Raw genomic sequence first — 68,584 nt, forward strand, 5'->3', positions numbered from 1 at the left:
GGCTCACGCCTGTAATCCCAGCACTTTGGGACGCCGAGGCGGGTGGAGCACGAGGTGAAGAGATTGAGACCATCCTGGTCAACATGGTGAAACCCCGTCTCTAGTAAAAATACGAAAAATTAGCTGGGCACGGTGGCGCGTGCCTGTAATCCCAGCTACTCAGGAGGCTGAGGCAAGAGAATTGCCTGAACCTGGGAGGCGGAGGTTGCGGTGAGCCGAGATCGCGTCATTGCGCTCCAGCCTGGGTAGCATGAGCGAAATACGGTCTCAAGAAAAAAAAAACAAAAAAATTAGCTGGCCATGGTGCTGCATGCCTGTGGTTCCAGCTAGTCAGGCGACCAAGGCAGGAGAATCACTTGAACCTAGGAGGCGGGGGTTGCAGTGGGCCGAGATCGCGCCTTTGCACTCCAGCGTGGGTAAGTAGAGCGAAACTCGGTCTCAAAACAAACAAAAATTAGCTGGCCGTCGTGGTGCATGCCTGTGGTTCCAGCTACTCAGGAGGCCAAGGCAGGAGAATCGCTTGAACCTGGGAGGCGGGGGTTGCAATGAGCTGAGATCGCACTACTGCACTCCAGGAAGTGAAAAAAAAACAAGAGCGGAGTTTGGCTCTTGTTACCCAGGGTGGAGTTCAATGGCGCGATCTCGGGTGACTGCAACCTCCGCCTCCCGGGTTCAGGCAATTCTGCTGCCTCAGCCTCCTGAGTAGCTGGGATTACAGGTCCGCGCCACCGTGCCCAGCTAATTTTTTGTATTTTTAGTAGAGACGGGGTTTCACCGTGTTGACCAGGATGGTCTCGATCTCTTGTCCTCGTGATCCACCTGACTCAGCCTCCCAAAGTGATGGGATTACAGGCGTGAGCCATCAGGCCCGGTCTTTTTTTTTTGAGACAGAGTCTTCCTCTGTCTCCCTGGCTGGAGTGCAGTGGTGCGATCTCAGCTCATTGTAACCCCCGCCTCCCAGGTTCAAGCGATTCTCCTGCCTTGGCGTCCTAAGTATCTGGAACCACAGGGATGCACCACCATGTCCAGCTAATTTTGCTTTGTTTTGTTTTAGAGACGGAGTTTCGCTCATGTTACCCAGGCTGGAGTGCAATAGCGCGGTCTCGGCCCACCGCAACCTCCGCCTCCCGGGTTGAGGCAATTCTCCTGCCTCAGCCTCCTGAGTAGCTAGGATTACAGGCATGGGCCACCGTGCCCAGCTAATTTTTTGTCTTTTTACTAGAGACAGGGTATCACCATGCTGACCAGGAAGGTCATGATCTCTTGACCTCGTGATCCACCCGCCTCGGACTCCCAAAGCGCTGGGATTACAGGCGTGAGCCACCACACCCGGCCTTTTTTTTTTTTTTTTTTTTTTTTAAATTAGATGGCCATGATGGTGTATGCCTGTGTTTCCAGCTACTCGGGAGGCCAAGGCAAGAGAATCGCTTGAACCTGGGAGGTCGGGGTTTCAATGAGTTGAGATCGCACCACTGCACTCTAGCCTGTGAGACAGAGTACGACTCTGTCTCAAAAAAAAAAAAAGGCCGAGTGTCGTGGCTCACGCCTGTAATCCCACCACTTTGGGAGGCCGAGGCGGGTGGATCACGAGGTCAAGATATCGAGACCATCCTGGTCAACGTGGTGAAACCGCGTGTCTACTAAAAATACAAAAAATTAGCTGGGCACGGTGGCGCGTGCCTGTAATCCCAGCTACTTAGGAGGCTGAGGCAGGAGAATTGCCTGAACCCGGGAGGCGGAGGTTGCGGTCAGCCGAGATCGCGTCATTGTACTCCAGCCTGGGTAACGAGAGCGAAACTCCGTCTTAAAAAAAAAAAAAAAAAAAAAAAAATTTAGCTGACTATGGTGGTGTATGCCTGTGGTTCCAGCTACTCAGGAGGCCAAGGCAGGAGAATCGCGTGAACCTGGGAGGCGAGGGTTGCAATGAGCTGAGATCACACCACTGCACTCCAGCCTGGAAAAAAAAAAAAAAAAAGGACGGAACGGGTGGCTCACACCTAGAATCCGACCACTTTGGGAGGCGGAGGCCGGTGGATCACGAGGTGAAGAGAACGAAACCATTCTGGTCAACACGGTGAAACCCCGTCTCTACTAAAAATACAAAAATTAGCTGGGCACGGTGGCGCGTGCCTGTAATCCCAGCTACTTAGGAGGCTGAGGCAGGAGAATTGCCTGAACCCGGGAGGCGGAGGTTGCGGTGGGCCGAGATCGCGCCTTTGCACTCCAGCCTGGGTAACAAGAGCCAAACTCCGTCTCGAAAAAAAAAAAAAAATTAGCTGGCCGTGGAGGTGCATGCCTGTGGTTCCAGCTACTCAGGAGGCTAAGGCAGAATGGCTTGACCTGGGAGGCGGGGGCGGCAATGAACTGAGATCGCATCACTGCACTCCAGCCTGAAAAAAAAAAAAAAAGAAAAAGAGCGGTGTTTTGCTCTTGTTACCCAGGGAGGAGTCCAATGGCGCGATCTCGGCTCATCGCAACCTCCGCCTCCCGGGGTGAGGCAATTCTCCTGCCTCAGCCTCCTGAGTAGCTGGGATTACAGGCACTCGCCACCGTGCCCAGGTAATTTTTTGTATTTTTAGTAGAGACAGGGTTTCACCATGTTGACCAGGATGGTCTCGATCTCTTGACCTCGTGATCCACCGGACTCCGCCTCCCAAAGTGCTGGGATTACAGGCGTGAGCGACGACCCTCGGCCTTTTTTTTTTTGAGACAGAGTCTTACTCTGTTCCCCAGGCTGGAGTGCAGTGGTGCGATCTCAGCTCAGTGCAACCGCCGCCTCCCAGGTTCAAGCGATTCTCCTGCCTTGGCCTCCTGAGTAGCTGGAACCACAGGCATGCAACACCATGGCCAGCCAATTTTTTTTTTTGGTTTTCTTTTTGAGACAGAGTTTCGCTCGTTACCCAGGCTGCAGTGCAATGACGCGATCTGGGCCCACCGCAACCTCCGCCACCCGGGTTCACGCAATTCTCCTGCCTCAGCCTCCTGAGTAGCTGGGATTACAGGCACGCGCCACCGTACCTACCCAATTTTTTGTATTTTTAGTAGAGACAGGGTTTCACCATGTTGACCAGGATGGTCTCGATCTGTTGACCTCGTGATCCACCCGCCTCGGCCTTCCAAAGTGCTGGGATTACAGGCGTAAGCCAGCACGACTGGCCTTTTTTTTGTTTGTTTTTTGAGACAGTCTTACTCTGTCTCCCAGGCTGGAGTGCAGTGGTTCCATCTCAGCCCATTGCAACCCCCGCCTCCCAGGTTCAAGCGATTCTCCCTCCTTGGTCTCCTGAGCAGCGGAACCACGGGCATGCACCGCCACGGCCAGCAATTTTTTTTTTTTTTTTTTTTTTGAGACGGAGTCTTCAACTGTCTCCCAGGCTGGAGTGCAGTGGTGCGATCTAAGCTCATTGCAACCCTCGCCTCCCAGGTACAAGCGATTCTCCTGCCTTGGCCACCTGAGTAGCTAGAACCACAGGCATGCACCACCATGGCCACCTAATTTTTTTTTTTTTTTTGAGACGGAGTTTGGCTCTTGTTACCCAGACTGGAGTGCAATGGCGCCATTTCGGCTCACGGCAAGCTCCGTCTCCCGGGTTGAGGCAATTCTCCTGCCTCAGCCTCCTGAGGAGCTGGGATTACAGGCACGCGCCACGGTGCCCGGCTAATTTTTTGTATTTTTACTAGAGACAGGGTTTCATCATGTTGACCAGGATGGTCTCGATCTCTTCACCTCGTGATCCACCCGCCTCGGCCTACCAAAGTGCTGGGATTACAGGCGTGAGCCACCACGCCCGGAGTTTTTTTTTTTTTTTTTTTTTTTTTTTTTTTAAATTAGCTGGCCATGGTGGTGCATTCCTGTGTTTCCAGCTACTCGGGAGGCCAAGGCAGGAGAATCGCTTGACCTGGGAGGCGGGGGTTGGAATGAGCTGAGATCGCACCACTGCACTCCAGCGTGAAAAAGAAAAAGAAAAAAAAAAATTAGCTGGCCATGTTGGTGCATGCCGGTGGTTCCAGCTACTCAGGAGGCCAAGGCAGGAGAACCGCTTGAACCTGGGAGGCGGGGGTTGCAATGAGCTGGGATCGCAGCACTGCACTCCAGCCTGGGGGGCAGAAGGCCGAGGGTCGAGGCTCACGCCTGTAATCCCAGCACTTTGGGACGCCGAGGCGGGTGGAGCACGAGGTGAAGAGATTGAGACCATCCTGGTCAACATGGTGAAACCCCGTCTCTAGTAAAAATACGAAAAATTAGCTGGGCACGGTGGCGCGTGCCTGTAATCCCAGCTACTCAGGAGGCTGAGGCAAGAGAATTGCCTGAACCTGGGAGGCGGAGGTTGCGGTGAGCCGAGATCGCGTCATTGCACTCCAGCCTGGGTAGCATGAGCGAAATACGGTCTCAAGAAAAAAAAAACAAAAAAATTAGCTGGCCATGGTGCTGCATGCCTGTGGTTCCAGCTAGTCAGGCGACCAAGGCAGGAGAATCACTTGAACCTAGGAGGCGGGGGTTGCAGTGGGCCGAGATCGCGCCTTTGCACTCCAGCGTGGGTAAGTAGAGCGAAACTCGGTCTCAAAACAAACAAAAATTAGCTGGCCGTCGTGGTGCATGCCTGTGGTTCCAGCTACTCAGGAGGCCAAGGCAGGAGAATCGCTTGAACCTGGGAGGCGGGGGTTGCAATGAGCTGAGATCGCACTACTGCACTCCAGGAAGTGAAAAAAAAACAAGAGCGGAGTTTGGCTCTTGTTACCCAGGGTGGAGTTCAATGGCGCGATCTCGGGTGACTGCAACCTCCGCCTCCCGGGTTCAGGCAATTCTGCTGCCTCAGCCTCCTGAGTAGCTGGGATTACAGGTCCGCGCCACCGTGCCCAGCTAATTTTTTGTATTTTTAGTAGAGACGGGGTTTCACCGTGTTGACCAGGATGGTCTCGATCTCTTGTCCTCGTGATCCACCTGACTCAGCCTCCCAAAGTGATGGGATTACAGGCGTGAGCCATCAGGCCCGGTCTTTCTTTTTTGAGACAGAGTCTTCCTCTGTCTCCCTGGCTGGAGTGCAGTGGTGCGATCTCAGCTCATTGTAACCCCCGCCTCCCAGGTTCAAGCGATTCTCCTGCCTTGGCGTCCTAAGTATCTGGAACCACAGGGATGCACCACCATGTCCAGCTAATTTTGCTTTGTTTTGTTTTAGAGACGGAGTTTCGCTCATGTTACCCAGGCTGGAGTGCAATAGCGCGGTCTCGGCCCACCGCAACCTCCGCCTCCCGGGTTGAGGCAATTCTCCTGCCTCAGCCTCCTGAGTAGCTAGGATTACAGGCATGGGCCACCGTGCCCAGCTAATTTTTTGTCTTTTTACTAGAGACAGGGTATCACCATGCTGACCAGGAAGGTCATGATCTCTTGACCTCGTGATCCACCCGCCTCGGACTCCCAAAGCGCTGGGATTACAGGCGTGAGCCACCACACCCGGCCTTTTTTTTTTTTTTTTTTTTTTTAAATTAGATGGCCATGATGGTGTATGCCTGTGTTTCCAGCTACTCGGGAGGCCAAGGCAAGAGAATCGCTTGAACCTGGGAGGTCGGGGTTTCAATGAGTTGAGATCGCACCACTGCACTCTAGCCTGTGAGACAGAGTACGACTCTGTCTCAAAAAAAAAAAAAAAAAAAAAAAAAAAAAAGGCCGAGTGTCGTGGCTCACGCCTGTAATCCCACCACTTTGGGAGGCCGAGGCGGGTGGATCACGAGGTCAAGATATCGAGACCATCCTGGTCAACGTGGTGAAACCGCGTGTCTACTAAAAATACAAAAAATTAGCTGGGCACGGTGGCGCGTGCCTGTAATCCCAGCTACTTAGGAGGCTGAGGCAGGAGAATTGCCTGAACCCGGGAGGCGGAGGTTGCGGTGAGCCGAGATCGCGCCATTGCACTCCCGCGTGAGTAACGAGAGCGAAATTCCGTCTCCAAAAAAAAAAAAAAAAAGAAAAGAAAGTCCTACTGCGCAAAAACGAAGCCCTTCTGTGGCTGCCTGCCCTCGGAGAAAAGCTGCGCTCCCTCAGTCTCCAGTGCTCTGGAGGCCTGCCGTCGCCCATTCCGGGCGCGTATCTCGAAGTCCAAAGCTGGAGCCCCGCCTTAGTCGCCTAAGCGACTCCAAAGCCCCGCCCCGCCGCGCTGCACTGCGCCTGCGCCCCTGCTCCACCGCCCCGTCTCGCTACACGGCGCCTGCGCCTCGCTCCACGGCCCCGCCCCGCTCCACCGCGCCTGCGCCTCGCTCCACGGCCCCGCCCCGCTACGCGGCGCCTGCGTCCTGCTCCACTGCGTCTGCGTAGCGAGCGCCAGTGTTGCAGTTGCAGTCCGTCGGGAGTAGTGCGCGGGTGGGCTGGCTGTTGCGGAGCCGTTGGCGTCCGCCGCGAGGGAGCGTCGGCGTTGAGGCCCCTTCTGGCTCGGGCTAGGGCTGGCTGGAGCGCGAACGAGTAACGGCGGCAACTGCGGGCATGTGGACGGCGGCCTCAGCGGCCAGCAGGTAAGGTCCGCGCGGGGGAGGGTGGGTCTTGCAGGCCCGTGACGGGGTGCGGGTTGCGGCGGCCTGGCCGAGGGTGCAGGCGAGCGCGGCCCGCGCGGGGTCCGGTGGGGAATTGTCCTTCCGGCGGCGCCCGCACCGCGCCCACTGCCGGCCGGTCCTCGGCGGGGACCCGGGCGGGGTGGGCCTCGGCCTCCGGGCGGGCGCGCGCTCCTTCTTCGCCGGCCCGTACTCCTCCGTCTTCCCATTTCCTCCGCCCCCAGCCAACACGGCCGCCACTCTCCTGTCTCCACTTCCCTGGCCGTTGCCGGCCTCTTAGCGCGCGCTTTGTTTGAAGCAGAACTGGGAGGCCGGCGGGCTCGGGGGTGACGGCGCTGTGCAGGCGCACGCGGGGACGGGGGAGGGGCGGGTTGGGTCACCCCGCGGACGCGGGCCTGCCCTCGGGCCACCCTTCCTAGGACCGGGGGATGGCCGTGGTCCTTGCGAGCTGTAGGTTGCCGGAACGCCCATCGGCCGGTCCTCGCGCCGGCGCAGCCCCCTTCGTGATGCGCGCGGCGAAACTTGCGTGCTCTGGAGAGCCACGCACTTTTCTTCTCCTTAGTGAGTGGCCTTGGATGTATTCGTCTAGGAGTGAGTGTGTTGAAATTTGCAATGCGGGACCGCGCAGCCCCTCTGGTTTGGCTTTCTCCGGCGTCGATTGTGCGTTCTTGGTTTTACAGAGGTTTCTTTTGAGTAATGGCTTCAGTATTGTCAACCCCATACGCATTTGGAAGTTTGTTTATGCAATTGTTTTTACATTTCTCTTGTTATTTATAATGTTTGAATTAGATTTTGTGTTTTTGGAGAGATTTTCTGTACGTGGTGGAAGCGTTTTTAATCTTGGCAAATATGGATTGTCTATTTTATCATGTTGATCGGAAAGCAATACCAGGAACGTTGAAACGTTTTAAAGGCTTTCACTCTCCACTGACTTGTTCGAAAGACGACGTACATACTAAAACGGAAACTCCTGTCTTTTTTTCTATTGGAGTTTTCTGGAAGAAATTCTGTGCAATCTGAAAAGATTGATGGAGGATACAGTAATTGCTGTCTACATCGCTTTTGTTAAGCAGTGTAAATTAGACAAACTTGGAGATTTATACCTGGACATACTGAGTTTTTGAACTGTCTTGAAGTGAAATTTTGGAAAGGGCAGGTAAAATGAGGCTTCTTCCAACCTTCCCCCCCGCCCCCCGCCCCAGCTTGGTTAACAGGCAAACACCAAAATATTGTAATATCTGGTAATTTACAGAACGTTGGTTATCAGATTTGATAATTATATATTAAGGTTGTACAATATTTGTATGTCAGAGTTACGGGTAGTAGGTCTTAGGTCGTAGAGTCTTATGAAAAATACGATTTTTTAATAATCTTCTGAGTAGCGAAATGGTAACTGTTACAATGGTTATGAATTGTCAAGGCAATAGGGCCGGTATATGTCTTCAGTCATGTTTTTATGCCTGAAATCCAGGAAACTGTGTAAATGGATGTTTCCTGAAACAGCCATTGCAGTGCCATATGTACCGGTGTCCTTCCAGTATATCTCAGATAATGGTGTGTCTCCCTTACTTGTGAACTGCAGGGTCGTGATATTGCTGCGGCTTGTTTGTGCCCCTCTGCATTTTGTGGGTAGTGTCTCACATTTGGCTATCATATTTATAAGACGAGAGTTATTAATTTGGTTTTAACTGGAAGAAATTTAGGTGGTTTTCACTTCCCAGTGACTTAACTGATTGTACGTAGTTACAACGTTAATGGTTGCACTCCTCAATTGCTAGCATCTTTTTTCTAGTGTTAGATATATATTCTTTTGGTTTATCATTTAAAAGAATATTGCTGAGAAAGCATATAAATGTTAAGATTGTATTTGTTTATATTTATTGGATGCTTAATTAAATGTTTTTTCTTTCCCTTTTCCTGAATGAAAAGAAACTGGGAGAAGAGAATCAACCATTTTGTGCAAGTACTTTGTTCAGTTGAGGAGACGTGGTATTGTGAAAACAGTGTAGTCTCTGGAGTTAGACCTGGAGTCAGAATGTATATCTAACATACTAGAAAAAAGATGCTTGGAAGAATGGCCTTCCAAGTCAGAAGCATCTGGGTTGAAATTGAGCTCCACTCCATACTGGGCCAAAGCCATGTAACTCATTCATCAGCAGCCTTTTCTTTTCTTTTTTTTTTTTTTAAAGAAAAAAAATGTTTTTAATGTTACTCGAATATGTCAGTTTTATTGTTTCTGTATACACACATTTGTTACTGAAAATTGCAAAAATAGCACATTGAAAGTCCTTTTATTGGAGTTCAAACTTCTGAAAACAAGAAAATTTAATTATACTGTAGCCAGACTACCCAGTGTTTTCTTTACATTGTTGCCCCACAAGTTGGTTTCCTCCGATTCTTGAAGTTGGGCTTCATCTCACTGACTTCAGGCTTCTGACACACATGGGAATCTTAGGAGCTACTGGCTCTTTGGGTCACGTCAGAGAGGAGAGCTTATTGAAAAGGATGTATTGAGCATCGTGGCTCACACCTGTAATCCCAGCACTTTGGGAGGCTGAGGCGGGTGGATTGCCTGAGATCAGGAGTTGTGAGACCAGCCTGGCCAACGTAGTGAAACCCCATGTTTACCAATAATACAGAAAAATTAGCTGGGTGGGATGGTGCGCGTCTCCCGGGTTCAAGCGATTCTCCTGCCTCAGCCTCCCAAGTAGCTGGGACTACAGGAGCATGCCACTATGGCTGGCTAGTTCTTTTTTTCTTTTTTTTTTTTTTTTTTGGTAGGAGTTTTGCTCTTGCCGCCCAGGCTGGAGTGCGATGGCGCCATCTTGGCTCACCGCAACCTCTGCCTCCCGCGTTCGAGTGATTATCCTGCCTCAGCCTCTGGAGCAGCTGGGATTAGCCCAGCTAATTCATTTTTATTTTTATTTTTATTTTTGAGGTGGAGTTTTGCTGTTGTTGCCCGGAGTGCAGTGGCGCTATCCTGGCTCACTGCAACATCCACCTCTTGGGTTCAAGCGATTCTCCTGCCTCAGCCCCCTAAGTAGCTGGGATTACAGGCACGCACTAGCACACCTGGCTAATTTTGTATTTTGAGTAGAAACAGGGTTTCTCTATGTTGGTCAGGCTGGTCTTGAACTCCTGGCCTCAGGTTATCCGTCCGCCTCGGCCTCCCAAAGTGCTGGGATTACAGGTGTGAGCCACTGTGCCCTGCCCTGCCCATGTCAGTTTTTAACATGAGTGTGCATGTAGTTGTTCGTATGTTCTTTTATTACCTGTTGAGTGACTACAGGATCTGTGGTTATATGTTCTCTTTCAGTGCTGGCATTCTTAATTTGAATCTCCTCTATTATTTTAGCATCAGCAGATTGTGAAGTTTACTGATTGTATTAAAAGAACAATTTTAAGCTGCGTGCTGACCATCGTAAAGGACTGAGCCTTTCTTCATTCTTTCCCATGGCTCTGATGCCCGGTTTCCAGATACCAGTTAGGAAAGAAGTTCCTGAGATGATGGAACTTGTGCTAGTCCCATAGGGCTGCTAGGACAAAGTGACCATAGACTTGGGGGAGCATATTAAAAACAGAAATGCATTAGTCACAGTCTGGGGGCTGGAAGTCCAAGGTTAGGGTCCCAGTGTGGTGAGGTTCTGGTGAGGGCTCTCTTCCTGGCTTGCAGATGGCTGCCTTCTCACTGTGTCCTCGTGTCAGGGAGAGAGAGCTCTGGGGTCTCTGCTTCTTACCAGGGCCCTAATCCCAACATTAGGTCCCCACTCTCATGATCTCCTCTAACCCTGAAGAACTCCCAAAGGCCCCATCTCGAAATAATGCCCTAATCATCTATCCTGGATTAGGGCTTCAACACAGGAATTGGGCGGGAGAGGGGAACGAACGTTCAGTCTGTCAGAGCCCCCCAGTCGCCCCTACTGTCCCCGTTTAGGGGCAGATTTTAGGCCTCAGGCGGGACACAGAGGTGGAGGAAGCACACGTTCTGCCTCCTGGGAGTGGTTGAGCCACAACAAGGACAGGGACGTGGGGCAGACAACAGCCAGTGGGGTAACCAGCAGGAGTCCCGAGGTGTCACTAAGCCAAGGTGTCACTTTCATCTTTAGGTGAGGAAGTTGACTGAGCACCCACACACAGCAGAGTACAGACCACGTTCCCTTCAAACACGGCTCACTTACCATTCCTCAACGCTGCAAAGGGGAGGTGCTACCTCGTCTCCTGAGGATGGTCCTGGAGGTAGAGGAGTCACGGGAGTTGCGCACATCACCCACCAGTGACTCTTCACTCCCCACATTTTCCCCGATGGGCTGATGTGCGCTAAGCTGGGGATGCCTTGCCAAGATAAACTCTTCTTCCCAAAGGCCGCAGAGGGCAGGCCTCTGACACTGCCCACATGGAGCAGAAGTGATGGGGCGGAGGGGCATCCGTCCAGCTGACTGGTGTATTCTGGGGGAGGATGGGGCCGGAGAGGCCCCAAACATGGCTCCCTTTGTCACTCGGCAGAGGGGCCAGACCGCCGTGTGCCAGACAGCTGTGCCCCACCAGCCTCTGTTGCTGGGCCAGCCCCTGGCACCATGACCACAGCTCTGCATACAGGCAGTGCTGGGACCAGTGCTCTGGCAGTCACCATGGTCCTGAGCCAACAAGGGCCCTGGGGAGGAATCGGAAGTCAGGCAGTGAAGAAGGTATTGGCCAGAAGGGAACCGGGGCGGGTGCCAGGTCCTGTCTGTGCTGAGATCTGAGATTCTGAGAGGTGGGTTAGGGGTAAGGGGGTAGAGGTCGGCCACATGGGGTGAGGGGAGTTCAGCAGAGATGAGGAGGACCGGACAATGTGGGAAAGAGCAGAGCATCCTCCCCAGCCTCAGTCCCTCTCCTGATGCAGTCATCATCTCACTCTTAGACTCCAGAAGTCTCCCTTCAGCCAACACCTGGCCCCCGAATCCCAGGGCACTTCCCAGACAGCCAGTGCCACATCCCAGGCAAGCCCTGCTCTGCTCTTGAGGTCTGTGCCTGGCAGAAGGGCGGCTGACCCTCGGCCCCTCTCGGCCTGGGTCCCAGCTCTCCCTGGCCCTGGGACCAGCAGACACAGCCACCCTGCGCCTGGCAGACTGGCCATGCTTGTACCCGTTTGTGATGGTGGATTGGGAGGGAACTGTTTGAGATACCAGTGTAAATCTGTGTCTGCATCAATTCCACACAAGAGTCGAGTTATCATATGGGAAGGGAATCATAGCTGTGGGGGGCTCCATGCAGCACCCCGAGGGCCCCTGAGGCCAGTCCCTGTGGCCACGGCAAGGAGCATCTGCTTCCGCCAGTTGGACAAGATTCTTTCCTGCCCAGAAACCGGCAGAAGGACTTTCTCTGCTCCTCACCCACCGTCGTATCCCAAACACACCCGTGTGGATGGATGCCTTGACATCTCCTCCCAGCCCAGGGCCTGAGCTCTTCCTGATGAGGGTTAAGCAGGAGCGGCCGCCTCTCCCCGTGTCCATGTTGCGGGCAGTTGCCTTCTCCTCAGCTCCCACGGGGCGGAACAAGAGCCAGCCAGCTCTCAACATCCCAGGATTTTCCAGGGATGCTGATAACTAAAGCAGGCGGGGCCTTGTGAGTGGGTGGTGGGAGGGATCAGGGTTTCCTCAGCATCTGTCAGTCCCTGGAGCATCTGAAGGGGCAGCCTACACCTGGAGGAACGAGTGGGGCTGGCCCCCGTGGGTCCCCAGTGCCTGGCATCTCCCGGTCCCTCTGCTCTCCCAGACCCCCTCCACTGAGCAGCACAGCCCTGAGGACAGAGACAGCAGCCCAGAGAGCGTTCCCAACACCACTATATTTATTCCTATTTACATAGGAGACCCCCTAGGCATTGCTCCCACCCCCTCCCCCTCCCCCCAGGCCCTCCCTTCTGGTTCAGCCACTCTCTCCTTCCCCTCCCTCCCTCCCCCACCCTTCCCTATCAAGCTAAGGCCCAGCAAATCCGCACTGAGGGAGAAGCTTTTGTCTGCTCTGGGGCAACAGATGTCAGAGCCCCACCTCGGGGATTGGCACCAGAGAGCCTGCCGTGTCCCCCTACTGGCTGCAAGCCCGCTTCTTCTTCTTCTTCCTGGAGACCACGGGGTCACCCTTTCTCTTTTGAGGCTGCGAGGGGCCAGCCAGCCCCCAAGCCAGGGATTGCGCCCCAGAGACTCTGAGCCCAGGCCCTAGGTGGGGCGTCTGTTGAGCAGAGGATGGGCCTCCGAAGAGAGCTCGCTCCTGGGACTCGGTGGTGGGAGCTGCTGCTTGGCTGAGGCCTCCTCTCTGAGCAGAGGGAGACTGACGAGCTCCCTGGGGACCCTGTCCTTCTGGGCTGAGGCGGCCTTGGGTGGCAGGCAGGGAAGCCTGAGGCAGCTGGGCTTCCTGTCAAAGACAGAGGGTGTGGCTGTGCCGGGCATCCCGTTGGGCCTCACTCCAGTTTGCATCCTGACTCCCCTCCCTGGCTCCTCTCCATCCCGCTCCATCTGAACCTGCACCTCCCCACCTCGGAGTGGCTCCCCAAGAAGCCGAGCATGCCCCGCAGGGTGGGGTAGACAATCAGGTGGGGCTTGTGTGCCGGGTCCCTCCTGCCCCCGGGGTACCTGGGTTCCCCTCCCTCCCTGCTCTACCTGGGCAAGGGTGAGTCCTTCCTCCTGCTCCAGCTCCTGGCTTAGGGCCAAGAGATCCATCTGTGGATCTGGGGAAAGCAGTTCTTCCAGGAATCGGGGGTGAATGATGTCCTCCACCTGGAAACAGAAGGAAGACGGTGAGAGCTACCTGGGCAGGGAGTAACGTGGAGCCAAGGACACCTGGAGGAGATGCAGAAAGCAGCGAGCGCCCCGTCCCCACCCTTCTGGAGCTGTCTCATAGCATGGCGACCACCAGCTCCACACACAGACCACAGACCTGGTAGCATACACACATGCAGACAGAGACACACAAACAGACCCACATATGACACAGGAAAAGACACAGACACAAGTAACGTCCACACTCCACACTCGCACCCACGCAGACACACAAAGAAACACAGTAAGAAATGACAGGCACAAACATACAGCAGAGCTTAATTCCAAGGACCTGCGAGTGACCCCCTTACCCACCCCGGAATCCTGCAGACCCCAGCACTTCAGGCCAGCCTACCTTGCTGAGGAAGTCTTCCTGTGAGCACAGCTTTTCGATGTAGCTCAGGAGGCCTGGCTCTTCCCATTGTGCCTCGAGCTCCCCCGTGGCCCCAGCGGGAGGCTCCAGCAGCTCCTCCATGATCTCCATATACTCCTGTACCAGTTCAGGGGGGATCTCCTCGGGGGCCTTGGTGTTCACTGGCCGCCGGGGCGGTAGTAGGTTGGTCTTGGTCTTTGCTGGCCGCTGGGGCCTGGGTGGCGGCAAGCAGGCAGGTGGGGCCTTGGGGCCGGCCTTCCTCGGAAGGTACACTGAGGCAGGGAGGGAGGAGGATGGGTGCGGTGAGGGCTGCTCCTCCTGCCCGCGCCACACAAGGGAGGGCAGGGCTTGGGGACATGAAGTGGGACCCAGCTGGGTCAGGACCACCTGAACCACAGCGCCCCAGAGGAGACGCCGCAGGAGGGGCACATCTGAGACAGCATCGTTTGGGAGGAAGTTTGGAGCCACCGATATGCCGTGTACTCGACCCGCTCGTCCCTGTTCCTGGGTGGATTGTATGTTGAGTTTTGGACAGGCGAGGGGAGAGTAGCTAGGAAACCTGACCAGGTCAATACCCTCCTTGGTGACCATGGTCCGCCCACGAAGTGACCTGGTCAGTACCCAACATATGCCCTTGGGAGCTGTCCTATTGGAGGAGCACATCCCTCTCTTGAAGGAAGGCATGGGGTGTGGGGACAGTGGCCTCCCTCGGCCCCTCTGGCCTTTGCCGTGGCTCCTGTGGGAATGTGGGAAGCCGTACCTGGCTGCTTGACCACCTCAGGGGCCAACGGTTTCTGAGGTTCAAGCCTCGGCAGGGCTGGAGGAGGCAGGCACTGGGGCCCCGTCATCCGCTGTGAGTTCTGAAACCGCGTCTCCTCCTCAGCCTCAAACTCCAGGAACCTGGGGTGAAAAAGGTTACAGGCCGTGTTGAGAGGGTCCAGGCCCCCTGCCCCCAGGACCAGGCAGCAGCCGATGGCAGGGATGGGAAGGCGTGCCGTGGACGGGCTGTCCAGGCCCTGCCTGGGGCCTGTCCCCCAGTCCCAGAGGGAGCTGCTCCCAGAGTTCTGGGCTCTCCCTCCCTCACCCGGCCCCCGCAGAGCCCATGGCATCAACAGGGCTTCCTGACTCAAGTCAGGGCCACGAGGCCCAGGAGGGCACCAGGGGGACCCCTCCTCCTGGCTTCAGCTGGCCAGGGGTGGGGTTTATGGCAGAAGGTGTCAGGAATGTTGCCCAGATGCAGGAGTCCTGAGGTTGGGACTATGGGTCCCTGAAGTATAACCCAGGAGCACGAGGCCTGGGAGACCCCTGGTCAGGAGGAAGCAAAAGCTGGGCCCCTTTCCCCCAAGGCTGCTGTCTTTCTGTCTTAACGGAGGGGACTTCCCGGGAGCAAAGGCAGGGAGGCCAGAGATGGGTCTCATGGTGTCCTGGACGCAGGTGGCCCCTGACCCAGCGCAGGTTTCTCCAATCCTGGCCAGGCCGGGGATGGGTGAAAACCGACTTGTGGCCACTGCTGTGAGGAGAGTGCATCCCGCTCTGTCTATAGTCGCCAGCCCCGCTTCTCCCCATCCCCACAGCTGGCGGTGATCTCCTTTGGGCTGTGATGCTGGCTGCTCCCTCCATGACCCCCAGTGTCAAGGCAGGGGTTGGCCCCAGGCCAAGCAGGGCGTGGCTTCCCACCAGGGCAGTATAGAGACCCCAGAGCACTCTAGGAGGGAGGAGCAGTTTCTTGAGGGAGGCAGGGGCCCAGGAGGGCCTGTGTTTGTCCACACCCTCATGCTCCACGCTGAGAAGCCACCATGGCCACCGGGCCTCTGTCACCTTCTCTTACCCTGCCATGCGGGCTCTGCCCCTGCATCCCAGACTCACTTTGCCGCCATCTGGTAATAGATGATCCTGTCAGACTTGCTGATGTGCTGCCATTCCCGCATGGCCCGCCACAGTTGCTCCTCCAGGGTCATGCTGGGCTTTCGCCGGGCCAGGGTTCTGAGAACTGGGCTGTAAGGCGGTGCAGTCAGTCCCAATCCATAAGCCTACCCTCCATCCCAAGCCCACCTGGTCCCAACACCCGGCCCCTGTCCTCCCCACACCTGTCCTGCCATGTGTCCCCGTCCTGTTTTCCCCCACGTGGGCTCCTCAGCCTCTAGGACACCCCCCCAAGATCAAACATCAACACAAGCCACTGGGTGGCCTCTCCTACTGCCCCTCGAGTCCTCAGTGTTGACAAGTGAACTCAGTACTATGGGTGGAACGTGTGTGTCCCCAGCATTCCTGTGCTGAAGCCCTGAGCCCCAGTGTGTCGGTTCTTGGAGTCAGTCAGGGTTAGAGCAGGTCATGAGGGTGGGTTCCTGTCATGGCATCCGAGCCCCGATAAGGGCAGGAGGAGACAGCAGGGCTGTCCCTCTCAGCCACAAGGGGACACGGCCAGAGGCAGCCCTCTCCAGCCAGGACACCAATCTGCTGTCGCCTTGATCTGGGACTTGCGGCCTCTGGAACTGGGAGACGTGACTGTGTCCTGATCAAGCACCCAGTCTGTAGGATTTGTTATGACAGAGCCCGAACTGACTGAGACAGCGCACACACAGAATGACCGGGGAGCGAGGGTTAACGTGCAGGTTCCAGGGCCCCAGGACTGAGCATTTAAGCAGCTTCCTGGGGACTCTGGAGTAAGGTAGCCCCTGGGGACATAGCCTCAGGGTCCTGGAGAGTAGTAGAAACCAGAACCAAAGCAGAGCGGCATCGAAGCCCACTCCACGCCAAGCCTGTGAGCCTGGGGCGACTCCACTCTGAGAATCAGGGTCCCCAGTGCACCGGGACTCAACTCCAAGGGAGAATGCAACCAGTTCCAGGATGCAGGGGCGGCAAGATTTTTGGGAACAATGATGGGGCCTCCTTACACCTACAGCCTGGGCAGGGGACTTGCCTAGGGAGTGGCCAGTGTGTTGCCTGGTGGTTGTGCTCAAGCTCCCGTGGAGTACGGGTTTGCTCATCAGCGGGGGACACAGGGTCACAGAGGCCCTGCAGGATGGAGAGAGGCAGGACTGGCTGGGACTGAATCGACAAACCCTCAGATCTGAGGCGTTGCTGCCTCAGTCACCACAGTCCACAGCCCTGAACTGCTGGGCTCGTGGGCTCGTGGACTCGTGGTGCACTGAGAGCCATCACTGGAGCCCGTGGCTTTGGGGAGCGCTGTCCTAGATGGCCTAGTTCTGATAGCGATAGCAATAGGGACAGTAATCATAACAGCTATCATGTAATGTGTCCCAGCATGTGCCGGGCACTGTGCTATGTGCCTCATATGTGAGCTCAAGTCACCTCCTCACCATCCTCTGAATGAAGCATCATTGTCCCTTCTTCTAGAAGGGATCGAGGGCGAAGCTGCAAATACCTGCCCAGCGTGGACCCTAGTGCGGGGCCCAAGACCATCCCTTGTGCAGGCTCCACCACCACTGTGCCAGCTGGACCTCAGCAGAACAGTGGGCGTGTGCCGGTTTCCTGCAGCTCCCATCCCCAGCTCCATGTGATGTGCCCCTGGCCTTTGCCACTCAGGTCAAGGGGAGGCACTGGGGTGCACTAAACCCAACCCGTGGCTCATGTTGGACCGGGAACCCTCTCTGATCTGGGTCTTCTGTAAACGTTGTCATGACAATGTTTGAAAGTAAGGATTGGCCGGACTCACAGGACAGTGAGGGGCAGGTGAGATGAGGCCCCTGAGAGTCTGTCCTGAGCGGCAGCCAGATTAATGTTGCTGAAAATGTGCCCTTCCATAGCTCCACCCGTCACCTTTAAGACCACCCTGCAAGCTTCCCTGAACGGCGTGACCTCCCGTCCATCCAGCAGCCTCTTTACGAGTGAGCTGCGAGATGAACTCCGGTGCCCCGAGGACACTCACATAAAGAAGCAGGAAAGCGCTTCCATGTCCGGACTCTGGGGAATGTGCCTCCGGGCCAGGGTCTTGTAGTGCTGCCAGAGTCGGAAGTTCTCATACACGCTCTTGCAGGAGTCGTCCGGTTGGGCCTTGGCCTGGGAGGGAGCCTGGCTGCCCTCTCCATGAGCCCCTTGTGGCCATGGACAAGCATTCCCTGGGGCCATGATGGGGGCCGGCTGGGGAGCCGGTGGTGGTGCTGGAGGAGGAAGGCTCTGGGACCAGCCTCCCTCGCAGGCCCGGGTGCCCCCAATGACGTGGGCAGCCCTAGCGGGCACCGCAGGGGCAGCTGCTAGGGGTCGGGGAGGTGGACAGGTGACACCCCCGCAGAGGGTGCCTGGAGCCTGCCAGACGAGGGGTGCCTGAGTTAGGACCAAGGTCTGTGCCTGAGGGGCCTTCATAGGCCCCGCTTCTGTCTTTATCTGGAGAAGGGTGTTGGAAGCCCCAGCCCAATTCAGGCCTTGGCCATCCTGTCCTGCCACCAGAGGGGTGCTGGGGAAGGCAGACAGCACCAGAGAGCTGCCTGGAGGAACCACTGTAATCACGAGGGTCGGCCCGTGTGCTGGGCTGGGAGCAGGTGTGGTGAAGGGCAGAGCCGTGAACACTGGCATGGAGGTGCCAGGGTTCTTGGTCACACTTGGGTCCAGCACTGGGCATGCTGTGGAGACAAAGGAAAGAGGTGAATGAGCTGGGGTCTCCAGGTCCGCACTAGTCACTGGGAATCAGAGGGGTGTCCCAACAGCTGAGGGTGTGGGACAAGGAAACTCTGCAGCTTGTAAGTGTCCGTGAGTGTGTATCGCATGCTCTGTTCCTCCACGGGAGGGTCGCTTCACTAGAGAGCCTGGCCCTGGCTCCACTAGACTCCCTGACCCCTGTCTGCCAAGAAGCAACAGCCAAGCCTTCGCTGCCTCTGAGGGTCTCCCTGGCAGACCCTGTGAGCCTTACAGGCATCTCCCAAGCCATGGGTCAGGGATGAATCTCTCGCCGGCTTGGTGGCCCTCAGCATGCTCAGCAGCAGGTGAGGGGCCTCCCCCAGGGCGGTGCTATGCGCTCAGAAGGCCTATAGGAAGCCAGAAGATTCCTAATATTATGGTCGTGTCTCCTCTTCAGTCTTCCTTTTCCTGAAGCTCTTGAAAACCCCTTTCTGTCCTAGCTCAGCACAACAAAATAAAACCACTGATTAGAGTGGGTGTGGCGATTCATGCCTGTAATCCCAGCACTTTGGGAGGCCGAGGTGGGCAGATAACCTGAGGTCAGGAGTTGAAGACCAGCTTGGTCAATGTGGTGAAACCATGTCTCTACTAAAATACAAAACTCAGCTGAGTGTGGTAGTGCATGCCTGTAATCCCAGCTACTCAGGAGGCTGAGGCAGGAATATTGCTTGAACCCGGGAGGCAGAGACTACAGTGAGCCGAGATTGCACCACTGCATTCTGACCTGGGTGACAGAGCAAGACTCTGTTAAAAAAAAAAAAGAAAAAAGAAAAAGAAAGAAAGAAAAAGAGAAAGGGAGGAAGGAAGGAAGAAGGAAAGAAGGAAGGAAGGAAGGAAGGAAATCATTGGAAAGAAATCTGTCCCAAGCCAGCACCCTGTGAACCCTGAAGATAACCCATATGTGTTATGGCCAGTGTGCAAGTGATTGTCCTGGCACCATGCACGGCAAGTGCTAAACAGGGGTCAGATTTGGGCCACCCTTTCCTCAGTGCTCGGTGGTCCTGGCTGCCACTCAGGAAGGTGTGTTCCCAGGGGGCAGGTCTGAGAAGCAGTGGTGGAGTTCCCTGAGATACTTTGATTGCTCAGCCAGCAACAGCTGCACACGATTAGAGCACAGCCAGGAAGCAGTGAGCAGTGGGGCTGTCAGGGGAGGTGTCCAGGGATTTCCACAGCTGCTGGTCATGTTAGAATAGGTCATGGGACAACGAGCCCGTCTCTGGTCCTTTTCCTTTGAGCTCCCAATAACTGAATCTAGTGACCAACCAAGAACCAGAAGTTCTTGGGCCACAGGCCAGGTGTGGCAAAGTTGTCTGGAGCTCATCCCTGTTCACTAGGACCTCATGCAGTCTCCAGTCAAGGGGACTAGGGATACAGCACATGCACCTCATCAGTCAGGACACACATCCTGACTTGAAGGAGAATAATAAGAGGACCGTCTTCCTATTTGTACGCTACTCTCCTTCCTCTACTGAATAGGAAACCAGTCTTTCCAGACCCTTCCACTGAGAACCAGCAAGAGTCCACACCTGACCCCTGTTCATGAGGTAGTAGACATGGAAAAGAGACAAATTCTTCCTCTCCACAGTAACACAAAGTGCAGAGGACAGGCCATGAGCTAGCAGACAAGAGGAAGTGGGTCTGAAGACCTGAGCTTCCACAAAAGGACGAAGAATTCAGAACAAGCTGGGAAGCCCAGGCCGTGTTGCCTGATCTTCCCCAACTGCCCCCACCCCTGTTAAATGAGAGCCAACAGCCACCTGAACTGACGGAGAAGCCACCTCTGGGGAGGGAGCTGAGAGGCTGCGGCAGTTACAGTAGCTCCAGCCTCGCCCACCCAGAGGCTGTCACTGCGTGCTCTGTCACAGACAACCCACCCAACAGTTTTCTGGCTGAGCCCACTTCTCCCCACTCTTCCCTAAGATCTAGAAACGTCCAGTCCAAATCCCTCTGAACAATATGGAAGGGCACCTTCCAGGTGCCTGAAGACACACAACACAGGGCTCAGACTTGCCTGTCATCCTCCCTGGGCCACCAGCACAACACGATCCCACCACTCCCTACAAAGACACGGCGATGTGACCTGTCCCCCTCTAGAAAGAATCAATACATCCACTCCATCCTTTCCCCTACATGGTGTATTCCCCCGGGCACCTTGGTCCACCTCTAAGGAGCCGTCCTCCCTAACCACAGACTCAGGGTGCCATGGCCCTCCCCAGGTGTGATGTATTTGGGAACATCCAGTGCTTCCTCCCTCCTGGACATCAGCCCTATCAGCTGTCCCCTGGGGCACTGTGAAATTTGAATTCCCAAGGATTTGAAACATGGCAGAGAATTGGATAATGCCCTTGTCCCTACAGACTCACCTCCATTTGAAGCCATCGCCTCAGGCTGGGTGCTGACCACCGCTGTCTGGCAGTTTCTGTGGTGAGAAAAGTCAAGGGCAGGACCCAGAGAGTGACCTGCCTCAACAGATTCTCCTGAGTTCAGGTAGGTCAGGTAAAATTTGAAAGTATGGCAGTTTAGAACACAGGACCCAGACATTCTGCAGAGGGGGAGGGGCGCTGCAGTAAGTACCGGTTGCGGCAGGGGACATTCTGTGCAGGGCTCCAGTCAGTAGGCAAGAGCTGAGCTTCCCTTCCAGCTGGAGGGCAGCAGCGCGGACTGTGTGCGCCTCTTTAGGCAACTTTTAAATTGTCCTTCTGACTCACAGCACAAAGCTTCAACCTGATGTCCCCTTTACTTCCGTTCTTTGTCAACAGACCTACTTTTGTGCCCCTCAACCCATGCTCCTTCCCATTTGGGCTCTTTCCCTCTCTTGATGAATCTCAACAGGGGCTGCACTTCCTAAACACAATTTAGGACACTTCCTAAGAAGCCCTGTGTTTGTCAGACGATCCACATCTGGATCCTCTGCTTGGTTCAGGCAGAAAGCCTTTCCTGGAAAGCCTCAGTCTGGGAAAGAGTGGCTCTGTGGCCAGAAAGCCTTTGATTTTGTTTCCCAGCATATTGTGCTTGTATTAAATATTTATTTTTTATCTTTTAAATGACTTTAATTTAACCAAGCAATACTTTTGCATGGTTCAAAATTCAAATTGTGCACAGTGGACTAGGCAGTGACCAGTCTTCCTCCCACTTTTTTCTGTCCACAACATTTTGTTTCCTGTAACAAACGGGTGTTCTGATTCTTTTTCATCTTTCCAGAGATATATTATACAAACGAAAGGATAATGAAGCTGTTTTTGCTGTCTGCAAATGCTTTCAGGTTTTTTTGGGTGAAAGTTGATATATTAATATTAATATGTTCCAGTATTCTGACACTTCCCGTTGGCACTTATGAAGCATTTGCCCCTTCCTAAGACAATTGGACTCATGCAGGCAGAGTTGCGAGACAACATAACCGGGGCCACACTGCAGGGAAGGCGGCGGATTGCAAGTGTGAAGCCCAGGGTTCTCCCCTCCTTGCTCCGGTTGTGTGAGAAACTCATTTTCTGACTCCTGTCCGATATCCCTCATGAGTTCTCGGTTTGATCCCGATTCTGAATGTGAATGGTCCTTGAGCATTTCTATGAAATGCCTCCACAGTGGCCACTGGGAGGGGAGCGACCTCCACGCAGTGCCTGCCTGTCCGGGTGCTCCCAGGCCTTTTGTCCTCTGAGACAGAGCTGCCTTCTTACACGCAGCCCTCTTCCGCCGTGCAGCTCACCTCGATCTTAGCTGAGAAGATTGGTGGAGAGCAATTCAAGCAAAACGATGGTAAACTTACCGAAACAACGTCCCCAGTAGTGGGGAGTCCAGGTGTGCACCACCACACACAGCTAATTTTTGTGTTTTTAGTAAGGGACGGGGTTTCACCATGTTGGCCAGGCTGGTCTCGAACTCCTGACCTCAGGTGGTCTGCCTGCCTTGGCCTCCCAAAGTGCTGGGATTATAGGCGTGAGCCACTATGCCTGGCCTGTTAACGCTAACTTCTAAGTTACTCCTTCCCATTTCCTTTTTTGTATTCCTATTTGCAAATGCTTTGTATCCTTATATATCAAGATCATCTGTGATACTGACTGACTTAATTGGCATCTCCCTTTTGTTTTACAAGTGACGGCCAAAAAATGAGCAAACGGAAAAAGAATTATCCAGACCCAGTTTCCATCATCCAGAAGTATGGTGCTGATGCGCGCAGGTACAGACCGGTGCTTTGCCTTGTGTGTCTTTATTGTTTTATATGTAAGCGTCTCCTATACTATTGGTCAGAATTGTTAGGTTTCGTTTATACTTAGGTTTTTAACAACACATCTCTGTTATGATTTGGGTGTTATGTTGGTGTGCTTGTTGATCTTCAACTCCCCAAATAGTTTTCTAGATGATAAAGGCATTTTTCAACCTAGAGGTCCGTTTGGGGAAGAGGACCTCTGTTGGGTGTTGGTCGAGCTGTCCAAGTCCTCCCCAGGCTAGATGTGGATTGCCTCTGCCTTCCTTCCTTTCTAGGTTCCCTGTCTTGTTGGTATTCGAATTCTCTTTCACCATTTATTTTAATTTTGTACCTACAGAGCCATGTGAGATATATCTATGCTGGAGCTAATATGTGTATGCTAGAGCCTGGTTGTGGTGCTGCCAGAGAAACAAAGCAGGACATGAGTCTCAGGGGTCCTGAGTCTCTGGACAGGGGTAAGTGCCGGAGGCCTGGGTCTCTGGACAGGTGTAGGTGCCGGGACGCCTTGGTCTTTGGATAGGGGCAGGTGCCGGGGGCCTAGGTCTCTGAACGGTGGTTGGTGCCAGGGGGCCTGGGTCTCTGGACGGGTAGGTGCCAGGGGTCCTTGGTCTCTGGACGGGGGCAGGTGCCAGGGGGCCTGGGCCTCGGTAGGTGCCGGGTTCCAGGGCCTCTGGACAGGGAAAGGTGCTGGGGGGACTGGGTCTCTGGACAGGGTCTGGTGCCGGGGGCCTGGGTCTCTGAACGGGGATAGGTGCCGGGATCCAGGGCCTCTGGACAGAGGTAGGTGACGGGGGCCTGGGTCTCCGGACAGGGTAGGGGCTGGGGGCCTGGTTCTCTGGAAAGGGTTAGGTGTCGGGGTCCTGGGTCGCTGAACAGGGGTAGGTGCGGGGTCCTGAACAGGGGTAGGTGTTGCGGTCCTGTGCCTCTGGACAGGGGCAGGTATTGGGGGACCTGGGTCTTTAGACAAGGGTAGGTGTGGGGTCCTGGGCCTCTGGACAGGGGCAGGTGCCGGGGTCCAGGGCCTCTCGACAGGGGCACGTGCCGTGGGGCCTGGGTCTCTGAACAGGGGTAGGTGCCGGGGGCCTGGGTCTCTGGACAGGGGCTGGTGCCGGGGGCCTGGGTCTCTCAACGGGGGTAGGTGCCTGGGGCCTGGGTCTCTGGACAGGGACAGGTGCCTGGGGGCCTGGGACTCGACATGGGTAGGTCCCGGGATCCAGGGCCTCTGGATACGGGCAGGTTCCGGGGGGCCTGGGTCTCTTGACAGGGGCAAATGCAGGGGCGCCTGGGTCTCTGGACAGGGATAAGTGCTGGCTGGCCAGGGTCTGGGGACAGGGGTAGGTTCCCGGGGGGTCCGGGTCTCTGGACAGGGGTACGTGCCGGGGTCCAGGGCCTCTGCACAGGGCTAGGTGCCAGGGGCCCTGGTTCTCTGGACAGGGTAGGTGCCGGGGGCCTGGGTCTCTGGACAGGGGTAGGTGCCTGGGGGCCTGGGTCTCTGGACATGGGTAGGTGCGCGGTGCTGGACAGGGGTTGGTGTTGGGGGAGCTCGGCCTCTGTACAGGGGTAGGTGTTGGGGGACCTTGGTCTCTGGACAGGGGTAGGTGCGGGGTCCTGGGCTTCTGGACAGAGGCAGCTGCCGGGGGTTGGGGTCTTTCGACAGGGGCAGATGCCGAGGGGCCTAGGCCTTGGTAGGTGCCGGAGTCCAGGGCCTCTGAACAGGGGCAGGTGCCGGGGTTTAGGTCTCTGTACAGGGGCAGGTGTTGGGGGCCTGGGTCTGTGGACAGGGGAAGGTGCCGGGGGGGCTGGGTGTCTGGACAGTGGTAGGTGTCGGAGGGGCTGGGTGTCTGGATAGTGGTAGGTGCCGGGGGGCCTGGGTCTCTGGACAGGGGTAGGTGCCGGGGGGCCTGGGTCTCTGCACAGGGGTATGTGCCGGGGGGCCTGTGTCTCTGCACAGGGGTAGGTGCCGGGGGGCCCGGGTCTCTTGACAGGTACAGGGGCCGGGGGGCCTGGGTCTCCGGACAGGGGTAGATGCCGGCGTGCCTGGGTCTCTGGACAGGTGTAGGTGCCGGGGGTCCTGAATCTCTGGACAGGGGTAGGTGCCCGGAGCCTGGGTCTCTGGACAGGAGTAGGTGCCGGGGGCCTGGGTCTGTGGACAGGGGTAGATGCCGGGGTCCAGGGCCTCTGGACAGGGCTAGGTGCCGGGGTGCCTGAGTCTCTGGACAGGGGTAGGTGCCGGGGGACCTGGGTCTCTGGACAGGGGTAGGTGCCAGGGGTCCTCGGTCTCTGGACGTGGTAAGTGCCATGGGCCTGGGTCTCTGGACAGGCGTAGGTGCCAGGGGTCCTCGGTCTCTGGACAGGGTAAGTGTCGTGGGCCTGAGTCTTCGGATAGGGGTAGGTGCCGGGGAGCCTGGGCCTGTGTAGGTGCCGGGGTCCAGGGCCTCTGGATAGGGGCAGGTGCCAGGGGGCCTTGGTCTCTGGACAGGGGTAGGTGCCGGGGGGCCTGGGCCTGGGTAGGTGTCGCGGTCCAGGGCCTCTGGACAGGGGCATGTGCCGGGGGGCCTGGGTCTGTGGACAGGGGTAGGTTCCGGGGGACCTGGGTCTCTGGACAGAGGCAGGTGCCGGGGGGCCTGGGTCTCTTGACACAGGTACGTGCCAGGGGTCTTGGGTCTTTGGACAGTGGTAGGTGCCGGGGGGCCTGGGTCTCTGAACGGGGGTGCGTTCTGGGGGCATGGGTCTCTAGACGATGGTAGGTGCCGGGGGGCCTGGGCCTGGGTAGGTTCCGGGGTCCAGGGCCTCTGGACAGGGGCAGGTACTGGGGGGCCTGGGTCTCTGAACGGGGGTAGGTGCCAGGGGGCCGGGGTCTCTGAACTGGGGTAGGTGCCGGCGTCCAGGGCCTCTGGGCAGGGGTAGGTGCTGGGGGCCTGGTTCTCTGGACAGGGGTAGGTGCTGGGGGGCCTTGGTCTCTGGACAGGGATAGGTGTACGGTCCTGGAAAGGGGTAGGTGTTAGGGGTCCTCGGCCTCTGGACAGGGGCAGGTGCAGGGGTCCAGGGCCTCTGGACGGGGGCAGGTGCCGAGGGTCTGGGCCTCTGGACAGGCGCAGGTGCCGGGGCGCATGGGTCTTTGGACAGGGGTAGGTGCCGGGGGCCTGAGTCTCCAGAAACTGGTAGGTGCCGGGGTCTGGGTCTCTGAACAGGGGTAGGTGCCAGGGCCCTGGGTCTCTGAACAGGGGTAGGTGCCAGGGGCCTGGGTCTCTGGACAGGGGCTGGTGCCGAGGCGCCTGGGTCTCTGGACAGGGGCAGGTGCCGAGGTCCAGGGCCTGGGTAGGTACCGAGGTCCAGGGCCTCTGCACAGTGGCAAGTGTTGTGGGGCCGGGGTACAGGGCCTCTGGACAGGGTCAGGTGCCAGGGTTCCTGGGTCTCTGGAAAGGTGTAAGTGCCGGGGTCCTGGGTCTCTGGAAATGGGTAGGTGCCGGGTTCCTGGGTCTCTATACGGGGGTCGGTGCCTCGGGTCCTGGGTGTCTGGACGGGGGTAGGTGCCTGGGGGCCTGGGTCTCTGGACAGGGGTATGTGCCGGGGTCCAGGGCCTCTGGGCGGGGGTAGGTGCCCGGGGGCCTGGGTCCCTGGACGGGGTAGGTGCTGGGGGCCTGGTTCTCTGGACAGGGGTAGGTGCTGGGGGGCCTTGGTCTCTGGACAGGGATAGGTGCGCGATCCTGGAAAGGGGTAGGTGTTAGGGGTCCTCGGCCTCTGGACAGGGGCAGGTGCAGGGGTCCAGGGCCTCTGGACAGGGGCAGGTGCCGAGGGTCTGGGCCTCTGGACAGGCGCAGGTGCCGGGGCGCATGGGTCTTTGGACAGGGGTAGGTGCCGGGGGGCCTGAGTCTCTAGAAACTGGTAGGTGCCGGGGTCTGGGTCTCTGAACAGGGGTAGGTGCCAGGGGCCTGGGTCTCTGGACAGGGGTTGGTGCCGAGGAACCTGGGTCTCTGGACAGGGGCAGGTGCCGAGGTCCAGGGCCTCTGGACAGGGCTAGGTGCCGGAGGCCCTGGGTCTCTGACCCGGGGTAGGTGCCGAGGGGCCTGGGACTTAGTAGGTGCTGGGCTCTAGGGCCTCTGGACAGAGGCAGTTGCCGGGGGGCCTGGGTCTCTAGACAGGGGTAGGTGCCGGGGTCCTGGGTCTCTGGACAGGGGTAGCTGCCAGGGTCCTGGGTCTCTGGACATGGGTAGGTGCCGGGGGCCTGGGTGTCTGGACAGGGTTAGGTGCCGGGGTCCTGCGTCTCTGGATGGGATAGGTGCCGGGGCCCTGTGTGTGTGGACAGGGTTAGGTTCCGGGGGTTCTGGGTTTCTTGACAGGGCTAGGTCCCGGGGGGCCTGCGTCTCTGGACAGGGGTAGGTACCGGGGGCCTGTGTCTCTGGACAGGGCTAGGTGCCGGGGTCCAGGGCCTCTGGACAGGACTAGGTGCCGGGGGACCTGATGTCTCTGGACAGGGCTTGGTGCCGGGGGGCCTGGATCTCGGGATAGTTGTCGGTGCCGAGGGGCCTGGGACTGCGTAGGTGCCGGGGTCCAGTGCCTCTGGACAGAGGCAGGTCCCGGGGTCAAGTGCCTCTGGACAGAGGCAGGTCCTGGGGAGCCTGGGTCTCTGGACAGGGGTAGGTGTCGCGGGGCCTGCATCTCTGGACAGGGCTAGATGTGGGGTCCTGGACCGGGGAGGTGTTGGGGTCCTGGGCCTCTGGACAGGGGTAGGTGCCGGGGCCTGGGTCTCTGGACAGGGGTAGGTGCCGGGGGCCTGGGTCTCTGGACGGGGGTAGGTGCCGGGGCCTGGGTCTCAGGACAGGGGTAGGTGCCGGGGTCCAGGGACTCTGCACAGAGCTGGGTGCCGGGGGCCCTGGGTCTCTGGACAGGGGTAGGTGCCGGGGAGCCTGGGTCTCTGGACAGGTGTTGGTGCCGGGGTCCAGGGTCTCTGGACAGGGTAGGTGCCAGGGGCCTGGGTCTCTGGACAGGCGTAGGTGTCAAGAGTCCTGGGTCTCTGTACGGGAGTAGGTGCCAGGGGGCCTGGGCCTGGGTAGGTGCCGGGGTCCAGGGTGTCTGGACAGGGTCAGGTGCCGGTGGGCCTTGATCTCTGGACAGGGCCAGGTGCCGGGGTCCTGGGCCTCTGAACGGGGGTATCTGCCGGAGTCCAGGGCCTCTAGACAGTGTAGGTCCCGGGGGCCTGGGTTTCTGGACAGGGGTAGGTGCCAGGGGTCTTGGTCCTCTGGACGGGGTAGGTGCCGGGGGCCTGGGTCTCTCGACAAGGGTAAGTGCCTGGGGGCCTGGGCCTCTGGACAGGGGTAGGTGCCGGGGGGCCTGGGCCTGGGTAGGTGCCGGGGTCCAGGGCCTCTGGACAGGGGCAGGGGCCGGGGGCCCTGGGTCTCCGGACAGGGGCAGGTGCGGGGGGCCTGGGTTTCTGAACGGCGGGGGTAGGTGCCGGGGGGCCTGGGTCTCTGGACAGGGATAGGTGCCGGGCTCCATGGCCTCTGGATGGGGTAGGTGCAGAGGGCCTGGGTGTCTGGACAGGTGTAGGTGCCGGGGGGCCTTGGCCTGGGGCCAAGGTTTCTTGGGTCCAGGGTGTCTGGACGGGGCAGCTGTCGGGGGTGTGGGTCTCTGAACGCGGGTAGCTCCCGGGGTCCAGGGCCTCTGCACAGGGGTAGGTGCCGGGGGCCTGGGTCTCTGGACAGGGGTAGGCGCCGGTATCCTGGGTCTCTGGAAAGGGTAGGTGCTGGGGGTTGGGTCTCTGGACAGGGGTAGGTGTTTGGGGACTTTGGTCTCTGGACAGGGGAAGGTGCGGGGTCCCGAGTCTCTCGAAAGAGGCAGGTGCCGGGTGTTTGGGTCTCTGGACAGGGTCAGGTGCCGAGGGGCCCTGGCCTGGGTAGGTGCCGGGGTCCAGGGCCTCTGAACAGGGGCAGGTGCCGGGGGTTTAGGTCTCTGGAGAGGGGCAGGTGCCAGGGGCCTGGGTCTCTGGACGGGGGTAGGTGCTGGGGGGCCTGGGTCTCTACACAGGGGTAGGTGCCTAGGTGCTTGGGTCTCTGGACAGGTGCAGGGACCGGGGGGCCTGGGAATCTGGACAGGGGCAGGTGCCGGGGTTCAGGGCATCTGGACATGTTCAGGTGCTGGGGTCCTGAGTCTCTGGACAGCTGTAGGTGCCGAGGGGCCTTGGTCTCCGGACAGGGTCAGGTGCCGAGGGGCCTTGGCCTGGGTAGGTGCCTGGGTCCAGGGCCTCTGAACAGGGGCAGGTGCCGGGGTTTAGGTCTCTGGAAAGGGGCAGGTGCCAGGGGCCTGGGTCTCTGGACGAGGGTAGGTGCTGGGGGGCCTGGGTCTCTACACAGGGGTAGGTGCCTAGGTGCTTGGGTCTCTGGACAGGTGCAGGGACCGGGGGGCGTGGGTATCTGGACATGTTCAGGTGCCGGGGGTCCTGAGTCTCTGGACAGCTGTAGGTGCCGGGGGGCCTTGGTCTCTGGACAGGGGCAGGTGCCGGGGAGCCTGGGTCCCTTGACAGGGGCAGGTGCCGGGGTCCAGGGCCTCTGGACAGGGCTAGGTGCCGGGGGGCCTGGGTCTCTGGACAGGGGTAGGTGCCGGGGGTCCTCGGTCTCTGGACGTGGTAAGTGCCATGGGCCTGGGTCTCTGGACAGGGGTAGGTGCCAGGAGTCCTCGGTCTCTGGACGGGGTACCTGTCGTGGGCCTGGGTCCCTGGATAGGGGTAGGTGCCAGGGAGCCTGGTTCTCTGGACAGGGATAGGTGCCGGGGGGCCTGGGCCTGTGTAGGTGCCGGGGTCCAGGGCCTCTGGATAGGGGCAGGTGCCAGGGGGCCTTGGTCTCTGGACGGGGGTAGGTGCCAGGGAGCCTGGGCCTGGGTAGGTGTCGCGGTCCAGGGCCTCTGGACAGGGGCATGTGCAGGGGGGCCTGGGTCTGTGGACAGGGGTAGGTTCCGGGGGACCTGGGTCTCTGGACAGAGGCAGGTGCCAGGGGGCCTGAGTCTCTTGACATGGGTACGTGCCGGGGGTCTTTGGTCTCTGGACAGGGGTAGGTGCCGGGGGGCCTGGGTCTCTGGACGGGGGCATGTGCCGGGGGGCCTGTGTCTCTGGACAGGGGTAGTTGCCGGGGAGCCTGGGTCTCTTCACAGGGGCAGGTGCCGGGGGACCTGGGTCGCTTGACAGGGGCAAGTGCGGGGGCGTCTGGGTCTCTGGACAGCGGTAGGTGCCGGCTGGCCTGGGTCTCTGGACAGGAGTAGCTGCTGGGGGCGGGTGTCTCTGGGCAGGTGTAGGTGCCAGGGGTCCTGAGTCTCTGGACAGGGGAGGTGCCGGGGGCCCGGGTCTCAGGACAGGGGTAGGTGCCGGGGTCCTGAGTCTCTGGACAGGGGTAAGTGCCAGAGGCCTGGGTCTCTGGACAGGTGTAGGTGCCGGGACGCCTTGGTCTTTGGATAGGGGTAGGTGCTGCTGGGCCTGGGTCTCTGGACAGGCGTAGGTGTCAAGAGTCCTGGGTCTCTGTACGGGAGTAGGTGCCAGGGGGCCTGGGCCTGGGTAGGTGCCGGGGTCCAGGGTGTCTGGACAGGGTCAGGTGCCGGTGGGCCTTGATCTCTGGATAGGGCCAAGTGCCGGGGTCCTGGGCCTCTGAACAGGGGTATCTGCCGGAGTCCGGGGCCTCTAGACAGGGTAGGTCCCGGGGGCCTGGGTTTCTGGACAGGGGTAGGTGCCAGGGGTCTTGGTCCTCTGGACGGGGTAGGTGCCGGGGGCCTGGGTCTCTCGACAAGGGTAAGTGCCTGGGGGCCTGGGCCTCTGGACAGGGGTAGGTGCCGGGGGGCCTGGGCCTGGGTAGGTGCCGGGGTCCAGGGCCTCTGGACAGGGGCAGGGGCCGGGGGCCCTGGGTCTCCGGACAGGGGCAGGTGCGGGGGGCCTGGGTTTCTGAACGGCGGGGGTAGGTGCCGGGGGGCCTGGGTCTCTGGACAGGGATAGGTGCCGGGCTCCATGGCCTCTGGATGGGGTAGGTGCAGAGGGCCTGGGTGTCTGGACAGGTGTAGGTGCCGGGGGGCCTTGGCCTGGGGCCAAGGTTTCTTGGGTCCAGGGTGTCTGGACGGGGCAGCTGTCGGGGGTGTGGGTCTCTGAACGCGGGTAGCTCCCGGGGTCCAGGGCCTCTGCACAGGGGTAGGTGCCGGGGGCCTGGGTCTCTGGACAGGGGTAGGCGCCGGTATCCTGGGTCTCTGGAAAGGGTAGGTGCTGGGGGTTGGGTCTCTGGACAGGGGTAGGTGTTTGGGGACTTTGGTCTCTGGACAGGGGAAGGTGCGGGGTCCCGAGTCTCTCGAAAGAGGCAGGTGCCGGGTGTTTGGGTCTCTGGACAGGGTCAGGTGCCGAGGGGCCCTGGCCTGGGTAGGTGCCGGGGTCCAGGGCCTCTGAACAGGGGCAGGTGCCGGGGGTTTAGGTCTCTGGAGAGGGGCAGGTGCCAGGGGCCTGGGTCTCTGGACGGGGGTAGGTGCTGGGGGGCCTGGGTCTCTACACAGGGGTAGGTGCCTAGGTGCTTGGGTCTCTGGACAGGTGCAGGGACCGGGGGGCCTGGGTATCTGGACATGTTCAGGTGCCGGGGTCCTGAGTCTCTGGACAGCTGTAGGTGCCGGGGGGCCTTGGTCTCTGGACAGGGGCAGGTGCCGGGGAGCCTGGGTCCCTTGACAGGGGCAGGTGCCGGGGTTCAGGGCCTCTGGACAGGGCTAGGTGCCGGGGGTCCTCGGTCTCTGGACGTGGTAAGTGCCATGGGCCTGGGTCTCTGGACAGGGGTAGGTACCAGGAGTCCTCGGTCTCTGGACGGGGTAAGTGTCGTGGGCCTGGGTCCCTGGATAGGGGTAGGTGCCAGGGAGCCTGGTTCTCTGGACAGGGATAGGTGCCGGGGGGCCTGGGCCTGTGTATGTGCTGGGGTCCAGGGCCTCTGGATAGGGGCAGGTGCCAGGGGGCCTTGGTCTCTGGACAGGGGTAGGTGCCGGGGGGCCTGGGCCTGGGTAGGTGTCGCGGTCCAGGGCCTCTGGACAGGGGCATGTGCAGGGGGGCCTGGGTCTGTGGACAGGGGTAGGTTCCGGGGGACCTGTGTCTCTGGACAGAGGCAGGTGCCAGGGGGCCTGAGTCTCTTGACACGGGTACGTGCCCGCGGGTCTTTGGTCTCTGGACAGGGGTAGGTGCCGGGGGGCCTGGGTCTCTGGACAGTGGTAGGTGCCGGGGGGCCTGGGTCTCTGGACGGGGGCATGTGCCGGGGGGCCTGTGTCTCTGGACAGGGGTAGTTGCCGGGGAGCCTGGGTCTCTTCACAGGGGCAGGTGCCGGGGGACCTGGGTCACTTGACAGGGGCAAGTGCGGGGGCGTCCGGGTCTCTGGACAGCGGTAGGTGCCGGCTGGCCTGGGTCTCTGGACAGGGGTAGCTGCTGGGGGCGGGTGTCTCTGGGCAGGTGTAGGTGCCAGGGGTCCTGAGTCTCTGGACAGGGGAGGTGCCGGGGGCCCGGGTCTCAGGACAGGGGTAGGTGCCGGGGTCCTGAGTCTCTGGACAGGGGTAAGTGCCAGAGGCCTGGGTCTCTGGACAGGTGTAGGTGCCGGGACGCCTTGGTCTTTGGATAGGGGTAGGTGCTGCGGGGCCTGGGTGTCTGGAATGGGCAGGTGCCTTGGTCTCTGGATAGGGGTAGGTGCTGGGGGGCCTGGGTCTCTGGAAGGGGCAGGTGCCGGGGGCCTAGGTCTCTGAACGGTGGTTGGTGCCAGGGGCCCTGGGTCTCTGGACAGGGGTAGGTGCCAGGGGTTCCTGGTGTCTGGACGGGGGCAGGTGCCAGGGGGCCTGGGCCTCGGTAGGTGCCGGGTTCCAGGGCCTCTGGACAGGGAAAGGTGCTGGGGGGACTGGGTCTCTGGACAGGGTCTGGTGCCGGGGGCCTGGGTCTCTGATCGGGGATAGGTGCCGGGATCCAGGGCCTCTGGACGGAGGTAGGTGACGGGGGCCTGGGTCTCCGGACAGGGTAGGGGCTGGGGGCCTGGTTCTCTGGAAAGGGTTAGGTGTCGGGGTCCTGGGTCGCTGAACAGGGGTAGGTGCGGGGTCCTGAACAGGGGTAGGCGTTGGGGTCCTGTGCCTCTGGACAGGGGTAGGTATTGGGGGACCTGGGTCTTTAGACAAGGGTAGGTGTGGGGTCCTGGGCCTCTCGACAGGGGCAGGTGCCGGGGTCCAGGGCCTCTCGACAGGGGCACGTGCCGTGGGGCCTGGGTCTCTGAACAGGGGTGGGTGCCGGGGGCCTGGGTCTCTGGACAGGGGCTGGTGCCGGGGGCCTGGGTCTCTCAACGGGGGTAGGAACCTGGGGCCTGGGTCTCTGGACAGGGACAGGTGCCTGGGGGCCTGGGACTCTGCACATGGGTAGGTCCCGGGATCCAGGGCCTCTGGATACGGGCAGGTTCCGGGGGGCCTGGGTCTCTTGACAGGGGCAAATGCAGGGGTGCCTGGGTCTCTGGACAGGGATAAGTGCTGGCTGGCCTGGGTCTGGGGACAGGGGTAGGTTCCCGGGGGGCCCGGGTCTCTGGACAGGGGTACGTGCCGGGGTCCAGGGCCTCTGCACAGGGCTAGGTGCCGGGGGCCTGGGTCTCTGGACAGGGGTAGGTGCCTGGGGGCCTGGGTCTCTGGACATGGGTAGGTGCGGGGTGCTGGACAGGGGTTGGTGTTGGGGGACCTCGGCCTCTGTACAGGGGTAGGTGTTGGGGGACCTTGGTCTCTGGACAGGGGTAGGTGCGGGGTCCTGGGCTTCTGGACAGAGGCAGCTGCCGGGGGTTGGGGTCTTTCGACAGGGGCAGATGCCGAGGGGCCTAGGCCTTGGTAGGTGCCGGAGTCCGGGGCCTCTGAACAGGGGCAGGTGCCGAGGTTTAGGTCTCTGTACAGGGGCAGGTGTTGGGGGCCTGGGTCTGTGGACAGGGGAAGGTGCCGGGGGGGCTGGGTGTCTGAACAGTGGTAGGTGCCGGGGGGGCTGGGTGTCTGGACAGTGGTAGGTGCCGGGGGGCCTGGGTCTCTGGACGAGGTAGGTGCCCGGGGCCTCGGTCTCTGGACGGGATAGGTGCTGGGGGCCTGGGTCTCTGGAAGGGACAGGTGCCGGGGGCCTGGGTCTCTGGACGGAGGTAGGTCCCGGGGTCCAGGGCTTCTGGACGGAGGTAGGTTCCGGGGGCCTGGGTCTCTGGACAGGGGTAGGTGCGAGGGATCCTGGGCTTCTGGACGGGGTAAGTGCCGGGGGCCTGTGTCTCTGGACAGGGGTAGGTGCTGGGGGGCTTGGGTCTCTGGACAGGGGTAGGTGCCAGGGATCCTGCCTTCTGGTCGGGGCAAGTGCCGGGGGCCTTGGTCTCTGGACAGGGGCAGGTGCTGGGGTCCAGGGCCGCTGCACAGGGCTAGGTGCTGGGGGCCCTGGATCTCTGGACAGGTGTAGGTACCGGGGAGGCCTGGGTCTCTGAACGGGGGTAGGTGCGCGGGTGCTTGGGTCTCTGGACAGGGGTAGGTGCCGGGGTTCTGAGTCTCTGGACCGGGGTAGGTACCGGGGGGCCTGGGTCTCTGGACAGGGGTAGGTGCTGCGGGACGTGGGTCTCTGGACAGGATAGGTGTCGGCGGCCTGGGTCTCTGGACAGGGGCAGGTGCCGGGGGCTTGGGTATCTGGACAGGGGTAGCTGCCGGGGAGCCTGGGTCTCTGGACAGGGGCAGGTGCCGGGATGCCTGGTCTCTGGACAGTGGTAGATGCCGGGGGGCCTGGGCCTGGGTAGGTGCCGGGGCCCAGGGCCTCTGGACCGGGGCACGTGCCGAGGCGAGTGGGTCTCCTGACGGGCAGGTGCCGGGGGCCTGGGACTCTGAACGGGGGTAGGTGCTGGGAGGCCTGGGTCTCTGGATGGGGGTAGGTGCTGGGGTCCAGGGCCTCTGGACAGGGTAGGTGCTGGGGGCCTGGGTCTCTGGACAGAGGTAGGTGCCGGGGTCCTGGGTCTCTGGACAGGGGTAGGTGCTGCGGGGCCTGGGCCTGGGTATGTGCCAGGGTCCAGGGCCTCTGTACAGGGGTAGGTGCCGGAGGCCTAGGTTTCTGGACAGGTAGGTGCGTGGGGGCCTGGGTCTCTCGAAGGGGCAGGTGCCGGGGTCCTGGGTCTCTGGACAGGGGTAGGTGCTGGGGGGCCTGGGCCTGGGTACGTGTCAGGGTCCAGGGCCTCTGTACAGGGGTAGGTGCCGGAGGCCTAGGTTTTTGGACAGGGGTAGGTGCGTGGGGGCCTGGGTATCTCGAAGGGGCAGGTGCCGGGGGCCTGGGTCTCTGAACGGGGGTAGATTCTGGGGGGCCAGGGACTGGGTAGGTGCCGGGTCCAGGGCCTCTGGACAGTGGCAGGTGCCGGGGCCTGGGTCTCTGGACAGGGGTAGGTGCCGGGGGCCTGGGTCTCTGGACGGGGGTAGGTGCCGGGGTCCAGGGACTCTGCACAGAGCTGGGTGCCGGGGGCCCTGGGTCTCTGGACAGGGGTAGGTGCCGGGGAGCCTGGGTCTCTGGACAGGTGTTGGTGCCGGGGTCCAGGGTCTCTGGACAGGGTAGGTGCCAGGGGCCTGGGTCTCTGGACAAACGTAAGTGTCAAGAGTCCTGGGTCTCTGTACGGGAGTAGGTGCCAGGGGGCCTGGGCCTGGGTAGGTGCCGGGTTCCAGGGTGTCTGGACAGGGTCAGGTGCCGGTGGGCCTTGATCTCTGGACAGGGCCAGGTGCCGGAGTCCTGGGCCTCTGAACGGGGGTATCTGCCGGAGTCCGGGGCCTCTAGACTGGGTAGGTACCGGGCGCCTGGGTTTCTGGACAGGGGTAGGTGCCAGGGGTCTTGGTCCTCTGGACGGGGTAGGTGCCGGGGGCCTGGGTCTCTCGACAAGGGTAAGTGCCTGAGGACCTGGGCCTCTGGACAGGGGTAGGTGCCGGGGGGCCTGGGGCTGGGTAGGTGCCGGGGTCCAGGGCCTCTGGACAGGGGCAGGGGCCGGGGGCCCTGGGTCTCCGGACAGGGGCAGGTGCCGGGGGCCTGGGTTTCTGAACGGCAGGGGTAGGTGCCGGGGTGCCTGGGTCTCTGGACAGGATTAGGTGCCGGACTCCATGGCCTCTGGATGGGGTAGGTGCAGGGGGCCTGGGTGTCTGGACAGGTGTAGGTGCTGGGGGGCCTTGGCCTGGGTAATTGCTGGGGTCCAGAGTGTCTGGACGGGGCAGCTGTCAGGGGCCTGGGTCTCTGAACGCGGGTAGCTGCCGGGGTCCAGGGCCTCTGCACAGGGGTAGGTGCCGGTATCCTGGGTCTCTGAAAAGGGTAGGTGCTGGGGGTTGGGTCTCTGGACAGGGGTAGGTGTTTGGGGACTTTGGTCTCTGAACAGGGGAAGGTGCGGGGTCCTGGGTCTCTCGAAAGAGGCAGGTGCCGGGTGTTTGGGTCTCTGGACAGGGTCAAGTGCCGAGGGGCCTTGGCCTGGGTAGGTGCCGGGGTCCAGGGCCTCTGAACAGGGGCAGGTGCCGGGGGTTTAGGTCTCTGGAGAGGGGCAGGTGCCAGGGGCCTGGATCTCCGGACAGGGGTAGGTGCTGGGGGGCCTGCGTCTCTACACAGGGGTAGGTGCCTAGGTGCTTGGGTCTCTGGACAGGTGCAGGGACCGGGGGGCCTAGGTATCTGGACAGGGGCGGGTGCCGGGGTTCAGGGCATCTGGACATGTTCAGGTGCCGGGGTCCTGAGTCTCTGGACAGCTGTAGGTGCCGGGGAGCCTTGGTCTCTGGACAGGGGCAGGTGCCGGGGAGCCTGGGTCCCTTGACAGGGGCAGGTGCAGGGGTCCAGGGCCTCTGGACAGGGCTAGGTGCCGGGGTGCCTGAGTCTCTGGACAGGGCTAGGTGCCGGGGTGCCTGAGTCTCTGGACAGGGGTAGGTGCCAGGGGGCCTGGGTCTCTGGACAGGGGTAGGTGCCGGGGGTCCTCGGTCTCTGGACGTGGTAAGTGCCATGGGCCTGGGTCTCTGGACAGGGTAGGTGCCAGGAGTCCTCGGTCTCTGGACGGGGTAAGTGTCGTGGGCCTGGGTCCCTGGATAGGGGTAGGTGCCAGGGAGCCTGGTTCTCTGGACAGGGATAGGTGCCGGGGGGCCTGGGCCTGTGTAGGTGCCGGGGTCCAGGGCCTCTGGATAGGGGCAGGTGCCAGGGGGCCTTGGTCTCTGGACAGGGGTAGGTGCCGGGGGGCCTGGGCCTGGGTTGGTGTCGCGGTCCAGGGCCTCTGGACAGGGGCATGTGCCGGGGGGCTTGGGTCTGTGGACAGGGGTAGGTTCCGGGGAACCTGGGTCTCTGGACAGAGGCAGGTGCCAGGGGACCTGGGTCTCTTGACACGGGTACGTGCCCGGGGTCTTTGGTCTCTGGACAGGGGTAGGTGCCGGGGGGCCTGGGTCTCTGGACAGGGGTAGGTGCCGGGGGGCCTGGGTCTCTTCACAGGGGCAGGTGACGGGGGGCCTGGGTCGCTTGACAGGGGCAAATGCGGGGGCGTCTGGGTCTCTGGACAGGGGTAGGTGCCGGCTGGCCTGGGTCTCTGGACAGGGGCTGGTGCCGGGGGCCTGGGTCTCTGCACAGGGGTAGGTTCCGGGGGGCCTGGGTCTCTGGACAGGGGTAGGTGCCAGGGGTTCTCGGTCTCTGGACATGGTAAGTGTCATGGGCCTTGGTCTCTGGACAGGGGTAGGTGCCAGGGGTCCTCGGTCTCTGGACAGGGTAAGTGTCATGGGCCTGGGTCTCTGGACAGGGTAGGTGCCGGGAGTCCTCGGTCTCTGGACGGGGTAAGTGTCGTGGGCCTGGGTCCCTGGATAGGGGTAGGTGCCAGGGAGCCTGGTTCTCTGGACAGGGATAGGTGCCGGGGGGCCTGGGCCTGTGTAGGTGCCGGGGTCCAGGGCCTCTGGATAGGGGCAGGTGCCGGGGGGGGCTTGGTCTCTGGACGGGGGTAGGTGCCGAGGAGCCTGGGCCTGGGTAGGTGTCGCGGTCCAGGGCCTCTGGACAGGGGCATGTGCCGGGGGGCTTGGGTCTGTGGACAGGGGTAGGTTCCGGGGAACCTGGGTCTCTGGACAGAGGCAGGTGCCAGGGGGCCTGGGTCTCTTGACACGGGTACGTGCCGGGGGTCTTTGGTCTCTGGACAGGGGTAGGTGCCGGGGGGCCTGGGTCTCTGGACAGGGGTAGGTGCCGGGGGGCCTGGGTCTCTTCACAGGGGCAGGTGACGGGGGACCTGGGTCGCTTGACAGGGGCAAATGCGGGGGGCGTCTGGGTCTCTGGACAGGGGTAGGTGCCGGCTGGCCTGGTCTCTGGACAGGGGCTGGTGCCGGGGGCCTGGGTCTCTGCACAGGGGTAGGTGCCGGGGGGCCTGGGTCTCTGGACAGGGGTAGGTGCCAGGTGTCCTCGGTCTCTGGACGTGGTAAGTGCCATGGGCCTGGGTCTCTGGACAGGGGTAGGTGCCAGGGGTCCTCGGTCTCTGGACAGGGTAAGTGTCATGGGCCTGGGTCTCTGGACAGGGGTAGGTGCCGGGGGGCCTGGGTCCCTGGACAAGGGCAGGTGCTGGGGCCTGGGTCTCTGAACGGGGGTGGGTGCCGGGGGCATGGGTCTCTAGACGATGGTAGGTGCCGGGGGGCCTGGGCCTGGGTAGGTTCTGGGGTCCAGGGCCTCTGGACAGAGGCAGGTACTGGGGGGCCTGGGTCTCTGAACGGGGGTAGGTGCCAGGGGGCCTGGGTCTCTGGACAGGGGTAGGTGCCGGGGGTCCTGGGTCTCTGGACGGGGGTAGGTGCCGGGAGACCTGGCCCTGGGTAGGTGCCAGGGTCCAGGGCCTCTGGACAGGGGCAGGTGCCCGGGTCCTGGGTCTATGGACGGGACACGTGCCAGAGGCCTGGGTCTCTGGACAGGGTTATGTCCAGTCCCGGGGGGCCTGGGACTGGGTAGGTGCCTGGGGTCCTGGGCCTCTCGACAGGGGCAGGTGCCGGGGGTTTGGGTCTCTCGACAGGGGCAGAGACTGGCTGAGCAGAAGCTCTTTCGTTAGATCCCATTTATCGATTTTGGCTTTTGTTGCAATGGCTTTTGCTGTTTTAGTCATGAAGTCTTTGCCCTTGCCTATGTCCTGGATGAGATTGCTTAGGTTTTCTTCTAGGGTATTTATAGTTTTAGTTTTTATGTTTGCGTCTTTAATCCATCTTAATTTTTGTATAAGATGTAAGGAATGGGTCTAGTTTCTGTTTTCTGCATATGGCTAGCCAGTTTTCCCAGCACCATTTATTAAATTGGGAACCCTTTCCCCATTGCTTGTTGTTGATAGGTTTGTGGAAGATCAGATGGTTGTGGACGCGTGGTGTTATTTCTGAGGTCTCTGTTCTGTTCCTTTGGTGTACATATTTAGTTCGTACCAGTACCATGCTGTTTTGGTTACTGTATCTCTTTAGAACAGTCTCAAGTCAGGTAGTGTGATCCCTCCAGCTTTGTTCTTTTGACTTAGGATTGTCTTGGCTATACGGGCTCTTTTTTGGTTTCATATGAAATTTAAAGTAGTTGTTTCTGGTTTTGTGAAGAAAATCAGTGGTAGCTTGAGGGGAATAGCACTGAATTTATAAATCACTTTGGGCAGTATGGCCATTTTCACGATAATGATTCTACCCACGAGCATGGAATGTTTTTCCGTTTGTTTGTGTCCTCTCTTATTTCTTTGAGCGGTAGCTTGTAGTTCTCCTTGAAGAAGTCCTTCACTTCCCTTGTAAGTTGCATTCCTAGGTATTTTATTTTCTTTGTAACAATTGTGAATGGGAGGAGTTCACTCAAGGTTTGGCTCTCTGCTTGCCTGAGATGATGGGGTTTTGTAAATATACACTCATGTTGTCTGCAAACAGAGACAATTTGATGTCCTCTCTTCCTGTTTGAATACACTTTGTTTCTTTTTTTTGCTTGATTTCTCTGGCCAGAACTTCCAATACTATGTTGCATAGGAGTGGTGAAAGCCTGCATCCTTGTCTTGTGCTGGATTTCAAAGGGGATGATTCCAACTTTTGCCCATTCATTATGGTACTGGCTATGGGTTTGTCATTAATAGCTGTTACTATTTAGAGATAGTTCTGTCAACACCTAGTTTATGGAGAGTTTTTAGCATGAAAGGGTGTTGAATTTTATCAAAGACCTTTTCTGCATCTATTGAGATTATCGTGTTTTTTTTTTTGGTCATTGGTTCTGTTTATGTGACGGATTACGTTTGTTGATTTGCATGTGTTGAACCAGCCTTGCATCCCAGGGATGAAGCCCACTTGATTGTAATTAGGATAAGCTTTTTGATGTGCTGCTGGATTCGGCTTGCCAGTATTTTATTGAGGATTTTCAAATCAATGTTCATCAGCAATATCAGCCTGAAACTTTCTTTTTTTGTTGTCTCTCTGCCAGGTTTTGAAATCAGGATGATGCTGGCCTCATAAAACGAGTTAGGGAGGAGTCCCTCTTTTTCTATTGTTTGGAATAGTTTAGAAGGGATGGTACCAGCTCTTCTTTGTACCTCTGGTAGAATTCGGCTGTGAATCCATCTGGTCTTGGGCTTTTGTTGGTTAGTGGGCTATTCATTACTGCCTCAATTTCAGAAGTTCTTATTGGTCTATTTAGGGATTCGATGTCTTCCTGATTTAGTCTTGGGAGGGTGTACATGTCCAGGAATTTATCCATTTCTTCTAGACTTGCTGGTTTATTTGTGTAGAGGTGTTTATAGTATCCTCTGATGGTAGTTGTATTTCTGTGGGATCAGTGGTGATATACCTTTTCTCATTTTTGTGTGTCTATTTGATTCTTTTTTCATCATTAGTTTTGTTCGTGATCTATCTACTTTGCTAACTTTTCAAAAAACATTACCATCAAAGTGAACAGGTAGCCTACAAAATGGGAGAAAATTTTTGCAGTTTATCCAGGCCTGGGCCTGGGTAGGTGCTGGGGTCCAGGGCCTCTGGACAGGGCAAGGTGCCAGGGGCCTGCATCTCTGAACGGGGGTAGGTGCCGGGGGGCCTGGGTCTGTGGACGGGGGCAAGTGCAGGGGGACCTGGGTCTCTGGACAGGGGTAGGTGCTGGGCGGCCTGGGTCTCTGGACAGGGGTAGGGGCCTGGGGGCCTGGGTCTCTGGACGGGGGTAGGTGCCGGGGGGCCTGAGTCTCTGGATAGGGGTAGGTGCCGCGGGGCCTGGGCCTGGGTAGGTGCCGTGGTCCAGGGCCTCTGCACAGAACAAGGTGCCAGGGGACCTGGGTCTCTGGACAGGGCAAGGTGCTGGGAGCCTGGGTCTCTGGACAGGAGCAGGTGCGGGGGCACCTGGGTCTCTGGACAGGGGTAGGTGCCGGAGGGCCTGGGTCTCTGGACAAGGGTAGATGCTGGGGGGGCCTGGGTCTCTGGACAGGGGTAGCTGCCCGAGGCCTGGGTCTCTGGACAGGGGTAAGTGCCGGGGGCCTGGGCCACTGGACAGGGGTAGTTGCCGGGGGGCCTGGGTCTCTGGACGGGGTAGGTGCCGAGGGCCTGGGTCTCTGGACAGGGGTAGGTGCTGGGGGCCTGGGTCTCTAGACAGAGGTAGGTGCGGGGTCATGGACAGGGGTAGGTGTTGGGGGTCCTCAGCCTCTGGACAGGGGCAGGTGACGGGGTCCAGGGCATTTGGACATGTTCAGGTGCCGAGGGCATGGGTCTCTTGACAGGGGCAGATGCCGGGGCACCTATGTCTCTGGATAGAGGTAGGTGGCAGAGGATCTGGGTTTCTGGAGTGGGGTAGGTGCCGGGGGGGCCTGGGTCTCTGGACAGGGGTAGCTGCCGGGGGCCTGGGTCTTTGGACAGGGGTAGGTGCCAGGGGTCCTGAGTCTCTGGACAGGGGTAGATGCCGGGGGACTGGGTCTCTGGCCAGGGGTAGGTGCCGGGGGGCCTGGATCTCTGGCCAGGGGTAGGTGCCGGGGGTCCTCGGTCTGTGGACATGGGTAGGTGCCGGGTGGCCTGGGTCTGTGGACAGGGGTAGGTGCCGGGGGGCCTGGGTCTCTGGACAGGGGTAGGTTCTGGGGAGCCTGAGCCTGGGTAGGTGCTGGGATCCAGGGCCTCTGGGCAGGGCTAGGTGCTGGGGTGCCTGGGTCTCTGGACAGGGGTAGGTGCTGGGGGCCTGGGTCTCTAGACAGGGGTTGGTGCGGGGTCCTGGACAGGGGTAGGTGTTGGGGGTCCTCAGCCTCTGGACAGGGTCAGGTGCCGGGGGACCTGGGTCCCAGGACAGGCACAGGTGCCGGCGCGCCTGGGTGTCTGGATGGGGTAGGTGCCGACGGGTCTGGGTCTCTGGACAGGGGTCGGTGCTGAGGGGCCTGGGTCTCTGGACAGTGGTAGGTGCCGAGGGGCCTGGGTCTCTGGACAGGGGTAGGTGCCGGGGGGCCTGGGCCTGCGTAGGTACCGGGGTCCAGGGCCTCTGGACAGGGGCAGGTTCCGGGGGCCCTGGGATGCTGGACAGGGGCAGGTGCTGGGGGGCCTGGGTCTCTGGACATGGGCAGGTGCCGGGGTCCAGGGCCTCTGGACAGGGTCAGGTGCCAGGGGTCCGGGGTCTCTGGACAGGGTCAGGTGTCGGGGACCTGGGTCTCTGAACAGGGGTAGCTGCCGGGGTCCAGGGCCTCTGGACGGGGGTAGGTGCCGGGGGCCTGGGCCTCTGAACAGGGTTAGTTGCCGCTGGGCCTGGCTCTCTGGACAGTTCCAGGGGTGGGGGGCCTGGGTCTCTGGACAGTGGCAGGTGCCTGGGTCCAGGGCATCTGGATAGGTGCAGGTGCCGGGGGGCATGGGTCTCTTGATAGGGGCAGATGCGGGGGCTCCTGGGTCTCTGGATAGGGATATGTGCCAGAGGGCCTGGGTCTCTGGACAGGGCTAGATGCTGGGAGGCCTGGGTCTCTGGACAGGGGTAGCTGCCGGGGACCTAGTTCTCTGGACAGGTTTAGGTGCCAGGGGGCCTGGGTCTCTGGACAGGGGTAGGTGCCGGGGGGCCTGGGTCTGTGGACATGGTTAGGTGCCGGGGTGCCTGGGTCTGTGGACAGGGGTAGGTGACGGTATCCAGGGCCTCTGGACAGGGCTAGGTTCCGGGGGTCCTGAGTCTCTGGACACGGTTAGGTGCCAGGTGTCCTGCGTGTCTGGACAGGGGTAGGTGCCGGGGGTCCTGGGTCTCTGGAGGGCTTTAGGTGCTGGGGGTCCTGGGTCTCTGGAGGGGTTTAGGTGCCGGGGGTCCTGGGTCTCTGGACGGGGTAGGTGCCCGGGGTGCCTAGGTATCTGGACAGGGGTAGCTGCCGGGGGGCCTGGACTTGGGTAGGTGCCGGGGTCCAGGGCCTCTTGTCAGGGGAAGGTGCCGGGGGGCCTGGATCTCTGGTCAGGTGTAGGTGCCGGGGGCCCTGAATCTCCGGGAGGGTCAGGTGCCGGGGACCTGGGTCTCTGAACGGGGGTAGGTGTCAGGGGGCCTGGGTATCTTGACGGGGGTATGAGCCGGGGCCCAGGGCCTCTGGACAGGGTAGGTGCCGGGGGTCTTGGTGTCTCAACAGGGGTAGGAGCCAGGGGTACTGGGACTCTGGACGGGGGTGGGTGCCGGGTTCCAGGGCCTCTGGACAGGGGTTGGTGCCGGGGGGCCTTGGTCTCTGGACAGGGGTTGGTGCTGGGGGGCCTCGGTCTCTGAAAAGGGCAGGTGCCGGGGAGCCTGGGCCTGGGTAGGTGCCAGGGTCCAGGGTGTTTGGACAGGGTCAGGTGCCGGGGGGCCTGGATCTCTGGACAGCGCCAGGTGCTGGGGGGCCTGGGTCTCTGAACGGGGGTAGCTGCCGGGGTCCAGGGCCTCTGGACAGGGTAGGTCCCGGGGGCCTGGTTTTCTGGACAGGGGTAGGTGCAAGGGGTCCTGTGTCTCTGGACGGGGGTAGGTGCCTGGGGCCCTGTGTCTCTGGACGGGGGTAGGTGCCTGGGGGCCTGTGTCTCTGGACGGGGGTAGGTGCCGGGGGGCCTGTGTCTCTGGACGGGGGTAGGTGCCGGGGTGCCTGGGCCTTCGTAGGAACCGGGGTCCAGGGCCTCTGGACAGGGGCAGGTTCCGGGGGGCCTGAGTCTCTGGACCGGTATGTGCCGGGGGACCTGGGTCTCTGGACAGGTGCAGGGGCTGGGGGCCTGGGTCTCTGGACACGGGCAGGTGCCTGGGTCCAGGGCATCTGGACAGGTGCAGGTTCCGGGGGCATGGGTCTCTTTGACAGGGGCAGATGCGGGGGTGCGTAGGTCTCTGGACAGGCGTAGGTGCCGGAGGGCCTTGGTCTCTGGACAGGGGTAGATGCCCGAGGCCTGGGTCTCTGGACAGGGGTAAGTGCTGGGGGCCTGGGCCACTGGACAGGGGTAGTTGCCGGGGGACCTGGGTCTCTGGACGGGGTAGGTGCCGAGGGCCTGGGTCTCTGGACAGGGGTAGGTGCTGGGGGCCTGGGTCTCTAGACAGGGGTAGGTGCGGGGTCCTGGACAGGGGTAGGTGTTGGGGGTCTTCAGCCTCTGGACAGGGGCAGGTGCCGGGGTCCAGGGCCTCTGGACAGGATCAGGTGCCAGGGGTCTGGGTCTCTGGACAGGCACAGGTGCCGGCGCCCCTGGGTCTCTGGACAGGGGTAGGTGCCAAGGGGCCTGGGTCTCTGGACAGGGGTAGGTGCCGAGGGACCTGGGTCTCTGGACAGGGGTAGGTGCCGGGGGGCCTGGGTCTCTGGACACGGGTAGGTGCCTGGGGGCCTGGGTCTCTGGAGAGGGGTAGGTGTGGGGTGCTGGACAGGGGTAGGTGTTGGGGGACCTCGGCCTCTGGACAGGGGTAGGTGTTGGGGGACCCTGGTCTCTGGACAGGGGTAGGTGCGGGGTCCTGGGTCTCTCGAAAGAGGCAGGTGCCGGGTGTTTGGGTCTCCGGACAGGGGCAGGTGCCAAGGGGCCTGGGCCTCGGTAGGTGCCGGGGTCCAAGACCTCTGAACAGGGAAAGGTGCCGGGGGTTTAGGTCTCTGGAGAGGGGCAGGTGCCAGGGGCCTGGGTCTCCGGACAGGGGTAGGTGCTGGGGGGCCTGGGTCTCTACACAGGGGTAGGTGTCTAGGTGCTTGGGTCTCTGGACAGGTGCAGGGACCGGGGGACCTGGGTATCTGGACAGGGGCAGGTGCCGGGGTTCAGGGCATCTGGACATGTTCAGGTGCCGGGGTCCTGAGTCTCTGGACAGCTGTAGGTGCCGGGGGCCCTTGGTCTCTGGACAGGGGCAGGTGCCGGGGAGCCTGGGTCCCTTGACAGGGGCAGGTGCCGGGGTCCAGGGCCTCTGGACAGGGCTAGGTGCCGGGGTGCCTGAGTCTCTGGACAGGGGTAGGTGCAGGGGGTCCTCGGTCTCTGGACGTGGTAATTGCCATGGGCCTGGGTCTCTGGACAGGGGTAGGTGCCAGGAGTCCTCGGTCTCTGGACGGGGTAAGTGTCGTGGGCCTGGGTCCCTGGATAGGGGTAGGTGCCAGGGAGCCTGGTTCTCTGGACAGGGATAGGTGCCGGGTGCCCGGGTCTCAGGACAGGGGTAGGTGCCGGGGTCCAGAGTCTCTGGACAGGGGTAAGTGCCGGAGGCCTGGGTCTCTGGACAGGTGTAGGTGCCGGGACGCCTTGGTCTCTGGACAGGGGTAGGTGCTGCGGGGCCTGGGTCTCTGGAAGGGGCAGGTGCCTTGGTCTCTGGATAGGGGTAGGTGCTGGGGGGCCGGGGTCTCTGGAAGAGGCAGGTGCCGGGGTCCAGGGCCTCTGGATAGGGGCAGGTGCCAGGGGGCCTTGGTCTCTGGACAGGGGTAGGTGCCGGGGGGCCTGGGCCTGGGTAGGTGTCGCGGTCCAGGGCCTCTGGACAGAGGCATGTGCCGGGGGGCCTGGGTCTGTGGACAGGGGTAGGTTCCGGGGGACCTGGGTCTCTGGACAGAGGCAGGTGCCGGGGGGCCTGAGTCTCTTGACACGGGTACGTGCCGGGGGTCTTTGGTCTCTGGACAGGGGTAGGTGCCGGGGGGCCCGGGTCTCTGGACAGGGGTAGGTGCCGGGGGGCCTGGGTCTCTGGACGGGGGCATGTGCCGGGGGGCCTGTGTCTCTGGACAGGGGTAGCTGCTGGGGGCGGGTGTCTCTGGGCAGGTGTAGGTGCCAGGGGTCCTGAGTCTCTGGACAGGGGAGGTGCCGGGGGCCCGGGTCTCAGGACAGGGGTAGGTGCCGGGGTCCTGAGTCTCTGGACAGGGGTAAGTGCCGGAGGCCTGGGTCTCTGGACAGGTGTAGGTGCCGGGACGCCTTGGTCTTTGGATAGAGGTAGGTGCTGCGGGGCCTGGGTCTCTGGAAGGGGCAGGTGCCTTGGTCTCTGTATAGGGGTAGGTGCTGGGGGGCCTGGGTCTCTGGAAGGGGCAGGTGCCGGGGTCCTAGGTCTCTGAACGGTGGTTGGTGCCAGGGGGCCTGGGTCTCTGGACGGGTAGGTGCCAGGGGTCCTTGGTCTCTGGACGGGGGCAGGTGCCAGGGGGCCTGGGCCTCGGTAGGTGCCGGGTTCCAGGGCCTCTGGACAGGGAAAGGTGCTGGGGGGACTGGGTCTCTGGACTGGGGCTGGTGCCGGGGGCCTGGGTCTCTGAACGGGGATAGGTGCCGGGATCCAGGGCCTCTGGACAGAGGTAGGTGACGGGGGCCTGGGTCTCCGGACAGGGTAGGGGCTGGGGGCCTGGTTCTCTGGAAAGGGTTAGGTGTCGGGGTCCTGGGTCGCTGAACAGGGGTAGGTGCGGGGTCCTGAACAGGGGTAGGTGTTGCGGTCCTGTGCCTCTGGACAGGGGCAGGTATTGGGGGACCTGGGTCTTTAGACAAGGGTAGGTGTGGGGTCCTGGGCCTCTGGACAGGGGCGGGTGCCGGGGTCCAGGGCCTCTCGACAGGGGCACGTGCCGTGGGGCCTGGGTCTCTGAACAGGGGTGGGTGCCGGGGGCCTGGGTCTCTGGACAGGGGCTGGTGCCGGGGGCCTGGGTCTCTCAACAGGGGTAGGTGCCTGGGGCCTGGGTCTCTGGACAGGGACAGGTGCCTGGGGGCCTGGGACTCGACATGGGTAGGTCCCGGGATCCAGGGCCTCTGGATACGGACAGGTTCCGGGGGGCCTGGGTCTCTTGACAGGGGCAAATGCAGGGGCGCCTGGTTTTCTGGACAGGGATAAGTGCTGGCTGGCCTGGGTCTGGGGACAGGGGTAGGTTCCCGGGGGGCCCGGGTCTCTGGACAGGGGTACGTGCCGGTGTCCAGGGCCTCTGCACAGGGCTAGGTGCCGGGGGCCCTGGGTCTCTGGACAGGGTAGGTGCCGGGGGCCTGGGTCTCTGGACAGGGGTAGGTGCCTGGGGGCCTGGGTCTCTGGACATGGGTAGGTGCGGGGTGCTGACAAGGGGTTGGTGTTGGGGGACCTCGGCCTCTGTACAGGGGTAGGTGTTGGGGGACCTTGGTCTCTGGACAGGGGTAGGTACGGGGTCCTGGGCTTCTGGACAGAGGCGGCTGCCGGGGGTTGGGGTCTTTCGACAGGGCCAGATGCCGAGGGGCCTAGGCCTTGGTAGGTGCCGGAGTCCAGGTCCTCTGAACAGGGGCAGGTGCCGGGGTTTAGGTCTCTGTACAGGGGCAGGTGCTGGGGGCCTGGGTCTGTGGACAGGGGAAGGTGCCGGCGGGGCTGGGTGTCTGGACAGTGGTAGGTGTCGGAGGGGCTGGGTGTCTGGATAGTGGTAGGTGCCGGGGGGCCTGGGTCTCTGGACAGGGGTAGGTGCGGGGGGGCCTGGGTCTCTGCACAGGGGTATGTGCCGGGGGGCCTGGGTCTCTGCACAGGGGTAGGTGCCGGGGGGCCCGGGTCTCTTGACAGGTACAGGGGCCGGGGTGCCTGGGTATCCGGACAGGGGTAGGTGCCCGGAGCCTAGGTCTCTGGACAGGGGTAGGTGCCGGGGGGCCTGGGTCTGTGGACAGGGGTAGATGCCGGGGTCCAGGGCCTCTGGACAGGGCTAGGTGCCGGGGTGCCTGAGTCTCTGGACAGGGGTAGGTGCCGGGGGGCCTGGGTCTCTGGACAGGGGTAGGTGCCGGGGGTCCTCGGTCTCTGGACGTGGTAAGTGCCATGGGCCTGGGTCTCTGGACAGGGGTAGGTGCCAGGGGTCCTCGGTCTCTGGACAGGGTAAGTGTCGTGGGCCTGAGTCTTCGGATAGGGGTAGGTGCCGGGGAGCCTGGTCCTCTGGACAGGGATAGGTGCCGGGGGGCCTGGGTCTGTGTAGGTGCCGGGGTCCAGGGCCTCTGGATAGGGGCAGGTGCCAGGGGGCCTTGGTCTCTGGACAGGGGTAGGTGCCGGGGGGCCTGGTCCTGGGTAGGTGTCGCGGTCCAGGGCCTCTGGACAGGGGCATGTGCCGGGGGTCCTGGGTCTGTGGACAGGGTAGGTTCCGGGGGACCTGGGTCTCTGGACAGAGGCAGGTGCCGGGGGTCCTGGGTCTCTTGACACAGGTACGTGCCAGGGGTCTTGGGTCTTTGGACAGTGGTAGGTGCCGGGGGGCCTGGGTCTCTGGACAAGGGCAGGTGCTGGGGCCTGGGTCTCTGATTGGGGGTGGCTTCTGGGGGCATGGGTCTCTAGACGATGGTAGGTGCCGGGGGGCCTGGGCCTGGGTAGGTTCCGGGGTCCAGGGCCTCTGGACAGGGGCAGGTACTGGGGGGCCTGGGTCTCTGAACGGGGGTAGGTGCCAGGGGGCCTGGGTCTCTGGACAGGGTTAGGTGCCGGGGGTCCTGGGTCTCTGGACGGGGGTAGGTGCCGGGAGACCTGGGCCTGGGTAGGTGCCAGGGTCCAGGGCCTCTGGACAGGGGCAGGTGCCGGGGTCCTGGGTCTATGGACGGGACACGTGCCAGAGGCCTGGGTCTCTGGACAGGGGGTATGTCCAGTCCCGGGGGGCCTGGGACTGGCTAGGTGCCGGGGGTCCTGGGCCTCTCGACAGGGGCAGGTGCCGGGGATTTGGGTCTCTCGACAGGGGCAGAGACTGGCTGAGCAGAAGCTCTTTCGTTAGATCCCATTTATCAATTTTGGCTTTTGTTGCAATGGCTTTTGCTGTTTTAGTCATGAAGTCTTTGCCCTTGCCTATGTCCTGGATGAGATTGCTTAGGTTTTCTTCTAGGGTATTTATAGTTTTAGTTTTTATGTTTGCGTCTTTAATCCATCTTAATTTTTGTGTAAGATGTAAGGAATGGGTCTAGTTTCTGTTTTCTGCATATGGCTAGCCAGTTTTCCCAGCACCATTTATTAAATTGGGAACCCTTTCCCCATTGCTTGTTCTTGACAGATTTGTGGAAGATCAGATGGTTGTGGACGCGTGGTGTTATTTCTGAGGTCTCTGTTCTGTTCCTTTGGTGTACATATTTAGTTCGTACCAGTACCATGCTGTTTTGGTTACTGTATCTCTTTAGAACAGTCTCAAGTCAGGTAGTGTGATCCCTCCAGCTTTGTTCTTTTGACTTAGGATTGTCTTGGCTATACGGGCTCTTTTTTGGTTTCACATGAAATTTAAAGTAGTTGTTTCTGGTTTTGTGAAGAAAATCAGTGGTAGCTTGAGGGGAATAGCATTGAATTTACAAATTACTTTGGGCAGTATGGCCATTTTCACGATAATGATTCTTTCGACCCACGAGCATGGCATGTTTTTCCATTTGTTTGTGTCCTCTCTTATTTCTTTGAGCGGTAGCTTGTAGTTCTCCTTGAAGAGGTCCTTCACTTCCCTTGTAAGTTGTCTTCCTAGGTAATTTGTTTTCTTTGTAACAATTGTGAATGGGAGGAGTTCACTCAAGGTTTGGCTCTCTGCTTGCCTGAGATGATGGGGTTTTGTAAATATACACTCATGTTGTCTGCAAACAGAGACAATTTGATGTCCTCTCTTCCTGTTTGAATACACTTTGTTTCTTTTTTTTTGCTTGATTTCTCTGGCCAGAGCTTCCAATACTATGTTGAATAGGAGTGGTGAAAGCCGGCATCCTTGTCTTGTGCTGGATTTAAAGGGAATGATTCCAGCTTTTGCCCATTCATTATGGTACTAGCTATGGGTTTGTCATTAATAGCTGTTACTATTTAGAGATAGTTCTGTCAACACCTAGTTTATGGAGAGTTTTTAGCATGAAAGGGTGTTGAATTTTATCAAAGACCTTTTCTGCATCTATTGAGATGATCATGTGTGTGTTTTTTTTTGGTCATTGGCCAGGGATATGTGCCGGGGGCCTGGTTCTCTGCACAGGTTAGGTGCCGGGATCGAGGGCATCTGGACAGGGCTAGGTGCCGGGAGCCCAGGGTCTCTGGACAGAGGTAGTTGCTGGGGCCCTGGGCCTGGGTAGGTGCTAGGGTCCAGTGCCTCTGGACAGGGGCAGGTGCCGGAAGGCCTGGGTCGGTCTCTGGACAGGGTTAGGTGCCTGGGGGCCTGGGTCTCTGGACAGGGGTATGTGCCGGGGTCCAGGGCCTCTGGGCAGGGGTAGGTGCTGGGGGCCTGGTTCTCTGGACAGGGGTAGGTGCTGGGGGGCCTTGGTCTCTGGACAGGGATAGGCATACGGTCCTGGAAAGGGGTAGGTGTTAGGGGTCCTCGGCCTCTGGACAGGGGCAGGTGCAGGGGTCCAGGGCCTCTGGACAGGGGCAGGTGCCGAGGGTCTGGGCCTCTGGACAGGCGCAGGTGCCGGGGCGCATGGGTCTTTGGACAGGGGTAGGTGCCGGGGGCCTGAGTCTCCAGAAACTGGTAGGTGCCGGGGTCTGGGTCTCTGAACAGGGGTAGGTGCCAGGGGCCTGGGTCTCTGGACAGGGGCTGGTGCCGAGGAGCCTGGGTCTCTGGACAGGGGTAGGTGCCGGGGGGCCTGGGTCTCTACACAGGGGTAGGTGCCTAGGTGCTTGGGTCTCTGGACAGGTGCAGGGACCGGGGGGCGTGGGTATCTGGACATGTTCAGGTGCCGGGGTCCGGAGTCTCTGGACAGCTGTAGGTGCCGGGGGCCTTGGTCTCTGGACAGGGGCAGGTGCCGAGGAGCCTGGGTCCCTTGACAGGGGCAGGTGCCGGGGTCCAGGGCCTCTGGACAGGGCTAGGTGCCGGGGTGCCTGAGTTCTCTGGACAGGGGTAGGTGCCGGGGGGCCTGGGTCTCTGGACAGGGGTAGGTGCCGGGGGGCCTCGTTCTCTGGACTTGGTAAGTGCCATGGGCCTGGGTCTCTGGACAGGGGTAGGTGTCAGGAGTCCTCGGTCTCTGGATGGGGTAAGTGTCGTGGGCCTGGGTCCATGGATAGGGGTAGGTGCCAGGGAGCCTGGTTCTCTGGACAGGGATAGGTGCCGGGGGGCCTGGGCCTGTGTAGGTGCCGGGGTCCAGGGCCTCTGTATAGGGGCAGGTGCCAGGGGGCCTTGGTCTCTGGACAGGGGTAGGTGCCGGGGGGCCTGGGCCTGGGTACGTGTCGCGGTCCAGGGTCTCTGGACAGGGGCATGTGCCGGGGGGCCTGGGTCTGTGGACAGGGGTAGGTTCCGGGGGACCTGGGTCTCTGGACAGAGGCAGGTGCCGGGGGGCCTGAGTCTCTTGACACGGGTACGTGCCGGGGGTCTTTGGTCTCTGGACAGGGGTAGGTGCCGGGGGGCCGGGGTCTCTGGACAGGGGTAGGTGCCTGGGGGCCTGGGTCTCTGGACGGGGTCATGTGCCGGGGGGCCTGTGTCTCTGGACAGGGGTAGCTGCTGGGGGCGGGTGTCTCTGGGCAGGTGTAGGTGCCAGGGGTCCTGAGTCTCTGGACAGGGGAGGTGCCGGGGGCCCGGGTCTCAGGACAGGGGTAGGTGCCCGGGTCCTGAGTCTCTGGACAGGGCTAAGTGCCGGAGGCCTGGGTCTCTGGACAGGTGTAGGTGCCGGGACGCCTTGGTCTTTGGATAGGGGTAGGTGCTGCGGGGCCTGGGTCTCTGGAAGGGGCAGGTGCCTTGGTCTCTGTATAGGGGTAGGTGCTGGGGGGCCTGGGTCTCTGGAAGGGGCAGGTGCCGGGGGCCTAGGTCTCTGAACGGTGGTTGGTGCCAGGGGGCCTGGGTCTCTGGACGGGTAGGTGCCAGGGTTCCTTGGTCTCTGGACGGGGGCAGGTGCCAGGGGGCCTGGGCCTCGGTAGGTGCCGGGTTCCAGGGCCTCTGGACAGGGAAAGGTGCTGGGGGGACTGGGTCTCTGGACAGGGTATGGTGCCGGGGGCCTGGGTCTCTGAACGGGGATAGGTGCCGGGATCCAGGGCCTCTGGACAGAGGTAGGTGACGGGGCCCTGGGTCTCCGGACAGGGTAGGGGCTGGGGGCCTGGTTCTCTGGAAAGGGTTAAGTGTCGGGGTCCTGGGTCGCTGAACAGGGGTAGGTGCGGGGTCCTGAACAGGGGTAGGTGTTGCGGTCTTGTGTCTCTGGACAGGGGTAGGTATTGGGGGACCTGGGTCTTTAGACAAGGGTAGGTGTGGGGTCCTGGGCCTCTGGACAGGGGCAGGTGCCGGGGTCCAGGGCCTCTCGACAGGGGCACGTGCCGTGGGGCCTGGGTCTCTGAACAGGGGTAGGTGCCGGGGGCCTGGGTCTCTGGACAGGGGCTGGTGCCGGGGGCCTGGGTCTCTCAACGGGGGTAGGTGCCTGGGGCCTGGGTCTCTGGACAGGGACAGGTGCCTGGGGGCCTGGGACTCGACATGGGTAGGTCCCGGGATCCAGGGCCTCTGGATACGGGCAGGTTCCGGGGGGCCTGGGCCTCTTGACAGGGGCAAATGCAGGGGCGCCTGGGTCTCTGGACAGGGATAAGTGCTGGCTGGCCTGGGTCTGGGGACAGGGGTAGGTTCCCGGGGGGCCCGGGTCTCTGGACAGGGTACGTGCCGGGGTCCAGGGCCTCTGCACAGGGCTAGGTGCCGGGGGCCCTGGGTCTCTGGACAGGGTAGGTGCCGGGGGCCTGGGTCTCTGGACAGGGGTAGGTGCCTGGGGGCCTGGGTCTCTGGACATGGGTAGGTGCGCGGTGCTGGACAGGGTTTGGTGTTGGGGGACCTCGGCCTCTGTACAGGGGTAGGTGTTGGGGGACCTTGGTCTCTGGACAGGGGTAGGTGCGGGGTCCTGGGCTTCTGGACAGAGTCAGCTGCCGGGGGTTGGGGTCTTTCGACAGGGGCAGATGCCGAGGGGCCTAGGCCTTGGTAGGTGCCGGAGTCCAGGTGGCCTCTGAACAGGGGCAGGTGCCGGGGTTTAGGTCTCTGTACAGGGGCAGGTGCTGGGGGCCTGGGTCTGTGGACAGGGGAAGGTGCCGGGGGGGCTGGGTGTCTGGACAGCGGTAGGTGTCGGAGGGGCTGGGTGTCTGGATAGTGGTAGGTGCCGGGGGGTCTGGGTCTCTGGACAGGGATAGGTGCCGGGGAGCCTGGGTCTCTGCACAGGGGTATGTGCCGGGGGGCCTGTGTCTCTGCACAGGGGTAGGTGCCGGGGGGCCCGGGTCTCTTGACAGGTACAGGGGCCGGGGGGCCTGGGTATCCGGACAGGGGTACCCTGGCCAGGGTCCAGGGCATCTGGACATGTTCAGGTGCCGCGGGCATGGGTCTTTTCACACGGGCAGATGCGGGGGCGCCTATGTCTCTGGACAGAGGTAGGTGCCGGAGGGCCTGGGTCTCTGGACAGGGGTAGATGCCGGCGTGCCTGGGTCTCTGGACAGGTGTAGGTGCCGGGGGTCCTGAATCTCTGGACAGGGGTAGGTGCCCGGAGCCTGGGTCTCTGGACAGGGGTAGGTGCCGGGGGTCCTGGGTCTGTGGACAGGGTTAGATGCCGGGGTCCAGGGCCTCTGGACAGGGCTAGGTGCCGTGGTGCCTGAGTCTCTGGACAGGGGTAGCTGCTGGGGGCGGGTGTCTCTGGGCAGGTGTAGGTGCCAGGGGTCCTGAGTCTCTGGACAGGGGAGGTGCCGGGGGCCTGGGTCTCAGGACAGGGGTAGGTGCCGGGGTCTTGAGTCTCTGGACAGGGGTAAGTTCCGGAGGCCTGGGTCTCTGGACAGGTGTAGGTGCCGGGGTCCAGGGCCTCTGGACACGGCTAGGTGCCGGGGGACCTGATGTCTCTGGACAGGGCTTGGTGCCGGGGGGCCTGGATCTCTGGATAGTTGTCAGTGCCGAGGGGCCTGGGACTGGGTAGGTGCCGGGGTCCAGTGCCTCTGGACAGAGGCAGGTCCTGGGGTCCAGTGCCTCTGGACAGGGGTAGGTGTCACGGGTCCTGCATCTCTGGACAGGGCTAGATGTTGGGTCCTGGACCGGGGTAGGTGTTGGGGTCCTGGGCCTCTGGACAGGGGTAGGTGCCGGGGCCTGGGTCTGTGGACAGGGGTAGGTGCCGGGGGCCTGGGTCTCTGGATGGGGGTAGGTGCCGGGGCCTGGGTCTCTGGTCAGGCGCAGGTGCCGGGGCGCATGGGTCTTTGGACAGGGGTAGGTGCCGTGGGGCCTGAGTCTCTATAAACTGGTAGGTGCCGTGGTCTGGGTCTCTGAACAGGGGTAGGTGCCAGCGGCCTGGGTCTCTGGACAGGGGCTGGTGCCGAGGAGCCTGGGTCTCTGGACAGGGGCAGGTGCCGAGGTCCAGGGCCTCTGGACAGGGCTAGGTGCCGGAGGCCCTGGGTCTCTGAACCGGGGTAGGTGCCGAGGGGCCTGGGACTTAGTAGGTGCTGGACTCTAGGGCCTCTGTACAGAGGCAGTTGCCGGGGGGCCTGGGTCTCTAGACAGGGGTAGGTGCCGGGGTCCTGGGTCTCTGGACAGGGGTAGGCGCCGGTATCCTGGGTCTTGAAATCTCCATTCCACTCATTTCCCTCCTCATCCCACTCATTCATTCCCCTCAATTCCCTCAATTCCCTCCTCCTCCCACTCATTCATTCCCCTCATTTCCCCTCCTCATCCCACTCATTCATTCCCCTCATTTCCCTCCTCATCCCACTCATTCATTCCCTTCAATTCCCTCCTCATTCCACTCATTCATTCCCCTCATTTCCCCTCCTCATCCCACTCATTCATTCCCCTCATTTCCCCTCCTCATCCCACTCATTCATTCCCCTCATTTCCCCTCCTCATCCCCCTCATTCATTCCCCCATTTCCTCTTCTCATCCCACTCATTCATTCTCCTCATTTCCCCTACTCATCCCACTCATTCATTCCCTTCAATTCCCTCTTCATTCCACTCATTCATTCCCCTCATTTCCCCTCCTCATCCCACTCATTCATTCCCCTCATTTCCCCTCCTCATCCCCCTCATTCATTCCCCTCATTTCCTCTTCTCATCCCGCTCATTCATTCCCCTCATTTCCCCTCCTCATCCCACTCATTCATTCCCCTCATTTCCCCTCCTCATCCCACTCATTCATTCCCCTCATTTCCGCTCTTCATCCCACTCATTCATTCCCCTCATTTCCCCTTCCCAGTCCACTCGGGGGTGAGCCCTCCTTCCTTGCTTCCCGCCCCAGCCAAGAGCTTTTCATTCGTAACATGTGGACGTCATGGACGTATCTCTCTCTTTCTGTTTTTTGTTTGTTTGTTTGTTTATGAGATGGAGTTTTGTTTTAGTTGCCCAGGCCTGACTACAGTAGCACTATCTTGGCTCACTGCAACGTCTGTCTCCTGGGTTCAATACTTTCTCCTGCCTCAGCCTCCCTAGTTGCTGGGATTACAGGCATGCACCACCACGCCTGGCTAATTTTTAGTAGAGATGGGGTTTCTCCATGTTGGTCAGGCTGGTCTCGAACTCCTGACCTCAGGTGATCCTCCCGCCTTGGCCTCCCAAAGTGCTGGGATTACAAGCGTGAGCCACTGTGCTCCACCCAGATGCATCGCTTAGCTCCTGGCCTGGCCCGTCAGAACATTTCCCTGCCTCTGGCTACAGTTATTAGACACGAATGAACAAATTCCTTAAGGTAAGACAGCAAAAATTCCATTCTAGAATTTCTGGGGACTTAGGAAAGCTACTTTCTTTCTTCACTTGGGTTTCTGAGAGACAGACTAAGCCTCCCTGAAACGAAGCCTCTGGAGGTCAGGCAGGGCAGGAGAGGAAGGACGATGGTCCCCATTCTGTACACTCCACTCACCCTGCCTGATGCCATCTCTGCTCCTGGCTTTTCCAGTTTTACAGCTTTAAGCTGGTTTCTTTCATGTGCAGCACAAGCTCCTGAAGATATAAAGTCAAAGGACGAAAGGCTTGAAGCACCGCCCCTCCAGTCACCTTCCCCCACTGTGCAGTTTTCAGGTGCCTGCTGTGTCCTGGATACGAGAAGAGATGGCAGCTGGTTTAAATGATGGTTTCTTAGTGGACGTCACAGACACGGTGTCCATCAGCACCACAGAATAAACTAAGTGACCTCCCACCTCCACCCAAAGGCGTGTCATTGGACAGAGGTTTATGCGATGCTGCTTTGCATCACCATAAAAACCCCCAACTCCAGAATCAGCAGCAGAGACACAGCAAGAGGAAGGGGAGTAGGAAGCTGAAAATGTGTCCCTTACACGTGGACACACGTGGCTGCTGGGGTCACCTCTGCCTGTCTCCCTCACTTTAACTCCTGGCAGTTGATGGACACTGAGAAGCCGCCATCTGCATTCCAATTTCCAGGGAGCAGGAATCTTGCTTCTGCTCACACAGGGCATTGCCAATGTTTAGTGCTGAGAGATAAAGGCTCATTACGAAACAAGAGAAGTTTAAAAATAAAGAAAAAAGAGAAAACAGAAAATCTCTTCTGAAAAAGTATAGTTCAGCTTAACACAAATTCAAAGCAAAATGCCAAGTATTCATGACATTGACAATTTCAAGAATCTGGCTGGGCACAGCAGCTCAGGCGCATAATCCCAGCACTCTGAAAGGCTGAGGCAGGAAGATTGCTTGAGCTTAGGAGCTTGAAATCAGCTTGGACCACATGGCAAAACCCTGTCTCTACGAAAAACACGAAAAATTAAAAGTTAGCCGGGTGCGGTGGTGCACGTCTGGTCCCAGCTACTCGGGAGGCTGAGACAGGAAGACGGACTGAAGCTGGGAGGTCAAGGCCACCATCAGCCATGATGGCACCACTGCACTCCAGCCTGGGCGACAGGGCAAGACACTGTCTTAAAAAAAATTCAGTTCAGGGAAAGAAGGGAACAATTAACTGATTCCCTCAGCGACCACCCTCTTACTGCCGTTTCTATATGTGCTCTCTGAAGTCGGTCACTCTGTCCTCTGACTGGAGGCCCTGGTGGCTCCTGGGCTGGCTGGGGCCTCCTGCACACACAGACCCTTTTGGGAAATGTGGTGGACATGTGAGTTTGTGTCCCAGAGAGTGGGATGGGAGCCAGGGGCCAGCGGACCCCTAGACCCGCCTTTGTCTCCATGCAGGGCTCTGCCCTCCCTTGCAGGAGGGACCCGGGGGTTCAGGTTCCAGCACTTTCCCACGCTGGCCTCAGGGTGGGGGAGCAGCTCCCTCCACCCATCAGGCAGGCTCTGTGTCCAGGATAAGGGCCCTGACTGCCTCCCTTCCATCTTCCCAGGAGGCCCTTCCGGAAAAACGTCACCATCACCCCTGTTTCTATTCCAGCCTCCCGTGAGGTTTCTCAGTTCGTTGGAATATGGGCCTAGATTTTCAATCTCAGCCCGGCCTCTGTCCTATTTTCCACTTGCTGGCAGTCTTCCAAGAGCCATCTCAACGAACGCTGGGGCATTTTTATCGGGTTACAGCCCACCACGGGGACTGAGCCTGGACCTTTGGATCAGAGCTTTATTGGTGAGGCCAGTGCAGAGGCGGGTGATTCATCGTGGATGGCCAGGGTGGGCTCTGGAGCCAGGGCCCCGGGTGCACGCTCAGTCCTACTCCTTAAGACTGTAGGACCCGGGCAGGGCCCCTGGTGCTCTGTGACTCCGTTTCTTCTTCTGCAAAATGACAGTGTCCTGGAAGAGCTCCTGGCTCGAGGTTTATCAAGGTTCGTGAGCACACACAGGGAAAGCCCCCAGCACAGCTTGAGGTGTAAATGCTTGCTACTGTGAGCAGCACCCTGTTCTCCGGTGGTGTTCAGAGGCACCTCTTTCCCCTCCGTCCTGGGGAGATGTGCCCGCAGTGAGTGGGAATTCTGCAGCTCTTCGGTCATTACGTGGCTTCTCCCTCCTGACCATGAATCGCTGGTCATGCTTGGGTGTGTCTCTCTCCGTCCTCTGTTGCTCCTGGCAGCTGTCACTCTGGAGTCGTCATTCCAGTCGGAACTGAGAAGCGATCCTGCCCACCTGACCGTGGACACTGGCTGCCCATTCGGAAGCTGGCCAGCCACCAGCAGCTGCCCTCGGAGCGACTGCCTTCTAGAATGTCCAGTTTGCCAAAAGTCAATTTGTAAAAATTACAGGCTTATTGTTTCTTTGAAACCAATTCACCCCACATTAGGTCACAGCTGAACGCATAAATCAGGGCACTGAGCCTGCTGGTGCTGACCTTGCACTGTCTTTCCTTTTTTCTTTGAGATGGAGTCTCACTCTGTCACCAGGCTGGAGTGCAGTGGTGCGTTCTCAGCTTACTGCAACCTCTCTGCCTTCTGGGTTCAAGCGATTCTCCTGCTTCAGCCTCCTGAGTAGCTGGGATTCCAGGCGCATGCCAGCACATCCGGCTAATTTTTGTATTTTTAGTAGACACGGGGTTTCACCATGTTGGTCAGGCTGGTCTTGAACTCCTGACCTCAGGTGTTCCACCTGCCTCGGCCTCCCACTGTGCTGGGATTGCAGGTGTGAGCCACGCGCCCAGCGGACGCTTCACTTCCTAAAGCCACATTTTTAAGATACACAGTCCATGCTTCATGCTGGGCCTGGGAGGGGGTTTCTGGTTGTAAACCCGTCTCTGTGGCCTCCCAGCCAGCTCAGAGATGTCCCCGACCCAGGTCCCGAGGACACTCCACTTTGGGGAGGAAGCTCACTTCGGGTCCTGGGCGTAAAGGCGGCAAAGCAGCACCACATCTCTGGTCTTGGCTGGAAATGCACCTGAGAGCTTCGCCTGCCTGCCAGCCACCACCTCCTGTCTCCTCTCAGAAATGCGTGTTGATCTCTTCATATCCTGTGCCCAGCGGGCTGGGCTGGGAACCAGGTTTCAGCTGTGGTCTTTCTAAAGAGGCGTGGGGACTGTTCTGTTTCTCTTTCAGCTTTCGTTCACATTCCCTCAGTCCACTGAAGCCTGGCGTGGACTCCCGTTTCAGCATGGCCTCTGCCGTGGTCTTCCGTGTGCTGGCGGCCTTCCAAGAGCCATCCCAGCAGACAGGGGGGCTGTTTTGCTCTTTTGTCCAGTTACGTGAATGACCACCCTAGGGAACATTCCAGCCACTGGGACCTGTGGGGACTGCATTCACCCCGGGTGGGGAGGGGGTCTGGTCCTGCAGGTGGGTCCTCAGGCCCCGGGCAGGGGCACCCTTGGATGAGCTGTCCCGCTGGCGGGCCGTGCAGAGCCGCGGAGGGGAGGGAACAGGCAAACCAGGAATGTCCCTCGCTTCCTTCCAAGCCTTCCTTCTGGGACCTCTCACCCCGGAGCCTGCTTTTCCTTTGCTTCATTTCATCTGGATTTCACCAAGGAGAAAATGCACTGGGGAAGCAGGAGTTACAGGCCGAGGGCCCAGTGGTTGCTCTAGTCCTGCACACCCCAGAACCCGGCCCCTTCCTTCCCCAGCAGTCCCCGAATGAATTCAGGGGTGCTCTGCCTTTCAGGCTCCTGCAGTGGGACTGTCTCCGCTGCTTCCAGCCAAAGGCCACTGGGGGGCAGCAGAGGCCCGGTGACCGGGCAGGGCCCTGCGGAGGAGACCCTGGGAGCAAGGCCTCCCCATCAGGCTCCCTCCGTCTAGGGCGGGTGGCAGGCAGGGTGCTGTTCCTTCTCTCAGGAGGGGTGACCGCTGGCCACTGCATGACCACACGGAGCAGCGAAAGGAGACACCCCCGTCAGGTCTTCCAGCAACCGGCTCAGAATTGCCACCGGGATCTTCTCAAAGCCGCCTTCATTTAAACCACAGCCTTCTGTTTGTGGATTTCCTAGGGCTGAGTTGTCACCAGAGGCTTATCAGGGACAGGGATCAGAGCTTGGGTGTCACTGGTGAGAAGAAGCTCATAAAACAGCTTTCAGGATCAGCTCCTCCTCCAGTCGGTGTGCCTGTGGCAGAGCACGCGGCCCCCAGCACGGCCATGTGACACAGGCTCTAAAGCCAGGTGGTGTTAAAGAGACTTCATCAAGTTGCCTTGTACACACCTCCCCAAATGTTACTTAGGAATAGAGTTGCATCGAGTGTGTACGCAGCCAGGATTTCTTGGGAAATGTGGAAATCTAGCCAACTGGATACACGCAGGGCATTGGGATAATTCAGACTTTGATGTGTTTGTGGACACTGCATTCTCTTGTTGACCCTTTGGCCTTTAATCACAGTCTGAGGCACAGTTGATTTTCATGATTTGGGATTGGAATCGCCCGTGTTCCAGACGAATCATGCTCAGGGCTCGCTTTCCCTGTGCAAATCGTCACTCGGGAGCCGCCTGCTTGTGTTAGCCAGCCCGGGCTGCGGAAACGAAATACCGAAGACGGTGACGGGATTTCTCACGGCGCTGGGGGCTGAGGCCTATGGTCAAGGCACCCGCAGACTCGTTCCTGATGAGGGCCTCCTCCTGGTGCAGAGAGGGGCTTCTCACCAGCCCTAGAAACCAGGGAGACTCAGTGCAGTTCCCAGGGTCCCCATGGCGCCCGGCCAGGATCAGCCGGCCTCTGCTGCCCTCCAGTGGCCTTGGGCTGGAAGCAGCGGAGAAGGCACCTTCTCACATGGCACACACAGAGGGAGTCAGAGAGAGAGACAGAGAGACAGAGACAGGGAGAGGGAGAGAGAGACGGAGACAGAGAGGGAGAGAGAGAGACAGAGACAGGGAGAGAGAGAGACAGATGGAGAGAGAGAGAGAGAGACAGAAAGGGAGAGAGAGCGAGAGAGAGAGAGACAGGGAGAGAGACAGGGAGAGAGAAAGACAGAGACAGGAAGAGAGACAGAAAGACGGAGAAAGGGAGAGAGAGAGACAGACATGAAGAGACAGGGAGAGACGGAGATGGAGAGAGGGAGACAGAGACAAGGAGAGAGACAGAGACAGGAAGAGAGAGAGGGAGAGAGAGACAGACAGGGAGAGAGACAGAGACAGGGAGAGAGAAAGAGAAAGAGAGAGAGCGAGAGAGAGAGATGGAGAGAGAGACAGAGAGAGACAGACAGGAAGAGAGAGGGAGAGAGACAGAGACAGAGAGACAGAGACAGGGAGAGAGAGAGACAGAGACAGGAAGAGAGAGACAGGGAGAGAGAGACAGAGACAGGAAGAGAGACAGGGAAAGTTGGAGACTGGGAGAGAGACAGGGGGAGAGAGAGAGAGAGACAGAAAGAGAGAGAGACAGGGAGAGAGAGACAGAGAGACAGGAAGAGAGACAGAGACAGGGAGAGAGATGGAGACGGAGAGAGAGAGAGAGACAGGGAGAGAGAGATGGAGACGGAGAGAGAGAGACAGGGGGAGAGAGAGACAGGAAGAGAGACAGGGAAAGTTGGAGACTGGGAGAGAGAGAGACAGGGAGAGAGAGACAGGAAGAGAGAGAGACAGGGAGAGAGACAGGAAGAGAGACGGAGAGATGGAGACTCGGGGAGAGAGAGAGACAGGGAGAGAGAGAGAGACAGGAAGAGAGAGAGGGAGAGACAGACGGAGAGAGAGATGGAGACGGAGAGAGAGAGAGACAGAGAGACGGAGACAGGGAGAGAGGGACAGAGACAGGGAGAGAGACAGAGACAGGAAGAGACAGGGAGAGACAGAGACTGGGAGAGAGAGAGACAGGGAGAGAGAGAGAGACAGAGACAGGGAGAGAGACAGAGACAGGGAGAGAGGAGGGGAGAGAGTGTGAGCCCGGACGCTGCCCCCTCCCTCTTCTTTGCAGAGCACTGAGCCCATCGCGGGGCCCCACGCCGCAGCCTCATCGCACCCTCGTGGTCTCCCCACGGTCCTGCCTCTAAATACTGTCACATGAGGGGCTTGGGCTTTGACATGAGTTTTGGGGGGACACGAACATCCAGTCCACACCAAAGGGGACACTGGTGGCCATGTGATGGCGGAATTGTGTGTACCAGGAACCGTACGTGGAAGCCCAGCCCGGGACCTCAGAGCATGACCCTATTTGGAGATGGGGTCTCTAAGAAGGTGACTGATGTAAACCGAGGCCGTTAGGCTGAGCTCTAGTCCACAGGGCTGAGGTCCTGATAGGAGTAGGAGACTCGGACGCAGGTGCACACAGAGGATGACCCTGTGAGGACACCTGGAGGAGATGCCATCTGCAAGCCACGGAGAGGCCTTGGGAGGAGTGGCCCTGCGCACAGCATCAGTGCAGACTTGCAGACTCTAGGACTGTGAGAAACCCCTGCTGGGCCTTCCGCCCTCAGGCTGGGGTGCCTTGTGGTGGCAGCCCTCGGGCAGGGTTACAGCAGGCTGGAGAAGCCAGGTGAGGCCCGCGTGTGTGTCCAGGTGGGACCAGAGCGAGGACTCAGGCTGCGGTGCCAGCAGGAGGGCAGCTCGCAGGGACCAGCAGGTAAGGCAGAAGGAACTTCAGACACCGGAGTGAATGAGGAAGAAATCGCGGCGCACAGAGGCACCTGCGGCCTGGATGTGGAAGGGTCGAGCGTGTGGTCTCAACCCTGCTTCAGGAAACCCACTGAGTGCGGGTGCTCGCTCTGGCCCAGGGGCCGCTGGCTGCTCCCCGTTGCCTTAAGCCTTCTCAGAGCCCACCGGAGACTCTGCGGACCCAGCGGCAAGCGGGTGCCAGGTGGCAGGACTCATGGCTTCAGGCCACCTTCCTGCTCACAAGGCAAACGGTTGGACCCCTGCCCCATCTCATCATAACTGATGCTGGCCAATGTTAAAAAAACCAAATAAAAACCGAGCATTTACTGTGTGCCGGGTGGTCTGTTTGGGGTGCAAAGCACAGACATCCTTAACCAACCAGAAGAGGGGATTCTTTTGTGGGGACCGGGTCCCAGGTCGCTGGCTGTGCGGGGGCTCCTTGTGGCTAGCCAAGACGTAAAGCCCAGTTTCCGGGGAGCCAGGCGTGTGTGGTCAGGGGGTGCCCCGCCCAGCTGTCCAGCCGGCCCTGCTCATTACCGGGGACCCTGACTGCATTAGTCTGCTCTCCCACTGGTAATAAAGACGTGCCAGAGACTGGGCGATTTGCAAAGGAAAGAGGTGCAATTGACTCACAGTTCCACGTGGCCGGGGAGGCCTCACAGTCGTGGTGGAAGAGCGAGGGCGGTCTTACACGGCAGCAGGCAGGAGAGCCTGTGCAGGGGAGCTCCCCTTCATAAAGTGTCAGGTCTCGTGAGCCCCACTCACTCTCACGAGAACAGCACGGGGAAAAACCCACCCCATGAGTCACTTACCTCCCACTGGGTCCCTCCGTGACACATGGGAGTCGTGGGAACTGTAATTCAAGATGAGCTTCGGGTGGGGACACAGCTGAACCGTATCGCTGACCTCGGGAGGGTTTTCCTGTTAGGTGCTTAGCACTGCCTGTGAACTTTGCCTGCTAACCCTCACCGGGTTGAAAGTTCCTGAAAGTCTGAGATAAACTCTGTCTTGCCCACTCCTTCTAGTGCCTGGCATGGGATAGATGACCAGCTCACATTTGTTAAAGAATGAGAGATTTCAAGAACTTGGTTAACTAAAAATCACATAACCAGGCCGGGTTCAGTGGCTCATGCCTGTAATCCCAGCACTTTGGGAGACCGAGGTGGGCGGATCATGAGGTCAGGAGATTGAGATCATCCTGGCTAACATGGCGAAACCCCATCTCTACTAAAAACAGAAAAAATTAGCCGGGCATGCTGGCACGCACCTGTAGGCCCAGCTACTCAGGAGGCTGAGGCAGGAGAATCACTTGAACCTGGGAGGTGGAGGTTGCAGTGAGCCCAGATTACACCACTGCACTCCAGCCTGAGTGACAGGGTAAGACTCTGTCTCAAGAAAAAAAAAAAAATCACGCGACCTATATATTTAGAAAGGAAACTTCCTTCCAAAGGGTTACAGGCTGCCAGGTGGCCAACCCACCAGGTTGGGAAGCATTGCCCAGCCCGGAGCCCGAGAGGCTGGGTAGAACAGGGCTCCATGCTGAATGGATTGGCCAAGCACGCATATTCAACAGATTCTAGGAGGAGCGATGAATATTCATGAAGGGGGCCTGGCACATGCGTGATGGACAAACATGCCTGTGACATAAGACCCAAATTTGTGTTGGCGTGTAAACCTAACATTTTTATTTATTTTTATTTATTTATTTTTAAGACGGGGTTTCACCATGTTGGTCAGGCTGGTTTTGAACTCCCGACCTCAGATGATCCGCACGCCTTGGCCTCCAAAGTGCTTCGATTACAGGCGTGAGCCACCATGTCAGGCCAAACCTAACATTTAAATGAGTTACAGTTGGGCCACATACATCAAAAGTCCTTTTCAGGACACAGAGGCCCTCAAGTGCTCAGCCTCTGTAAAGCGGCTGGAACCAGTCCATGGTTGGGGTCTTTTTATCCGGAGAAAGCTGCTGAAACCAGTCTCTTGCCTAATCAAAGCTGCAGTGGTGGCTGGTGGAACGGGGTTCGGCGGGCGGTGTCCGATGGCTGGTGCTGTAACCTCCGGAGCCTTGCTTATCTCCAGGCCAGAGCTTGTTTAGCTGCCAGAGAAAAATAAACTCCCGGTGAGAGGGAGAACCCAGGTTATCCTTTAGGTGTGGGGCGCGTGGCTCAACCCTTGCCTGGCACGCCTTAGGTCCTGTGTATAATTTGGCATCGTATCGCCACAGAGTTCTGTCAGTCAGTCTTGTGGTCTCTGTTCTAATGTAAAGGCTGGTCAGTTGCTCCTAAACCCCCAGAGAGTGGGGCATAACGAGGCTTGAGGGGCTTGCAATTTCCCTTTGGCTCACGCTTCCCGATGGTAAGCGAGGGGGCACATGGTGGGCGCTGGGTCCGCGGGGTCCTGGGTTGGGCAGGATGGGAAGTCCATGGGGATGCTGAGTGAGGACGAGCTGTTCTGGGATGGAACGCCGACACGCTAAGCCGGGCCACGTGCAGCGTGCTCGCCTCAGGAAGCCAGAAGAAGTTTAGGGATTTTCTCTCTGCTGTGACCTGCGATCCCTTTACACCATCAGTGGGACTTTCTTTCTGAGGGGCTGGGGGAGGGCGACTGCCTTTGAGAAGTGATGTGGGAGTGAGGCAGAGAGCAGGCAGGGCAGCGGCTGCAGACTTCGGGTCTAAAGGCAGGCGTCCCCGTCATGATTTGTGTGTCAGGCAAATACCTGAAGCCCCTACAGCCACGTGGGCAGCCAGGAATCACTGGGCCGGCCGCGAAGACCAGGTCCCTAGTGAACAGCTCGGTCTGAGTTCTCTACTGGAATTTTCCAACAGGACTTGGAAGTCAGAGCTGTGCTGGGATCCCAGTGACTGGGGGAGGCAAGGTGGGGTTGCGGAAGGGAGGGCAGGGGTCATGAGGAAGACGCAGCACCCCCAGAAACATTCAAATGGATGAAAAACCGGAAAATCAGAGCAGCAGTGGGTGAGAAGAGGGACCCAGAGGTGGGTGGGCTGCTGCTGGACGCCAGGCTGATCTGTGGTACGGTTTGCAGCGAGGTACGAGGGGGTGAGCTGCCCTGGTGGGCGTGCCCACTTCTCACACGTATATAACGACACACGGCAGAGGCGGCTTTGAACCACAGTAAGGCATGTTACATTCATTCATTCATTTGTTCATTAGGTCAATAGGTTTTTTTTTTTAATGAAAGCCTTTTGTTCCTGGGACCTTTCTCTGCTTGCCTCAAGAATGTGTTAGTTTTTCGTTTACTTGTTTATTTTTTGAGACAAGGTCTCCCTCTGTCCCTGGAGCTGGAGTGCAGTGGTGTGATCTTGGCTCACTGCAACCTCTGCCTCCTGGGTTCCAGCCATTCTCATCTCAGCCTCCCAAGGAACTGGGATTACAGGTGTGTGACACCATGCCAGCTAATTTTTATATTTTCAGTAGAGACAGGGTTTTGCCATGTGGGCCAGGCTGGCCTCAAACTCCTAGATTCAAGTGATTCTTCCCTCTTGGCCTCCAAAGTACTGGGATTACAGGCGTGAGTCACCGCACCCAGCCTAGGATATGTTTTTTTTTTTTTAAATTTAGTTTTATTTAATTTAAAAATAATTCTGGATTCAGGAGGTCCACGCACAGCTTTGCTTCATAGGTACGTTTTGTGATGCTGAGGATTGGGTTCCGTTGATCCCGTCACGCACACCGTGAGCACAGTGCAGGGTAAGAGTCCCTCACGCCTTGCCCGCCCTCTGCCCTTTCTCTGGGAGCGCCCAGGGTCTCCTGTGCAGCCAATGTTTAGCTCCACAGATAAATGAGAACATGTGATATTCGGATTTGCATTTCTGTGATAATTCATTGCATAAACATTTATTTAGGGCACGGAATGGGGCCAGGCCAGGTGCTAAGCTCTGAAAACACAGACCTAAGTAAGGGAGTCTCCCCCCCCCAAGGAGCTTCATTCTTCCAGCAGGTGAGCTGGAGTCGCTTTGTAAAAAGGTGCTAATCACCGGAAACTCGCTGGGCAGGGAGGCCTGTGTGCCTGTGTGCTTCACTTGACACCAAGACATCCGTGCAGGTGACCGTCTGGTCTGTGTGCGCTGCCTGCATGCCTGTGAGAAAGTGTCCCGGGTTCTACTAAAGCTAAACCCAGGCTGGGAGAGACCTCCAGGTGGGCAGGAGCTAAGAGGGTGCAGGAAAGCTGAGGGCAGTGGCCGGAGGCTCACCCCACACCTGCCTCCACCTGCGCAGTCTCTCTGCTGCTGCTTCAAGGCTGAGTCACGCTTCTCCAGCCTGGTGTATCCCTGCCTGAGGGCTGCCGCCACAAGGCACCCCAGCCTGAGGGCGGAAGGCCCGGCAGGGGTTTCTCACAGTCCTGGAGGCTGCAAGTCTGCACTGATGCTGTGGACACGGCCAGCTCCTCCCAAGGCCTCTCTGTGGCTTGCAGATGGCGTCTTCTCCCAGTGTCCTCATAGGGTTGTCCTCCATGTGCACCTGCGTCCGAGTCTCCTACTCCTATCAGGACCTCAGCCCTGTGGAATACAGCCCAGCCTGATGGCCTCGGTTTACATCAGTCACCTTCTTAGAGACCCCATCTCCAAATAGGGTCATGCTCTGAGGTCCCGGGCTGGGGCTTCCACGTAGGGTTCCTGGGACACACAATTCGGCCATCACATGGCCACCAGTGTCCCCTTTGGTGTGGACTGGATTTTCGTGTCCCCCCAAAACTCATGTCAAAGCCCAAGCCCCTCATGTGACAGTATTTAGAGGGGAGACCACAAGGATGGGATGAGGCTGCGGCGTGGGGCCCCGTGATGGGCTCAGTGCTCTGCAAAGAAGAGGGGAGGGGCAGCGTCTGGGCTCACACTCTCTCCCCTCCTCTCTCCTCTCTCTCTCTCTCCCCGTCTCTCTCTCTCTCTCTCTCCCTGTCTCTGTCTCTCTCTCTCCCTGTCTCTGTCTCTCTCTCTCCCTGTCTCTGTCTCTCTCTCTCTCTCCCTTTATCTGTCTCTCTCTCTCTCCCTGTCTCTGTCTCTCTCTCTCCCTGTCTCTGTCTCTCTCTCTCTCACTTTATCTGTCTCTCTCTCTCCCTGTCTCTGTCTCTCTCTCTCTCCCTTTATCTGTCTCTCTCTCCCGTCTCTGTCTCTCTCTCTCCCTGTCTCTCTCTGTCTCCATCTCTCTCTCTCTCCCTGTCTCTCTCTCTCTGTCTCTGTCTCTCTCTCCCCCTGTCTCTGTCTCTCTCTCTCCCTGTCTGTCTCTCTCTCCCTGTCTCTGTCTCTCTCTCTCTCTCTCCCTTTATCTGTCTCTCTCTCTCTCTCCCTGTCTCTGTCTCTCTCCCTGTCTCTGTCTCTCTCACTCTCTCTCCCTTTCTCTGTCTTTCTCTCTCTCCCTTTCTCTGTCTTTCTCTCTCTCCCTGTCTCTGTCTCTCTCGCTCTCTCTCCCTTTCTCTGTCTTTCTCTCTCCCCCTGTCTCTGTCTCTCTCGCTCTCTCTCCCTGTCTCTGTCTCTCTCTCTACCTGTCTCTGTCTCTCTCTCTCTCTCCCTTTATCTGTCTCTCTCTCTCTCTCCCTGTCTCTGTCTCTCTCTCTCCCTGTCTCTGTCTCTTTCTCCCTTTATCTGTCTCTCTCTCCCTCTCCCTGTCTCTGTCTCTCTCTCTCCCTGTCTCCGTCTCTCTCTCTCTCCCTGTCTCTCTCTCTCTGTCTCTGTCTCTCTCTCCCCCTGTCTCTGTCTCTCTCTCTCCCTGTCTCTCTCTGTCTCAGTCTCTCTCTCTCTCCCTGTCTCTCTCTGTCTCAGTCTCTCTCTCTCCCTGTCTCTCTCTCTCTCTGTCTCTCTCTCCCCCTGTCTCTGTCTCTCTCTCTCCCTGTCTCCGTCTTTCTCTCTCTCCCTGTCTCTCTCTCTCTCTGTCTCTATCTCTCTCTCCCCCTGTCTCTGTCTCTCTCTCCCCCTGTCTCTGTCTCTCTCTCTCCCTGTCTCTCTCTTTCTCCATCTCTCTCTCTCTCCCGTCTCTGTCTCTCTCTCTCCCTGTCTCTCTCTTTCTCCATCTCTCTCTCTCTCCCTGTCTCTCTCTCTCTCTGTCTCTGTCTCTCTCTCCCCCTGTCTCTGTCTCTCTCGCTCTCTCTCCCTGTCTCCGTCGCTCTCTTTCTCCCTGTCTCTGTCTCTCTCTCTCTCCCTGTCTCTGTCTCTCTCTCTCCCTGTCTCTGTCTCTCTTGCTCTCTCTCCCTTTCTCTGTCTTTCTCTCTCTCCCTGTCTCTGTCTCTCTCTCTCCCTGTCTCTGTCTCTCTCTCTCTCTCTCCCTTTATCTGTCTCTCTCTCCCTCTCCCTGTCTCTGTCTCTCTCTCTCCCTGTCTCCATCGCTCTCTTTCTCCCTGTCTCTGTCTCTCTCTCTCCCTGTCTCTGTCTCTCTCGCTCTCTCTCCCTTTCTCTCTCCCCCTGTCTCTGTCTCTCTCTCTCCCTGTCTCTGTCTCTCTCTCTACCTGTCTCTGTCTCTCTCTCTCTCTCCCTTTATCTGTCTCTCTC

The 68,584-nt window shown here is 59.6% G+C and overlaps 1 long non-coding RNA gene across 3 annotated transcripts; it reads left to right on the forward strand.

Annotated features, from left to right (window-relative positions):
- The first annotated feature begins 6,416 nt into the window (after window positions 1-6,416).
- Window positions 6,417-59,642, forward strand: LOC135271588 (uncharacterized). Of its 3 annotated transcripts, XR_010339714.1 has the most exons (5): window positions 6,417-6,501; window positions 20,697-20,826; window positions 22,430-22,513; window positions 22,881-22,998; window positions 55,641-59,642. It is a non-coding gene; the product is annotated as an uncharacterized LOC135271588 (long non-coding RNA). The 3 variants fall into 3 exon arrangements; XR_010339713.1 differs by lacking the exon at window positions 6,417-6,501 and having other exon boundaries at window positions 18,054-20,826; XR_010339715.1 differs by lacking the exon at window positions 6,417-6,501 and having other exon boundaries at window positions 18,054-20,826; window positions 55,721-59,642.
- Window positions 59,643-68,584: the final 8,942 nt, after the last annotated feature.

Source organism: Aotus nancymaae, unplaced genomic scaffold (assembly GCF_030222135.1).
Source record: "Aotus nancymaae isolate 86718 unplaced genomic scaffold, 86718_ANA_hifiasm-v0.15.2.pri h1tg000083l, whole genome shotgun sequence".
NCBI classification, from domain to species: Eukaryota; Metazoa; Chordata; class Mammalia; order Primates; family Aotidae; genus Aotus; species Aotus nancymaae.